General features: G+C 36.0%; 6 protein-coding genes across 6 annotated transcripts; 3 read left to right on the plus strand and 3 right to left on the minus strand.

Annotated features, from left to right (window-relative positions):
- The first annotated feature begins 5,994 nt into the window (after nt 1–5,994).
- Nucleotides 5,995–12,697, plus strand: LOC143592139 (uncharacterized). Its single transcript, XM_077072128.1, has 19 exons — nt 5,995–6,234; nt 6,331–6,459; nt 6,994–7,161; nt 7,239–7,322; nt 7,946–7,996; nt 8,461–8,517; nt 8,591–8,673; nt 9,548–9,671; nt 9,745–9,804; nt 10,352–10,546; nt 10,617–10,703; nt 10,774–10,921; nt 11,014–11,141; nt 11,281–11,328; nt 11,455–11,668; nt 11,739–11,842; nt 11,952–12,022; nt 12,084–12,379; nt 12,458–12,697. Exons 1-19 carry the CDS (start codon nt 5,995–5,997, stop codon nt 12,604–12,606), a joined length of 2,436 nt encoding a protein of 811 aa, XP_076928243.1. The 3' UTR covers nt 12,607–12,697.
- A 2,591-nt stretch (nt 12,698–15,288) lies between these two features.
- Nucleotides 15,289–18,091, plus strand: LOC143593066 (autophagy-related protein 13a-like). The gene is made up of 3 exons (XM_077072814.1): nt 15,289–16,589; nt 16,657–16,826; nt 17,773–18,091. Exons 1-3 carry the CDS (start codon nt 15,444–15,446, stop codon nt 18,005–18,007), a joined length of 1,551 nt encoding a protein of 516 aa, XP_076928929.1. The 5' UTR covers nt 15,289–15,443; the 3' UTR covers nt 18,008–18,091.
- A 1,082-nt stretch (nt 18,092–19,173) lies between these two features.
- LOC143591384 (protein MODIFYING WALL LIGNIN-1-like) lies at nt 19,174–20,869 on the minus strand. The gene is made up of 3 exons (XM_077071606.1): nt 20,774–20,869; nt 20,491–20,690; nt 19,174–19,650 (listed from the first exon to the last, which is right to left on the minus strand). The coding sequence occupies exons 1-3, from the start codon at nt 20,867–20,869 to the stop codon at nt 19,350–19,352; spliced, it is 597 nt and encodes a 198-aa protein (XP_076927721.1). The 3' UTR covers nt 19,174–19,349.
- A 3,632-nt stretch (nt 20,870–24,501) lies between these two features.
- On the plus strand, nt 24,502–34,016 carry LOC143592145 (uncharacterized). Its single transcript, XM_077072135.1, has 9 exons — nt 24,502–24,659; nt 24,737–25,157; nt 28,627–28,677; nt 28,778–28,897; nt 29,275–29,372; nt 31,545–32,721; nt 32,821–33,009; nt 33,113–33,275; nt 33,868–34,016. Exons 1-9 carry the CDS (start codon nt 24,502–24,504, stop codon nt 34,014–34,016), a joined length of 2,526 nt encoding a protein of 841 aa, XP_076928250.1.
- Nucleotides 34,017–34,465: 449 nt separating this feature from the next.
- LOC143593074 (parthenolide synthase-like) lies at nt 34,466–36,321 on the minus strand. The gene is made up of 2 exons (XM_077072820.1): nt 35,397–36,321; nt 34,466–35,258 (listed from the first exon to the last, which is right to left on the minus strand). Exons 1-2 carry the CDS (start codon nt 36,306–36,308, stop codon nt 34,647–34,649), a joined length of 1,524 nt encoding a protein of 507 aa, XP_076928935.1. The 5' UTR covers nt 36,309–36,321; the 3' UTR covers nt 34,466–34,646.
- A 2,622-nt stretch (nt 36,322–38,943) lies between these two features.
- Nucleotides 38,944–46,571, minus strand: LOC143593083 (F-box/FBD/LRR-repeat protein At1g13570-like). The gene is made up of 6 exons (XM_077072827.1): nt 45,854–46,571; nt 45,593–45,752; nt 43,489–43,669; nt 39,768–41,003; nt 39,464–39,664; nt 38,944–39,352 (listed from the first exon to the last, which is right to left on the minus strand). The coding sequence occupies exons 3-6, from the start codon at nt 43,606–43,608 to the stop codon at nt 39,146–39,148; spliced, it is 1,764 nt and encodes a 587-aa protein (XP_076928942.1). The 5' UTR covers nt 43,609–43,669; nt 45,593–45,752; nt 45,854–46,571; the 3' UTR covers nt 38,944–39,145.
- Nucleotides 46,572–72,089: the final 25,518 nt, after the last annotated feature.

Below are 72,089 nucleotides of genomic sequence, written 5' to 3' on the forward strand. Positions count from 1 at the left end.
TTGGTATTATTTTGGTTTAAGGCTTGGGCTATTGCGGCGGCCATTTCCTGGGAACGTTGCTACCTACGTCTGCGCGAGGCTTCTCTCCTCTGATGACGGCGAGCTGATAGTGGAGGCATTCTATAAAAGTTTTAATTTTTGTTAATATCTTGGTATGGGAAATCGTTTTAGCGCAAAGTATATCATTGTAAAGCTTGTTTCGCGGAGTTAAATGCTATCAAATTTTGAAGTAAAATATGAATTTAAATGCAAACTTAATACAGGTAATGAATTCGAATTGAAAATCGACAATTCATGCATCACCATGATTTTCCGAATTCTCAATTTAAAATATCGAGTAAATGAATATTGGAGATTGACAATTCATGTATCACCATGACTTTTCAAATCTTCAATTTAAAACATAAAGTTAATGGGGATTGAAAATCAACTATTCATGTATCACCATGACTTTTCGGATTTTCAATGCTAAACCCCAACAACAAACGAATATGTAAGTAAAGAAATAAATTGAAATTTAACAATAAAAATCGAAAGATCGTGAATAAAACACGAAATCATGTGCTGCGTATGCGCAAGCATATTTTATAAATATCGAGTAATTAACAATTAGCGCGCAAACATGAGATATTTCCCATGCGCGAGAAGGGACTCTTAGGTATTCTAGGTCGTTACGTCTAACCACCTATCCTAAAGTCACGGAGCTTTGATACCAATCTGTAACACCCCGACCGATGGCGGATTATACATCGGGGCGCCACGTATTGTTTCATTACTCGTGACACTATTTGGGTGTCAATATTTAATAAATACATTTTCATTGCGCACGCGCAGAACACAGTTCGTAAAGTAACATAAATCATATCATAATTCAAAATATTCAAATAACATAATTTGTCTTGTTACATTTTAATCTAGGTCCAAAGAAAAAGAAAACATCCTACGTGTCCTTGAGATTCCCAAAAGCAGCTACAGCGAACCTGAACATGTGTTAAAATAAAACGTCAACACTTGCGTGTCGGTGAGAAATCAAGTTTAATAGATATAAATAGATAATAACAAACACTGCACGCAACATGTGCTTAACTGGGGTTTAACATAGTGTGTAATCAGATTGTGATCAAGCCTAAATAGATCATAGCTCATAGTTCAATCCGTGCTCCCAATCGAGCACAAAAACAAATAATCATACGTGCATGTGTAAACAAAACAAGAAAACCGTAAACGATAGGTCTCCCGTGTTCATCTAATGGATCCATGAAAACTTCGGAATAGGCCGAACAAAGCGGTTAATGATTCACACATACAAATAAACAGCCAAGTAAACGTCCATAACACATGGGGTTTTGCGCACATAAATTTCATAAACAAGTTTAAGACTCAAGTTGTACGAACACATGAACATCCCAAAACGTTAAAAATAAAAGGGGATTAAGTACGAGATTACTCACTTGTAAACGGTGCGTTGAAAGATAATGCAAGAACCAACTTTTAAACAAGCGAAAGTTAACCTATAAATAAGAGGTTCTTGGTTTAACGATTGGTTTTTATGTCTTGAATATATGCAGTAAGTATCGATTTTTGTTAGTTAAACAAATTAAAACAAAATATATATATTTATATTTACCGAGATTCTGGGCAGAACAGAAGAGAAGACGGAGGCAAAGAGAGGAGTGGCGTTGCTGAGGAACTACGGCAGAGAGCAAAGGGAGAGAGATTTGGGGAGTGTTTAAGTGTAGTGTGTGTAGTGTTAATAAACAAGAAATTAGCTTAATTTATAGGAAAACCCAAGGGAACACAATCCCTTGAAAGGGGAAAAGATCTTATCAAATCAAGCAAAAGATATTAAAAAGCACAAGAAAACAAAAGCAAAAGATATCAAAAGATATGCCGGCAGCTGCAGGGGATGGGGAAAAGCTGACAGGTTACAGATCAAAGCATGGGAGGTGTCAGATAAAGCACTGTTCAAGACATGCAAAAGAAGATTTCAAAAGATTATGTTAGTCACTTTTTCTGTCAACCAATAGGATTGGTGCGCATGCTGCGCCGAAAGTGGCTTTTCGGACAGATGTCGGAACTGACCTACAGTGCTCATACAAAAGATAAGATATTTCAAAAGCATACACTGAAGAAAAGACTTAAGGTCTAGCGCGAGAAGACTCGAGCGCGCGCGAGGGCGGAGGCAGACAGAGAACAATCCTTAGCGCGCCGCGGGAAGAACTACAATCCTTAGCGCGTCGCAGGAAGAACTACAATCCTTAGCGCGTCGCGGGAAGAACTAAAATCCTTAGCGCGTCGCAGGAAGAACTACAATCCTTAGCGCGTCGCGGGAAGAACTACAATTCTTAGCACGCCGCGGGAAGAACTATAATCCTTAGCGCGCCGCGGGAAGAACTACCATTCTTAGCGCGCTGCGGGAACAGTTCGCCTCGCGTATCGCAGGAACAGTTGGTCTTCGCGCAGGCTTCCTTGTAAGGAGTCTGGCGCGTGGAGCTGCGCAGACATCCTTAGGCGGGAAGAACCAAAGGACAAGCAAAGAGTTAAGAGAAAAAGGGTTTCAAGGCTTAAGGGTTAAGCAGAGGGGCGGGACGGCGACAAGAGAGAAAAAGGGAGGCGGGACGGCGGAGAGAAGGAAGAAAGGGACGGGTCGGCGGAAAAGAAATTATTATTATTAGTAAGTAATATAAAAATATATATATATATATATATATATATATATATATGATTTATTTAATGTTAAATTTACAAAGATTAATAATCAAAATTTTAAATTATAAAAAGAATCGGATTCGAAAACGGGTACCTGGGTCGGGTCGGATTGGGCAGTTGTCACAGGTTCATGGGCTGCTTTGGTCAGATCTTGTCTATTTTGTCCATACCTTGGCAGGTATAGTACAAAAGATCTTCCAGAAGCGTACGGACTGGCTCATTTGGGCGGGAGTATTCCCGCCTTGCTCATTCCTTCCTCAGGTGACATTGCTGAAGTGTAAAGAGTTAGTGCCTTATGCGTGTAGCCTTACCGTTAGTGCGGGTAGCCTTTTTTTCTTGGTATGTACCCACGGCTGCGGGAACAGGTAGGGTACTGTACCAAGGGAGGCTTTCCTGCGGGAACAGCTGGAACCAGTTGGTCTTTGCGCAGACGTACCTTTTCAAGGTGTGTCTTGCGGGTCCAACTGGACTTTGCTGGGACCTACCTCTTCAGTGGATGTACATGACTATTATAAATAATTAAGGGAAACATTTAACCCGTGAAGTTGATACGAAATGATTACCAGAATAAACGAGGGATGATGCATGACATGGGTGGCCCGACCTACCGTTGACATTCTTCCGTTGGGGTGTACGAGTCAACTATAAATAGCAAACAAAAGAGCGGTGGTTTGAAGCATTCACGACTCTATCTCTCCGCCTTGTCTTGTAAATCGTGCACTGACGCCCTGACGATTCCCCGAGCTTTGAAGTCCGTGCCATCCCGACGTCACTTTGAAGTTCCGCCATTTTGTCTCCCGACATCCGACGTGCAATAGAAATGCTGCCCATTCGTTCGTAAGCTTTATAATCCAAATACCCGTGTTAAGGTTTGGATTTCGCTTACGTAATTTTATTATATGGATTAGGCCCTAGTCGAGGTATAGCCCAAACCTTGATTAATTATAATTTAAACATAGCTTTATATAAACCAAGGTTATAGACGATAACGTTTCTTTGAAACTAAGAAACATAAGGTTTTGTATATATGAAGGTATCGTTAAAATAATGTTTCTTCAAGATTAAGAAACACAAGAATTTGCATACAAAGAATTATATTCAGAATAGTGTTTCTTGGTGATTAAGGAATATAAAAGTTTTATATACAAATGTTATGGTCAAATTAATAATTTTTCTTGAAGAAATATAAATAAAAGATGATTCTTCATGAGGAAGAAACGGAGAATATAAGTGAACGGAGAATATAAGTGACAATAAACGAATGGACTAAATGTCCAAATGTTTTATAAAAGAAAAGGCATGTCAAGGTTAAAGCTATGCAAACAGACTAAAGGTCTAAATCTTTTATAAAAGAAAAGACATGTTAAGGTTAAAGCTATGCAAACAGACTAAATGTATAAAGCTAGATCTTTTGATCTAGATATTTATACAATGTTATTCTCGTACTATAGGTGCGAGATAACAAAGAAGAGGGAAAGACCCTCGGACAGTGTATTTAAGCTGATCCAAAAGAAAAAGGCTATACTCGTACTATAGGTGCGAGGTAGTAACGGGAAAGACCCTCGGACGGTGTATTGAAGCCGATCCAAATCGAAAAGGTGAATACGCCCACTTTTACAAACTTGATTTCAAACAAACAAACGTGTTATGTGTAAAACTTTATATGAGGCTACGTGTCTCTAAAAACATTATAAATAAGAGTATAAGCCAGCCCTCAGGCTATGGTATACGTTTGTCTGGATCCTTACATATGTGAAACGCGGTGGGCACATCGCACCACGCTTGGTCATGACCTCCAGCCACGATGGGCCGGACCTAAGTTACGTCCGAGTGAGGAATGGCCATGTGTATATTTATGGTACCTAAGTTATGTCATAAACGCTGCGGTGTTTCGCTGAGGTGACCTAGTGCGGAGACTCGAGTTTATGATGATTGTTTAACTTGATTATTCATAAGCCAAGATGAGCCGAGACTTACGTGGTCTCGAGGGGTGATTAAGTAAAGAAAATATTTTAGCGTCAACGTATTCACCAGCATATCGCTGACGTATTTTTCTAACATTTCAGGAAAAGTACAGCATCAAGAATTTGAGCCATTCATGACGTGGATGTTCGCAAGGTAGAGATGGCTCATTGTTTTAACTATTTAAAAGATTATAAACAATATGGTTTGTAGAATTAAACGAGATTTATAAAACATTCGGATATTTATTATTCGAAAAACTTTTCAAATAAATTGAATATTACTACAAAATAAAGATTTGTAAATAAAATGTTTCAAAAAGATATAATAGTATTTTATTATAAATAAAGTTTTATAAATAAGACTAATATTTCAAAATATATTAAATATTTTTAAAGACTTCCGTTAAACTCTGATACAATTACAAAACCGGTACCAACTGTTGGTCACACGCCTAGGCCCTAAGTCGGGGTGTGACATAAATAATACTCGGGAACTGGGTCATTACAGAGCTAGTAGATATGTTCAAATTCCCATCCCACCATTAAGCTGCCACTCAAATGCATCTAGGTCAAATGGTGAGTTGAAACAAACACCATAAGTCAGGACTAAAACAATTAAAACATAATAAAGCGCGTTGAAGATGAACAATGCAAATTATTTCTTGTTTTAAAATCATGGGAAACAAAAGAGTTATATTAAAAAAACTATCGTGTTCCCGAGCATTTAAGGATGGGAAGGAAGGGGAATTAGAACATGAAAGTAAACCAGTGGAAGGAAAATGTATGATTTTATTTCGTGTTTCTGAGTTTAATGAAAAGAAAGGAAATTAAACATTTTAGGACTTTAGGTGTTCCCGAGTTAGAAGGTAAAGAAGATACAATTTTCCAATTATACCCTCTAAGTAAACTATAATATGAAGTTAGATATAAGAGTAATTTAGTAATTGATAAGAGTTAAAATTATACAAATGTATTTTCTTTCATAATCTCTCTGATCTTGGAGATAATACATATATGCTCCCACTTTTCATTATTTTCCCTCCTTTTAATTAAAAAATTCTCTAAACTATGGTTTTTTCATCTTTTTATCACTTTTCCTTCTTCTCCCTTTGTTAAATAAGACTCGTGAACACTATGAGTTTATTTGAAGGCACCCAACGAAAACCAAGTGTGATATAATTTTCTTGTAATTTTCATTATATTTTATTAAATAAATTGTAATTTCAATAAATAAAATAAAAAAATAAAAATAAAAATCATCATCCACTGGAGTGTGGATATTGAGAGCTCATCTTCTTCTGTTGAACAAAGGAGGGGTGGAATGATTTCATTTTCTACTTGTACTTGCATTCAATTTAGATTCAAACTCAAGCCTCCTCGCCATGCAGTTACTGCTTTCCTGAAGAAGCCCCAAACACAACTTCACACCATTAATAACTCCTCTTCCTCTTCTTCTTTGGCCGCCGTAGTTGAAACCACTATTCGGGTGCTTCAGTGGGATGAAGTATGTGATTCCGTTGCTTCCTTTTCCGGCACCTCCTTGGGCCGCCAAGCTACAAAGGTTACCTTTCCTCTCTCTCTCTCTCTTTAAATAATAATAATAATAATAATAATAATAATAATAATTACATCAATGACTGATTTTTTGTTTGTTTAGGCAGAATTATGGTGTTTGGATCAGTCCTACCAAGACAGTTTGAGACTTTTGGCTGAGACCAATGCCGCCGTTCAAATGCACAATCACGGTACCTGCATCATGGATTTCACCTCCATCGATATCACCAAGGTAAGCTTACTTATCACACTACTACACTTCCCTTACTTTTCCATATTCATCATCATCATCATCATCATTATTATTATTATTATTATTATTATTATTATTATTATCAATTATTATTATTATTATTATTATTATTATTATTATCTCATATGAGGCATATTGCATACCGTTTGACTAAGCACATTTAGGAGTTTGCGAGTTTCTAGCGATTGTGACAAGAAAGCGCCTGAGAAAAAAAGAATGCCAATTAATTGCCAATGATATAGAGTTTCCAACGACTATGCATGTTTAGGAATAATAAGTATGAAAACACAATTATACAATACTTTTTAAGTCTCATTTGTTCAAGACTGCTTGGATAGGATAAACCTGTGTTATGTCGATAGGTTATGCAGACTCACCAAGAAAAATACTCACTTACTAGATTACTGGATCTTTAAGTCTCACCAAATTCCGATTAACTAGATGCTATTTCCATCCAAATAGGAGCTGATATGGTCAATAGAAGTCTTAAATTTTTGCTGTTTTTTCTTGCAGGTGAAGTCTGCAATACAACATGCTCACAGGGGCTTTCCTGTTGATGGACTGGAAGCAGTGGCCCTTGTAACCATGCTACAATTGGTTGGCTCATTGCAGATGAATCTCAAAGAGGCAATAAAGGAAGACTCGGATTGGCTACGACGTTTCATGCCGGTTGCTGAAATGGTATGCACATCTATGATGAGTTTGTTTACCACTCTGCCCTTTTCTGTAAAGTCTAATGCTTGTTATACCGCTTACAGATTATGGACATGTCTGTTAATCGCCCATTGGTAAAGTTCATACAGAAACTTGTAGATGAAGATGGTTGTGTAAAAGATTCTGCGGTATGCCACTAACACACTATCGTTGAGATATTCGTAGCTCTTAGCAGATGTAGGTCTTGTTTCAGAATATATCAAATTTTTGGCGCAAGTCCCTGATACCAGCAGCATTTTTAACACCTATTTAGAAAATGTGTTAGGCAGAAGACAGTTCAGATTAATCATAGTACAGAACTATCTAATTAGTTTACTAGGTTATTATGCATCTGCTACAAATAGGGAGTCATCAGTAGAAGTTTTCATTATGTCATGAAGTGACTAAGTTTACAATAAGATTCTGAAAAGTCTTCTTAAATCCTGTGTTCTTCCGCGAAATAGCATTATTCTCGTCCCTTTGATAACATGTTAGTTATTCCCCATTTCCCCCAAAATGTTCGCAAATTCGTTAATTGCCTAATCCGTAGCTTATGCATCCAACTCATTTGTTATTTCCAAATAATAGTTTACATCTAATATAATTTTGTAAACGAACATACAGGTTGGGAGTTATAAAAAAAATATTCAAGAAGTTCCCTTTTCTCTCATTTCTTCTATCCTTGCGATCCTTATTATTCCTTAATTCGCGCCAAAAGGATGTTTTTGTTTATATATTCTTGTGTTAACTAATCCTCCTCGTGAATTTGCAGAGTCCTACCTTGAAACGAGCTCGTGAACAAGCGCGCTTGCTTGAAAGAAAGGTTCCATCCTTTTTCTTTAATCTAGTATTCAATTGGGATTTACCATTTGAATGAATTAAGTTCAGCATGTATCATACATTAATACCAATCTAAAGCACATGCCCACAGAAAGCATGAACAAAATTTTCCTAGTAACTCCAGCATTTTTCACATGCATCTGATTACTTCCAATAATGAGTTTTCAGTAAGCAACCCTTATCAGGCTGGCTTATACCCTTTTCGGAATTAAGTTATTTGATATTTTGATTGCACTTTAGAGTTCAATCATATGGACTGTCTGACATCCCTCTAAATTTGTGGGTGCAGCTACATGTTAATGCAAGCATAGTGGTGGACTATGTGCTAATTTTGCACGGTCCAATATATCTCCAAAAACATTATTATTTCATGTAGATGTCTACTGTCAAATAAATGTATACCATAGAAATCCGATCCACTTACGCAGATTCTTCTTTCTTATTCAGTTACACCAGTTGATGGAAAGTCTAATCAGTAAGGAGATGAACGAAACATCATCTGTGGTAAGATGTGTTGTATTATCTATGTTTTATTGTATTATGGCTCTATGCTCATCTTTATTCCTTGCTGATCTAGGAAGTAAGCAACACTGATGGAAGATGGTGTATAAAATCAGGAACTGATACAAAGAAAAGCTTTGACGGTCTATTGTTATCAAGGTGAATCGCATGCTAGACTTCATTGCACATTTTATTGTTCTGTTTTTTTCATTATTAATTTTACTCGCCAACTGATTTTGATTGTTCAAATGTTTTCGGTGCTGTAGCGTTGTCACAATGAATTTTGAACTTTATTGTGGGATCAATAGTTTATCTCCTACTTGAACAACATCATCGGTACCCAGTAAATCCCACAAATAGCATAGTTATTGGTAGGGTGGGATGTAGGCAAACCTTACCTCTATCCCTTGGGATAGAAAGACTCCTTCCAGAGAGCACCAAAACAAACAATAGACAAACAACCGAACTAAAAATATAGAAATAGAGAGCTACCAATAACAAAAGCAGTGGTGGAAGAGTAACATAATAATATAGAAATTGATATAACATCATAAAAGTATATGCAGAAATAGATACAGAAAGACAATCACATGCAAAGTCCACCTTAAGTGTAAGAAAATCTAAGCTCCTAAAACAAAGCTATGACACATATATACCCTCTCCTAAAAGTCCTTAACCTTAATCCTATGTCTCCATGAACCCCTATCCTGGGCCATGTCCGCTCAGGTTGTCTATCCTTGTTCTTTGTATGTTTTAACCTTATGTACACGGTCACATTTTATCGTGGGCTGAATTCGGAGCACCTTTGGTGCATTATATCTCAAAGATCTCGTTGCAGAAGTGTTGTGCTTGATTTTTGTGTTTGAAGTGGAACTTTTTAACAAAAATGTTTCATTATATCTTTCATTTTTGTCGGTCCAACAAGTGGACAAGCATTTTTTATGATTTCTTCTATAATGGTGGAAGAAAATCTGAATGTGAGAACTTGCTACTACCTTCCCCCAGTCTTGAGAGATAAAATAGTGTGCTGTAGTGGTTCAGGCACAGGAAGCCTTGTGGAACCCCTTTCTGCAGTTCCATTAAATGATGAGTTGCAACAAGCAAGAGCTTCAATAGCCAAGGCTGAATCTGATGTGCTTTTGCAGATAACACACAAGGTAACTGAATCAAACTTCTTTATTTTATTCTTCTCTTGATGCGTTTTCATTTATTTATTTTATTCCTGTACAGATGCAAACAGATCTTGAGGACATAGAAAATCTGTTCAATGCGATAATCCAATTAGATGTGGTTAGTATCTATCTCTGATTTTGAATTCTCATAATTTGCCACTGCAGTGGCCAGTGTGCAAGGAGTATCTTTTTTGCATTCTAGTTTTTGTTTGCCATTTCTTTTATTGTTTTCTTATGTTTTAAATTATTTTCTCCCTTCATCATAGCATAGAAAATGTTGCAAATATTTTTTGTACCGAGAACTGGTAAGTGTATATATTGTGTTAGTATATGTTTCATTCATATATGGGCCCATGGGCCTGATATAGGCTTCCCGAAGGTTCTTTCGTGTATAATTTCAAGGCATGCATCACATGCACTTCCAGAAGCATGCATGCACATCAGTTTCCCTTCAGTTGCTTATTTCTTTTTAGTTACTTCACTTAGGTTTGACAGTCAGTTAGTAGTGCGTAGTTCATTTGCGATAGTGGGTCTAGTTATGTTTATTTCTCTTTGGTTGTAAGTAGGCAACCATGTTTAATGTTTTGAGTTAAATTATCTCCCTAAATCTCTTATAATTTTCTCTTGTTCTTTTAAAACCTGATTTGGTACGACAACAAATGCAGATCAATGCTCGGGCGACATATAGTATTTCATTTGGCGGCACTTATCCGGATCTAATTTTATCTTCCGAGGAGTCGTCCTCAGTTGAACAAGTAAAATGGAAACTGTATCTGCCAAAAGCTTATCATCCTCTGCTACTTCAACAACATCGGCAAAAAATGCACAAGGCCTTGAAGGACGTCAGTGACGTTACTGCTGTAAGCGCCATGTGTTTTCTCTGCTAAAGTAAAATCTTTATGTTAAACTACTCAAATTTAAAACCACTAGGAAATTAGAAGGAGAAGGCAGCAGGTAGGGATTGCCACTCAGAGAGAGGAAGAAATAAATGCAAATCTGTCATCTTTAGAAGCACAGGTAACTGTTTGACAAAATGAATAGTTTACAGTTTCTGTTCCGACGTTAACTCAGTTTTATAAGTTTTCAGGTTGCAAGATTAAAACAATCATCCCCTGTTCCCGTAGATATATATGTTGCACAGAAAACGAGAGTTTTGGTTATAACCGGCCCAAACACTGGGGGAAAGACCATTTTATTAAAGACAGTAGGGTTGGCTGCTATGATGGCAAAAGCAGGCATGGGTTTTAACTTTTTTAAGTATTTGCTTAGTCAGAGAGGAGTGAGTCTTATGCTGTTAAATATAAAGGTGGAGGCGTTGTTTTTGCAGGACTTTTTGTGTTGTCATCGGAACCTGTGAGGATGCCATGGTTTGATTCTGTATATGCTGATATTGGTGATGAACAATCCTTGTCTCAATCTTTGTCTACCTTTTCCGGCCATTTGAAACAAACTAGTGTAAGTTGTTATCATTAGAACAACCTTCTTAATTGTGATGTCTTCTATAACAGCTCAGAGCTTGGTGGCGTTTTATTTCCAATATATATAGCTGACTGGTTAGGTGGACGGCTAATCCCCAAGTGTTGTTTCTTTTCAGGACATACTCTCAAGTTCAACAAGTCGGTCATTAGTGCTCTTAGATGAGGTATCATAGATACATTTTAAACATTGAAACTTGTACTATCTTTCTGGATTTCTCAATAACTCAATGGCTAGACATCTTTTTATTTTACTTTTGTAAGACGTAGCATAATTAAGAGTGTCTGGGTAGGTTGGTGCTGGTACAAATCCTCTAGAAGGAGCTGCTTTGGGAATGTCACTCCTGGAATGCTTTGCTGAATCTGGAGCATTGTTGACAATGGCTACCACCCATCACGGTGAACTTAAAACCCTCAAGTACAGCAACAATGTGTTTGACAATGCATGCATGGAGTTTGATGAAGAGAACCTGAAACCAACGTACAGAGTTCTTTGGGGAATTCCAGGTTCTTAGCTTTTCATTTTATTCTATGATGCGACTTGCGAGTTAATAATTAATATGAAGATGCAATACAGGGCGGTCAAATGCAATAAACATAGCTGAAAGGCTTGGACTCCCTAACGTGGTTGTAGATAATGCTCGTGAACTCCATGGAACAGCTAGTGCAGAGATTAATGAGGTGACTTTCAGCAGCACACTCTGCTACTTGTAACTATATTCTACATTGACCAATCATCCATACCAAACATAATTATCTTGGTGATTGTGTATAATTTCTTGACATGCAGGTTATAGAAGATATGGAGAAATTGAAGCAGAAAGTTGATGAGCATATTCACGAAGCACGCCATCATCTTAGGTGAGGAATAGAAATGAGTGGCAGTTAAGTATAACTGCTAATACTACTACTTGTGTTTCAGGCTTGGCAGGGAGCTTCATAGAAAACTAGTTATTAGCGAGGGTAGGATCAGGGAAAATGGCATCAGCCAAAAATACAGAAAAATACAAGAAATATCAGAAGCCGGAGGAGTAGCACGGTCAATACTTCACAAGAGAGTGAGAGAGCGTCGTGCATCCCCAACCGCAGCTGCTTCTGAGCTGCAAAATGTTAATAAGCAGCAGAAAAGGCTGACATCCTTTAGCAGCAGTAAGTCTATCACAGGTACACAAAAAGAGACAACACCAGTAATGTTGAATGACAAGCAACAGCCAATAGGTACTTGTCAATCACAATCTTATAGGCTACTTAACCTAATAATTACTGTATGACAAATCGTTCGCACTCGAATTGCAGAAAAAACCGTCAAGGCAGGTGATACGGTTCATGTTTCTAAATTTAACAAGAAAGCAACTGTGTTGAAAGTAGATCCTTCTAAACAAGAAATATTAGTTCAATGCGGGAACATGAAGTTGAAGTTAACACTAGCTGATGTTCAAATCTGATAGGAATATACTAGTGTTTACTTAGATTTCATTTGTATGACTTCTGCTTCATAAACATTTGTTTGGGACTGAAGTCATTATTGGTAAAGGAAAAGAATACAAAAAGTAAATATAGCTCCTGTTGAATTAAGCGATTAATCAATTTTGTATTCCTTGATAAAGTATGAAGAGTATTGTACATGGATTGATTGTATAATAGTGTTATATAGACGTACTAGAGATAATAAATTACACCTGGACACCTTTCACACATGATAATTACAAAACTAGTCTAATGTTCTTCACAAGCTAAAACCGCTCCTACAACATTTACAACGGTAAAAAATTATAATTACTATGAATTAACAACTAAAGTTGGTTCTGCAAAAGAGTGGGTGATAATAGTAGTTACATTTTAGAGAGGGTTGTGGTTTGCGTCCCTATGGTTTGTGCAAATTTGCTATTTCAGTCTAATAGTTTAAAGTTTGCTATTTTCATCCATAAGATTTCATTTACGTTGTAATTTTCGTCCATAAGATTTCATTTTTGTTCCAATTTTCGTCCATGCGGTTTAAAAAAAATACTATTTCCGTCCAAAATATGTTAACGAGAATGACGATAATTGCAATGAAAATGAAACCTTAGGGGCATAATTAACAAATCTTAAACTTTTGAACTAAAATAGCAAATTTGAATAAACCACAAGGACGAAAACCACAGTTCACTCTACATTTTAAAATCAAATTTGTTTCTTAAACCCATAACCGTTTGATTTAGTTTAGGTTATTAAACAGTTAAAACCCACTTTCAACCGGGGGGGGGGGGATTATTTTTACTCGCCCAAATTCTTAGGGATTCTCAAATACGACCTTGCCCATGATGAATACAAAAACCTAAACAACTTACAAAGCCGAAGTGAAACATGACCAACAAGAATGAACCAAACCAAAATCAAAGTAGAAATGCTATTCGATCAACAGGATCTTCTTTTGGAGTTGATAATCCCCACTCTTACAAACTTAAAACGAGAACTGACAATTAATAGAGACAATAAGTTTTTTCACTACCAAAAGTGGTCTTCTCGTAAAACTTAGGGCTAAACCCCATTTTAGACGTGTATGGTCATACAGTTTAGTGTATACATAATGCTGTGTGTGGCCGTCCATTCGTGCATAGTTTTGTCACTTTGTGTGGCCGAACATGATTTTGAACTTTAACTTTTGAGCTTTACTTCCTTGTTTCTCTTCATTTCACACCAAATAGCTTTCCAAACTCACAAATCCAAATATACATTATAAACCTATCAGAGAGCGGTTGGAAAATCATTACGAAATTGCATGCTTCTACCTGATTAGATTATTTTCAAGCCATCTCTATTACTTGTGCCCTTGGCGACATGGTATGTATCTGCTCATTAAAGCCATTCTAATCTGAAGTGATATCCGACTACAAAGGCGTGACTTTTGGGTTCTTGTGTCAAGCTAATAATATTTTTTCTTTCTTTTTAATTTTGGGGAAAACTCCCAAAACCTTAGGATTCCAAAAATATCACATTCAAACACATCTTCAACTATGTGTTTGAAAGTTTAACACGTCTTCAACGACATGTTTTATTTAATATTATATTATTATAACTAATTTTACGTATATTTGTTTTTTTTTGTTTTATAAATTTTAATATATAAAGTTTTATATTATTTCGAAATCGAAAACTGAAAACCGAAAATTGATCGATTTGTATATTAAAGATAACTTATGTTTTGTTTTCGCCTAATAACCGAATCGAACCTAACCGTACTCATTGAAATCATACATACCTTATTGATAAGTGTTTTCATCCATCAAATTCTCTTATGTAGTCTATTCAAGCGAAGTTACAAACCCAACTTGCCTTGATAGAAACAATTTTGCACCATAAATTGAAATCAAAATCCAATAATTGTAAGCAACAACTAGAGCATTCTCATCCCATCCCTTGTAATTATGTGTGAAGAGTTTGTAAATTATAGGGTGGGGCTATGAGTGATTGTGAGTGTAAATTATAGGGTGGAGAGAGAAATGTAGTGATTTTTTGTAAATTTTGGGAAATATTTGAGGAACATTGTTTGCCCCTATTTATTTTTTAATATTTGTTGGATTATTGTGAGTAGAGGAGAGAAAAAACTGTAATGATAAAGGTATAAATAATATTATTTAATATAACAAGAGAGAGAAATGTAGTGTTTTTTAGTACAATTATAGAGATAGAGATAAGAAATGGGATGAGAATGCTCTAAATATTTGATGATTCCAAACTATTAAATACCACAATCATTATCCCAAATAAAAATAAATAAATCAATTTGTAAATTGTTAATAATATGACGTCAGCAGAAGAATCTTTTTTGTCTGATTAACTAATCAAGATGAAGAGATTAATAATAATAATAATAATAATATCATACATATCATCACTTCTTCCACTCTGCCTTGTACGCAATCTCTCTCTTTCTTTGTTAGATCACACGTCTCTATTCTCACTGGTACATTTTGTCAACCTTCCAATTTCTAGGGTTTTACTCTTACTTCCATTTTCTTGGATCATCTTTTTAAGCCGATCTTAGCTTATGTACACTTAAATTTATCATCTTGATCCAAAATCTGACATGGGTCTTGATCAATTTCACTCATTTCCTTGAAACAAGTGAGTAATGGAATTAGGGTTTTACTCTTACTTCCATTTTCTTGGATCATCTTTTTAAGCCGATCTTAGCTTATGCACACTTAAATTTATCATCTTGATCCAAAATCTGACATGGGTCTTGATCAATTTCACTCATTTCCTTGAAACAAGTGAGTAATGGAATTAGGGTTTTAGTATGGACTTGCAGTCTATTGAACATGGAAGAAATGACCAAATTGTTTCCCAGTTTCTCTTAAAATCTTTGCATATTGTCTTGGAGTCTCGGGTTCCTTCCATTCGGCCCGGTCCTCCGGGTACTCATCAGGTCAAAAAGAGTGACAAATGGTTTAATTTGGCTTTAGGGGAGCGGCCGACTGCGTTAGACGGTTTGAACTTTTGGCACAGGAATTTAATGGAGCCTATGGTTATTGATATTATATTAGTTCAAGGGGAAAATGAATCTGGGTATGGGGCGTTAGTTGAGACCGTTATCGAGAGGTGGGTTGTTCAGTATGAGTATTCGAGGGTGTCTCAGTCGAGCGAGTCTTATAAGAAAACGTATAAGAAGTCGATTATTCTGTTGCGATCGTTGTACGCCATGATGAGGCTTCTTCCGGCTTATAGGGCGTACCGTAGTAAGGCTAAGGGTAAGGCTTGCGATTTTGATATAAGTTACAAGGTGTCGACGTTTAGTGTCCCGTTTACACGGTCTGAGGAACAGGTTATGAAGCTTTATAGCTTCTTACCGGTTGAAGCCCAGCATGGGCGTCTTTCGGTATCTGTGAGATATCGTGAGAGTCTGTCGGATTTTAACTTGGAAAGTTTGGCACCGTGTCCACCTGAGATTATTACGGATTATGTTGGCAGCCCTGCCACTGATCCGTTTAGAGCGTTTCCGACGTCTTTTCCTGTTAGACGCCCGCATAGCTGGACAAGTGGAGGTCAATTTACTTCACAGAATCAATCTCCGCCTGCATATCATTCCTCCAGTGGGCGTTATGATTTATCTTCTTCACCTGCTGCGTCTTCTTACGATGGTTGTGGTCAAAGGACCACCCGACCGCCAACTCGCCACAGCTTTGATGATTCACCACCGTTCTCTCCGTCTCCACCAACGTACCTTAACATGCAATCTAGGCCTGTCAGTATTCCTAATCCCTTGATTACCCGAACTCCCAGATACCTTTCTCCTAACTTATCTGATCCTAATCGACATTCTCTTCCACCACTGTCGCCTAGAAGCACACGTTCATCTCATGATTCTTCTCCCGCCATTAAGTCTCTTAAAAAGTCTGAGATGTCAAGGGTTGGGGATCTGAGTTCCGGGTCAACACATCACAAGGTAATTATATCCTACGCCTTCTATAATAAAGCAACTGCAACTGCACTGATTAACGGTTATTCCACAGGTGTCGAAAGATGATTCAGGGAGGTTTTCTGGTTTGCTTTCATCAAGTGGTTCTCGTATTGGATTCTCTAGAAGCTCCAGTAGATTGTCTCTCCAGGATGAGTTGGATGATATTGACTTCTCGTGTCCATTTATTGTTGATGATGTTGATACTTGTGATTCCCCAGTCAGGTAATTCCTGCCTTAGACTTTGTCTGTTAATGACGAGTGATTAAATTCTTATACGAGGGCCATAAAACTGACAATATTATAAGCAGTGTTCTGTTAACGCCGTATTGTTTTTATACTGTTTCAAGATATCCAGTCTGCAGCAAAGTTCAAAATAAAAATCTGAACAAACTATTATGGGTTTAAACAGAATTAGTGCTTAAAATGTGAATTACTCAGACAAGAGTAAGCTAATTAACAGGAAAATTTAAAGACTGTAGTTTTCAGCTGCAGTGGCTATCTTATGATATGGTTGAGCTGTAAACGTATAAAACTACTAAACCCCTTTAGAAAACTAGTTCACCTTAAATAATACTCGTCTTGTTAGCGGGTGTGTGACCAGAGTAATAGAATAAAAATTAAAGAGCGAGCGGACCTAGTATCCTACTTATTGACTCATTTGAGAATTAGTTTTAGACATATAGGAGCTGTTTATAATTTATGCCCTGCTTGCGGTGCGCACATATAATGTATATATGTGTGAACCCTTGGGTGGGCAAAAGTAAAATTGCACTAATTTTGACGTTATTTTACTAATCTCGTGAAAATAACGTTAAAAGTGGCGGAAGGTTAATCGGGCATCATGTGGTGGCGTTGATAGCCGAAAGACAAGGGTATATGCACCAATCAGCCGGTGTCCCGATGATTGTGTGTTATGTGTCTTATGTCCAAGGCTTGATGCAAAACTACTATCAAGCCGGGGGTCTCACCGGAAGAAGCCTCTCTATCCCTATGGGGTAGAGGAAGGCTGTCTACATCTTACCCTCCTCAGACTCTACCATAGCTTTGCTATTGGTGGGATATACTGAGTACGATGATGATGATGACGATGATGATGATGATGTATATGTATATGTAATATGTGTGAAGTTACTAAAGCCTTGTGTGGTGGTGATGTGACGTTTTACAGTCAGAGTGGTAAAAAATCACAAGATGCTGCAGTAGGTGCCCTTGTTCGTATGTTGAGAACGGCACCGCCTCTGCGACAAGATTCTAGTTGCTGCAGTGAGGCTGAGGCCCAATCGAACAGCGGCAACACATCTGGATTGTTTTTGTCTCGAAAGACATCTGATGCTTTGGAGGAGCTAAAGTCTTACACTGGCATCAAGCATCTTATTCTCTCCAAAAGTAAACATACCTTGTAAACATTCTAACCTTTATCTGTCTGGCTTACTTGCCAAAGTTTGATATGTGGGTGGTGATTTGTACACAAATTTCTGATATGTATTTTCTTTAAAATGATCTTTGATCATCTTATTTATGTATTTAGACATCTTAAAATATGTATACAAATCAACTTCTTTGATCTCACTCCCTTTACCTTTTCTTTCTGAAGCAATAGAATAATGCATTTTGAATTAACAACATAATGTGGTTATAAAACTGCTTACTACACACACTTTCTCCTATTTTTGGCAAGCAGATTAGACATTCTACTTAAAGTTGGTTTTGTATTGATATAGGGGCGTGGTCAATTCAGAACATTATGTATCATAAGATCATGAAAAAAAAAAATAGAAGAAAAATGTATAAATGTAACGATTAGCGTCTCTTGTCCATCTCTCATGGGCGATTTGGTGAAACACACTAATAACATATAGTAACGCTTTGGTGAAACACACTAATAACATATAGTAAAAGGATACGAGAATTCAACATGGTTCGGTCTTACCTAACCTACATCCACGCGCGGTGAATAGAGTATATTATTATTTATGAGGTGATAATCGATTACAAGTTATAATAGTTGGTATATGTTGACCAGCAATTAGGGTTAAATCGCCTTGATTTTTTCCTAATCAAGCTAGAGAGGTAAATAGACAAGGCGACCCTTGCTAGAAGCGTGGAGTTGATTGAAACAAAAACTTTTGGATTACGATGGTTATTTTGGCTAAACCACACGAACTATAAACCGTAGTTTGTTCAAAAATATATATCAACAAATTAGTTTAATGATTTTTAATGTACCGGAAACTTACGCAGGTGTATGCAAAACGTAATAAAACTTGAAGATATCGTGTCTCATCATCTCAGCCAATTTTCGTTCCGTCCCATTAAATAATCAATGCTCTTGTAATCCTCCGTAACCCAACTTCACGTATCATTATTTAACGATAGACATTCATTAAAATAACATGATTCTCACCCAAATTACCAGTTTAGCGCACAACTTGCATTATCATCTTTGATCACTTTCAATTATACTTTTTACACCCCAAACACAGTTGGTGAAGTAGTACAAGTGGCCTTTAAAATCAACATTTAGCCAATAAACCATTTTCGCATTATGAATCTATTTTAGGCATTAAACACCAAAATCCTGCATTTTCAATAATTATTCTTAGTTCATTCTCATTGATTAAAACATATTTATATTCAACATAACCCTTAAGGTCAAAATAGGGTTAATCAAACAGTTGGATATATTCTAGCACAGCGATTACACGTCAAAAGGAGAATCGGATTGTAAATGGAAACACAAGTGATCTACGAGAGTTGGCGTCTAGCATAGGTATCTTGATGCACGAAAACAGGATCTTGGTTTGGGTGAGGCTGGCCCATAGCAATGCCTGTTTGACTAACCACCTTCGTTGAACTCGAACTGAAGGTGAGATAATAGATGATGCCCAGGATGACACTTACCAAGGACAAGCTAGCAGCTCCAGCAAAGACTCCAGGCTTTACCACATAGCAGTAGTAGTTCCCAAAGTATATGTTTTCTTCTCCGTGCTGATCATTCAACGATGCCCCACTCAACAAAAGAAGGAATGCTAAAACAAATGTGAACCTGCATATGTATATGCATATACCTTCAAATCAATCATCATTGATGATGACTTACACAATCAACTGACTTACCTGGGTATAAACGAGCCAACCTGCTCATGAGCTACTCGACATTGGTTCGTTAAAAACTCGAATCCAGCCGAGCTTGAGCTTTTATTGAGGCTCATTTGTTAAACAAGCTCGGGCCGGCTCGCGAGCCTAGAAATATATTTATATAAAAATTATTATTATATACAAAATTACGATAAAAACAACTAAGTAATATATATTATAATATATAAATAATATTAACTATAAATACATATATGTAAATGATTTAAAAAATATACAAATAAACTATTAAATAATTAGTAAATAATAACCAAGCTGAGTTCGAGCTCTCAAGTTAAAATGAGTCGAGCTCGAGCCTTAACGAGCTAGGCCTCAACTTGTTTACACCCCTGCAATCAACCAATCAAATAGGGGTGTAAATGAGCCAAGCCGCTCGTGAGATGCTGGAGATCGGCTCATTGAAAACTCGAATCGAGCCAAGCTTAAACGTGCTTGAACTTTTATTGAGGCTCATTTATTGGACGAGCTCGAGCTTGTGCTTCACATATCTAGCTCGCGAGCCTAAAGATATATTTATATAACAACTACTATTATTTAATATACTTATATATTAACTCTATTATATATAAAATTACGATAAATGTAATTAATCAATATATGGGATTACTCTGTAGAATAGTAACCAAGTTTTGAAATTGTTCCAATCAGGTCAATCATAAAATATTATATTACTAGCTTTTATCCCCGTATTACATTGAGCTAGGGCTCGGGTAGTTAATAAAGTAATTACCAGGAAATAAGAAAGCAGACAAGACCCAATGTCCAGTTAGGGATTGATGGATGTTCTGTGATGCAACAGATGCATCCAGTGGCGACATTGATGACGATCTGGGCGACCATAAGAGACACAGCAGCAGTTAACCCAAGGGCCAGAGCTGGACTCTGCGGGTACACGCATTCAGATGGCGATGAAAACTCAACCTGGGAACCCTGCAATAATCAAACAAACCCTAACTAACTTCAATAAAACAGCCCCAAAATAAAGCAAAAGATAAGACTGATAGATTGATTACCTTTATCCTCTTGGCCTCTGCAATAAAGCCCAAAAGAGCAGATACGAGCCCTAGAAACCCGGCTACTGTGCATACCACAATGCTTCTTCTATCCATTGATAAACCCTAGCTTCACACTCTTCTTTTCCTTTTCCTAGCAAATGACAGTAATTTGGGTCATATTCTTTACACACCACTTTTTCAGTAAGTGGAGCTGTCTTTAATTAGCATATATATATTTTTTGTATATTTAAACTATTAATATATATATATATATATATATTTTTAATGTCCAACGAATATTTTAAATGAGCTGCTGGTAAATTTCATTACATTAAGATACACTTCCCTCACATAAGACTTATGCCTGTGAACACTCGATCGAAAACGCAACAATAAGGTGAGACAAAACCCGTTTAGTTCAAGGATCGAAATAGTGATCGCCGCAACTCACACAATCTTTAGACATCAAAACTAAATTATGAGGACAAGAATCAAACTTGGGTCACATGAAATATTGAGCAATTAAGAATTATTTTCAAAACCTTTTTAGGGGTTCGTTTCACAAAATGGAATGAAATTGGAATTGTAATTGTAATTTACATAGGATTTGAAATGGGAAAGAATTGGATTTAGAATCTAAACACTCCAATATGAATTGGCATTGGAAAGAATTGAAATCCAATTTCATTCTTGATGTGTTCGTTTTGAATTGAAATTGTTTTTTTTACGAGGATAACTGCGGAAACATTTTAGATTTTTTGTTTTTATTTATATTTTGCGTTATGGTTTTTTTAGTATTTAAAAAAAATTTAGAGGTTTTCTATTAAAATAAAAAACCTATCAAAAAAATATTAAAAAATAATGATAAAAAACTAAAATGTTTTATTCGTTGTCCTCGTTAAAAAAATCTCGAGAAAAGATTCTCGTGAATTTACTTAATTTCCACAATAATTTGGAAGGATTTGAAATTCGTTTATTTAAAGGAATTTGAAGCTTTGAAGGAATTGAAATTTTAATTCTAATTAAATGAACCGAACACATCAAAATTGAATTAAAATTCCAATTCTAACAAAATGAACACGTCATGTCCTGAGATTTTAATTCTATTCATTTGAATTTCCACGAATTCTGTTAAATGAACGCGCTACAAATTATACTGTATTTCTTTTGCTATTCTAGATTATCTTTAATAAGAAGTTAAGTTGTAACAATCAAAATATAAAACCAAATAGTATAAAGAAAAACCGTACGCAAGATCTACTTTTGGTTATCTGAATTTTATTTTGAATTACTTGACCCGAGACACGCATCATCTCTTCTCCGCATGTTTGACCACTTTGTCCTTGCCGAATAAACACCTAAATTCCTAACCCATCACATGCACACTCTATTTTCATTGTTTTCGAAACTGGATAAAAAATGAACCATAAATCTCACTGTTCTACTAGTTAGACCAATACTAAAGCATTGACGTTGGAATCCTTATAATTTTCAATCACATAATTTAACTAAAAACAAATGTATCCATAAAATTTGTTCATATTAAAAAAAAATCTACTAGAAAAAAAGCGTGACAAGAAACTTGTTTTGTAAGATTCCTTTTATATATATATATATATATATATATATATATATATATATAGGGTACGAATCCTAAGAGAACCCTTTGCAAATTGAGAACCATTTTGGACCACTAAAAACACCTTTAAAAAAATATTTAAAAAAATCATAAAACAAAAAATAAAAAAAATTTTAAAAAAGTAAAAAAACCAAAATTTTTATATTTCATTCCAGTTTCATATAAAAAATAAAAAAAAATACAAAAAAACGTCGTATTATACACATATGTATAATTTTATATAATTTTTAGTTACGTAATATACACATATGTACAGTATCATTTATCTTAAATTATACACATGTGTACAAAAAAAACATGTAAATATATATATATGTATATATTATACATATGTGTATATAATTTAGCTAAACCGAGTTTTTTTTTTATTTTTTATGAATCCAGGATGATAAAATAAGAATTTTGGTTTTTATACTTTTTTGATTTTTGTGTTTTTTTTTTATTTTATGATTTTTTTTATTTTTGGGTTTTTTGTGGTTCAAAATGGTTCTCATAGTTCTCAATTTCAAAAAGGTTCTCTCATGATCCTGATCCTATATATATATATATATACAAACTAGCTTTTAGCCCCCGTATTACAGGGTTGTTTTATATTGTTTGTTCCAATATTTATTTTTTTAATTGATATTTTTTTATTGTATGAAAGTTAATAATATACTTATGGTTTGATGATAAATTGTTTTATAAATAAATGAGATGTTATAACCCGGTTTAAAAGCTATATGGTTTTGATGAAACCCAAGACCCGTTTATTTTTTTACTATGAAATTTGTTTTTTAATTATAAATAATATTTATGAAAGTTAATAATATACCTATGGTTTGATGAGACCCAAACATCTCATTTAGTTGTAAAACAATTTATCATCAAACCATAAGTATATTATTAACTTTCATACAATAAAAAAATAGGTATATACATGAATTCGGGTCAAATGCATGAGAAACCTCCATTTAAAAATCAAGCAAATCTGGTGACTCCAAAAAAAGGGGGAGCGACCACATCGCGACACGTAGGATTTTTATGTCTTCATTTATATATATTATAGATAGATATATGTATATACATACATACATATATATATATATATCAATGTTGCAAAAGTCACTAGACGGTCCCTAGGCGGCCGACCCTCTTGGAGGGAGTACTCGGAGTACTCGGACATGGTAAATATAAAGAAAATTAATATTTGGTTATATATGTGTCAAATATCATAAGTTTACTGATATTTATAACAAAATAGGTGAATATTAATATAAATAAAAAAATACATTTTTAAATATAAAATATTCTAAAAATTACTAATCATTAATTAAAAAAATGATATTTATTCTTTAATATTATTGAAATAACAATTATGTTTTATTTTTTTGAGTCAAAATCGGCCCAAGTTCACCGATAAGATGTGATTCTGGCTGAGGTTGGCCACATTTGACCGATTTTTAGTAACTAGGCGGATTTACAGAAACTCGCCTCGGTGATATACCTTGTAGCGAGTACTCGGAGAGTACTCGGCCTTGTAATCCTACTTTTACAACATTGATATATATATATATATATATATATATATATATATTATTTACTCATGTATACTTTTATTTATTTAAATAATACTTATTTATTATTTTTTATTATGTTTTTATCTTTCTTCACTAAAAAAAATATATGAAATTGATACATGGTACGAATAAATAGTAATCCATATATCTAATTATCTATAGTACCATATGCCCATATCAAAAAAAAAAAATATTTTGAACTGTCCGATATCAAATATTTGATAATACATTGTTGGAGATGTAATACATAAGAAAAGTTGAAAGAAATTAGACACACTGCACAAGCTATTTTAATTTAATTGGTAGGACCACTGCACACTTTCACCATCTTCAATATACCACCGTTACTTTAAACCATCAACTTTTCAACAAATCTTTTTTCTATGGTTTGTTCCTTCTTTACATTGCATGCAACCACTGCCGTTTGAGCACCACGGAATAATTTGGAATTTTGTTACAATGCTTTGCACCTATATATTTAGTTTGTCCAAGTTTTGTATATTTTAATTTAATTTCTGTTTTGTAGTTGGAAACCTTAAAGAGTTATGATGGATATGATTTCAGAGCTTCCTGAGTTCATTGTTCATCACATACTCTCCTTTCTTAATTCTCCTACAGAGCTTGTTCGGATGAGTGTATTGTCTAAGACATGGTTTCACTTAACCGCTTCTTTCCCGGTTTTATATTTCCATGATGATGATTTTACGTCTCTCGGCAAACTTTTTTCAAGTACGTTAATTATGCCACTTCTAGTTTTTGCCATCAAAATGTTACATTATATAGGCTCAAGCTCGTTGCAACTCTCGAGGAGCCTGCAGAATTAGATATCGTTAACAGATGCGTTGAACTAGCTCTTAACAAGGGCTTGTATGAGTTAGAAATTGAAATTATTATTACTAACTCATCTTCTGCTTATGCTGAGTATCGTTTGCCTAACACGCTCTTATCTGCTTCCGTGTTAGAGTCTTTGACCATTCGAGGCTGTGAGTTGCCTTCTTCCTTGATGCTTGATGACGCTGTCAAGTTTAAGTCTTTGATTGAGTTGAAACTTGAAAACGTCTCGATAGATGATGAAGCGATCAAGCATCTCACCACTAGTTGCCCTCTTCTAGAAGAATTCCATATCGTCGGCTGTGATGGTTTCAAAAACGTTTGTGTTTATGGTCATCAAAATCTTCAAATTGTTTGGATTGACTATAACACTGTAGTTGAGAGAATAGATATTGATGCTCCAAATCTCTTGTTTCTTTTTATAACAGATATATATGGAATAGGGGTGTTGGGGTATGGTACTAAACCCGGTTTTACGACCCTAAATTTATTATGTTTGGCTTATTTTATTATATGGACTAATACAATGTTATTGGGCTGAGGGGGTTTTGTGGAGGTAATCCTAACTGGGCTAGGCCCATTAGGGTACCATGATGGTGGCCATGAGGCTCTCTATATAAGGAGGTCTCCACCTCCTTGTTAGAGGGTCATGCTCAATAAGAGCCACCACCCTATTTTTGTGTCTGTAAACAAGAGATCTTCAGGATTTCTTAGCAGTCACCTCCACACCCCCGAAAAGTCATTGCAGGTCTCAAGCAATCGAAGAAGAAGATCAAGTCGTGGTTCGTTCATCTCGAAAATCCGTGGGAACATCGTCATGGATCAGGTCAGATTCATTTCATGCTTCGACATTGGCGCCATCCGTGGGACGGCAACGAACTACCCTTCGATTTTCGTCTCGGCTGTCAGATCTCTCCCAGGAAAAACCCAGATCTGGAAGTTTACAGAAAAAGGCTTCAAGGCTTGTTCTATTAAAGCTCAAAAAGATCCATAGATCTAAAAGAGGCTTCCAGATCTGTGCAAAAAAGAAACTACCTGATTCGGATGATCAAGCCTCCGGATCTGTGATGGTTTTAAATTCTCTCCGCTACGAGCTTCAGATCTATCTAGATCTGATTTACAGATCTAGATCTAGATTACAGACCTGGATTTTAGGTTTAAAATTACATATCTAACTCTCAAATTGTAGATTCAAAAATTACCAGACTTCCGCCGCCATGCACGCGCGCTCGCGGATTCTCACTCCGCAGCCATGCATGTGCCACCGCGGGAATCACCATGTGGGTTTCGCGCAAAAGACCTCCACCATGTGGGTTTTGCGCAGAAGACTGCCACCACGCATGCTCGCTAGCGGGTCACCATTCCGCCGACATGCGTGAGCGCAACTCTCCGCCATGCACGCGCGCCCGCGAGTCACCACTCCGTCGCCGTGCATGCGCACATAAGGCCACGCGCCAAACTTAAAGGTTGGGAATCCTCATAAACCCATAAGGCCAAGCGCCAAACTTAAAGGTTGGGAATCCTCATAAACCCATAAGGCCACGCGCCAAACTTAAAGGTTGGGAATCCTCATAAACCCATAAGGCCACGCGCCAAACTTAAAGGTTGGGAATCCTCATAAACCCATAAGGCCACGCGCCAAACTTAAAGGTTGGGAATCCTCATAAACCCATAAGGCCACGCGCCAAACTTAAAGGTTGGGAATCCTCATAAACCCATAAGGCCACGCGCCAAACTTAAAGGTTGGGAATCCTCATAAACCCATACGGCTTCGCGCCGAATACAAGACCGAACGCGGCTCCGCTCCGCTCAACACGCCGTCATAATTAAACCTATTAACACAAGCCACGTCACATGCGCGCCACCGCGGGTCAACCATTCCGCCATTCTACATGCGCACCGCCATGATGCTTGAGCGCAGTCGCATATCACATGCTCATGCACCACATATGCTCATGCACCACATATGCTCACGCATCACATATGCTCACGCATATTACATATGCTTACGCATCATATGCTCACGCATATCACATCAGCGCACGCAACATCTGCGCATGGCGCATGACACAGCCTGTGCGCACGCGCATGCAACATCTGCGCGTGGCGCATGACACAAAGTCTACGCGCACGCGCATGCAACATCTGCGTGTGGCGCATGACACAAAGCCAAAACCTATGCGTAAGCGACACAACGAATGAGAATAGTCTAATCCCAAATCAGGATAAGGACAACTTTATTTAGCAGCAATGAACTAGGGGACTATCGTGGTATACCACCACTACATTATCGCGATGGAAGACATCCGAATCTTAGGGCGGGAGCCTAACAATATCCCAAACGGCCACGCGCTAATTTGATATGTTTTTGCAGGTTCGGCTACGAGTCGCACAAGCACATATGACATTATTATTATCTGGCCGATTGCGCCTCCATTATTATTTTGAAAACAAGCTGGGATAGTCATCCTGCGTAGAAGAGGCCCTTGTGGGCCAGTCATTATCGTCATATTATAGCTCATAAGCCGCAACATGCGCAAGCTTCATTATTTTTATAGCTCGTAAGTCGCCTCGCGCGCAGGCTTCATTATTCTTATAACTCATAAGCTACCCCGCGCGCAAACTATTGAGCGTCATTATCGAGATGCGCGCTCTAACTTTTATCAGGCCTCGCGCCACTATCGTAAGTCGACATTGCGCGCAAGCTTCATTATTTTATAGCTCGTAAGTCGCCTCGCGCGCAAGCTTCACTATTTTTATAGCTCGTAAGTCGCCTCGCGCGCAAGCTTCATTATTCTTATAGCTCGTAAGCTACCTCGTGCGCAAACTATTAAGCATCATTATCGAGATGCGCGCTCTATCTTTTATCAGGCATCGCGCCACTATTGTTATGATGCGTGCTATATCTTATTCATGCCAGTGCACTATCATTATCATAAAGATCACAACATGTCACCATCATGGAGAAAACCTCCCAAAACTCAAAGACAATAAAGACAAGGCCGAAGAAAAGGGAAAAAAACCGCCTCATGTCCTAACACACCTTATAAAGTCCAGCGCTCCACCTAAACGCTTGCACGCCTAGGAGCAACACTGGACTTGGGGGGCTTGTAGGGGTATGGTACTAAACCCGGTTTTACGACCCTAAATTTATTATGTTTGGCTTATTTTATTATATGGACTAATACAATGTTATTGGGCTGAGGGGGTTTTGTGGAGGTAATCCTAACTGGGCTAGGCCCATTAGGGTACCATGATGGTGGCCATGAGGCTCTCTATATAAGGAGGTCCCCACCTCCTTGTTAGAGGGTCATGCTCAATAAGAGCCACCACCCTATTTTTGTGTCTGTAAACAAGAGATCTTCAGGATTTCTTAGCAGTCACCTCCACACCCCCGAAAAGTCATTGCAGGTCTCAAGCAATCGAAGAAGAAGATCAAGTCGTGGTTCGTTCATCTCGAAAATCCGTGGGAACATCGTCATGGATCAGGTCAGATTCATTTCATGCTTCGACAAGGGGCACCACTAATGAACTTAGCTTCATGCAAAAAGCTAATAGTTGTGCCTTACTTTGGGCTTCCCTCACCGAACTCGAATGGTTTTACCAACTTCTCATCCAGCCTCCCTATCATTGAAAGTTTTTTTTTCGATACTAAATCTAAATTCGACACCCTCCGATTGTCAAGTAACCCTAGTTTGATTTTATTTGGTTACCCTTTGGTAATGTATTATCAATGGCCTCTGTTAAGGCTTTCCACCCTTTTGAATGTATGTATGCAATGTTATCTCGACGGTAATATAAACACTCTTTGGTTCTACTTGTTGAGGCTCTTTTTGTACCAGAAAAACGGGTTCGAGGTTTTGAACTTGTATATTCAAGCAACATATAGCCAGGTTCGTTTCTTTGATCAACCATTTATGTATTAGTTTGTTGTGAAAAGTTATATAAATAACCCCAAAACAAAGTTACATATATTTTTCAATTGCCTTGCAGAAATTCATAGATTTAGAGAAGCTGAAGACGGTCACTTTGCCACCTTATGAACTCGAGCATGTTGAGCTACAACTAGACACCCAAAAAGAACCATCAGATTATGTAGCTTTTGTGGAAGCTGTACTTTGGTGTTGTCGTCCTCGATCTCTAATATTATGATCAACCTCTCCTTTAACTAGTTTTAAAGAATTAAGTGACCTTGTCAAGGTAATATACAGTTATATCTAACAAAGATCATTTTACCGTACTTCACAGTTTCACTGCACTTCTACAAATTTTCTTCCGTTGGTTATCTTTTCTTCAGATTACATACTAGAAGCTACTTAAACAGGAGGATCAAGGCCGTACCAATATACAGATCGTCAAGACTTCTTCTTCATTGTTGATGTCATTATCAGGTGAAGGAAGAGCAATGAGCTTCATAAAGGAAGAAGGTATAGCTTTTTATCAGCTAATTTTATACACATGCTTTATCTCATTTGTACATATCCAAACAGTCGTCCAAAAAGAAGCAGGATAATGGAACAGTCAAAGGCAAGCAGATATGGAGATTTTCAGATTCGTTGGATTTAGGAATCCATCAGCTAAGACGAGGGTATGGAAGTTATTAGTAAAGACTAGTGTTTTAACAGATTGATGTGCACCTTTTATACATATTATGTTGTAGGGATGGTTTTGAATGATCATGACCTGTGACCTTTTGCTTGTTACTCATTGTTCAATTTATTTATCTAGTCTTTGCTAAGCCTATATCAAAAGCAGGTGATAAAAGGTTAATTTACAAAAGTATCATACCCGCTGGATAAGCTTTTACTGGTTCAAACTCGCCATGCCCGACCATCTTGCAATTTTGTTTATAACATTTAATTCTGTTTTTGAGCAAAGAGGCTTCACAATGAATCACCGACATAAATGGTGATTCGTTACCCCTAATACCACCGCCATTGCTTCTTGTGCCATGCTGATTATATAATATATTTCTGTTAAAGTGGTTTGATGTACGTTTTCAACATTGTATGCTTTTAAAGTGTTACTGATGTTTCAAGAAAAGAAAGCCTTCTTTTCAACAATAACAAGTTTTTTTTTTATTATTTGGCCTGTTTCATATTTGGTTGAGTGATTTTGGGATCTTGAATTGAATTGTTTAAATTTTGTTTATTATGGTTTTCTCTATTTCATCAGCATCCCTCTTTAAACTTAAAAGTAAAAACTGATTTATGTTGATTACTGTTAATTCTGTGTTGACTGTTGAGTAAACGTGTCCTAAATCTCATCCAGAATTAAGTCTTCAATGCCATTTTCAGTCCAACATTGTTACTTTTGCTTCAACAAGTCTGAACTTCTGATCATGCAAATGTAGCCCAACCCAGCCCGCGTCATCCTGACAAGACCGAACCAACCCACACTGTATTGGTCTGGTATCAGGTTTAGTTTTATTAGATTTTTGGCTTCGGGTTGGGTTTTACCCCTAGAAATGTGGTCCTCGGGTTTAGTTTTATTAACTTTTTGTCTGCGGGTTGGGTTTTACCCCTAGAAACGGGTCAGAATTGGCCTGACCGGACAAAACTGACCCAGGTGTAAATGTGTAATAATAACATAATGATATGGGAGTGGTAGGTGTAAGAGCATCCACAACAACAAAACTTTACAAAATGTCATATCAGCACCACATCATATTTCAAACTTTTATCACAAACTTTCACTTTTTTCCACAACAACAAACCTTTCCAAACTACCACATCATCACCTATTCCTTCAATTAATTTTGTATTTAAAAGTGGGGTTGGCCCGCTTTTCTTGTCCCTTGAAAGTTTGCAGTTTCAAACTTAGATCACAAACTTTAACACTACATCAATGAAATCTATCTCCACATCATCCATCCATTTGCCACATCCTTTCAAACCTTGGATAAAGAAGCCCCTTTGGATGCTCTAACCTTGTGACTGAATATTATAGTTATTCAAAGTGAAACATTAAGATTTTTAAGAAAAAAACTAATAAATCACATAAACTAAATTACAAATAGACGGAACGTAAATAAAAAGTAAAACCATCCTCAATTTATTAGGGGTAAATTTTGGATATTTGAGAATCTTGAATAGTTCATTTCGGTTTTTTCTAAAATTTTAGATATATATATTCGTATTTTGGATACGAATTCGGATACTTAAATGGATATCCGAAATCATAAAAGTATACAAATTTTGATCCAAACAACATTCAAACGGTATTCCACATTCAATTGAAAACACATAACCGAGAAACATACAAATTTAAAACGCGATACCTTAACCTGAAACAAATTGCTTCATATAAGACTCAAACCTACTACTCCCATGAAGAATGTATAAGTATGGAGCTACAATATTACTCCAAATATGACATTCAAAACGGATACTATATTCCAAGTATTTTAAAAATCAAACAAAAATGAAATAAACAAAGAACAAATACATTGACATCAATTAAATAAAAGTAAAAAGAAATTACACACTGCACAAGCTATTTCGGTTGGTGCACACAATCACAATCTTCAATGTACAACCACCACTAAAATCACCATTAAAAGAAAATTGCATGCAACGTTGAAGATCTGAACACCGTTGTTAATACTTGCTGCCGGCTGCTCTCTGATTAGTATCTGCTAAGCTATTGAGGTAGAAGTGTTAATCATATATGTATTAGCAGTTGTAATAGTTGAAATTTTTGTAACCTATATATTTGTTAATTAATCTTGCTTTGTAAACCTTAGATACTGAAATTGGAGAGATATATATACGACGGATCGCATTTCCGAGCTTCCAGATTTCATTGCTCATCACATACTCTCTTATCTTAATACTCCTACCGAGCTTGTTCGAATGAGTGTATTGTCTAAGACATGGTTTCACCTAACCGCTTCTTTCCCAATTTTATATTTCTATGATGATTATTTTACATCTCGGGAAACTTTTTTCAAGTATGTTTTTTATACCTCGTCTAGATTTTGCCATCAAGATATTGTCACCGCAGACGAGTTCATGCTCGTTACAACTATCCAGGAGCCTGGAGAATTAAATGTTGTTAACAGATGCCTCGAATTACTTCTCGATAAAGGCATGGGAGCGTTGGCGATTAAGATTACTTATAACCTTTTAAAATCCCCTATTCCAAATTACCGTTTGCCTAACACACTTTTATCTGTTTCTATGTTATATGCTTTGGTCGTATGTGGCTATGAGTTGCCTTCTTCCTTGATGCTTGATGTTGTCCAGTTTAAGTCTTTGATTCATCTGGAACTCGAACGCGTTCATATAGACAATGACATGATCAAGTATCTCACCACCAGTTGCCCTCTTTTAGAAAAGTTAGTTATTAGGGATTGTGATGGTTTCAAAAGATTTTGTGTTTATGGACATCAAAATCTACATACAGTTGAGGTTGTCTATAACACTCCTGTTGACACGATAGATATTGAAACTCCAAATCTGTCTTCTCTTATGGTAGGAGATAAGGGTCTAACAGGGGCACCGCGAATGAACTTGGCTTCGTGCAAAAAACTGACAACATTTATTTACATTGGGCATCCCTTACCAAACTCCAATGGTTTTACCAACTTCTTATCCAACTTCCCCTTCATTGAATGTTTGCTTTTCGGTACCACATATAAATGTAGCAACCTCAAGATCTCAAGTCATTCCTTGAGGACATTGGTGGTATATTTTCCAATATGTGATCTGGAAGAAATTGAGTTGAATACCCCTAATTTGGTTTTCTTTAGTTACCCTTGTAAACCTCGTTTTTTCTCGCCTAAAGTAAGGCACTTAACCCATTTAAAAGGGTGCATGCAATGTTATCTCGATGATTCTATAAATACTCTTTGGTTCAAGAACTTGAGCCAGTTTTTGGGCAAGAAGACTGAGTTTAAAGTTTTGAACTTGTATATTCATGCAGAAAGTTGTCCGGTTTGTTTCTTTGATCAATCATTTATTTATTACTTTGTTGTGAACAATTATATAACAAAACCCTAACAAAAAGCCATGTACATTCCAATTGTCTTTCAGATATTTATAGAGTTAGAGGAGCTAAAGGCAATTGAATTGGCTCCTTATGAACTTGAGCATGTTGAACTACATCTAGACACCCATGATGACTCGATAGCTTTAGTGAAAGCTGTACTTTGGTGTTGTCGTCCTCGATCTCTAACTTTAAGATCATCTTTTCCTTTAGAAGAACAAAGTGTTGTTGTCAAGGTAACAATTATATTTATATGTGATATATTGTTTGATGTATTATTCATTATTGTTTTTGGATTTATTCTAACAAAGATGATCCGTTATTTGTTATTTCCTTCAGTTTACTTACGAGAAGCTACTTGAACAAGAAGATCAAGGCCATACCAATATTCATATTGTGTCTCCTTCCTCTTGCGAAGCCCAAAAGCACTTGAGGGACTTAAAGTCATTGTCAGTGGCATTACCACGTGACAGAAAAGCAATTAGCTTCATAAAGGAACAAGGTACTTTTTTTATTAGCTATTATTAAAGACACATTCTTAAGCTAACCTGTTAATATCCATCCAAACAGTACTCCAAGAAGAAGCAGGATATATAATGGAATAGTCAAAGGTATGCAGATATGGAGGTCTTATAATGCATTGGATATTGAGTTTTTGGCGGAAACTTGTGAAAACTGATAAATTTAACATATGCGGTGATGATGGTTGATAAGTTTTGTGATTACAAGGCCGACTGTTGTTTCATATATGGTTGAATGATTTGGGGAACTTGAATTACTTTGTTTAAAATCTGGTCCGACATTGTTATTTTGGTCCCACAAATCTGATCAGGCAAATATGGCCCGACCCGGTGCCAACCTCGACAAAACTGAACTGCTTCACCCTTACTGGTCCGGTCCTCGAGTTTAGTTTTCTGGACTTTTAGTTTTGGTTAAGGCCTGGTTTAGTTCGGTTCGACTCACCTGACAGGTGTCCTTAATAAGGGGCTGTTTTAGAAAAAAAAATATATGGTGAAGTCGGCTATACGGTGACAGTTTTGGTATGATAGCTGTGATGAGGTGGTGGTGAGGTGAAGATGGCAATGACAATGTAGGTGGCGACAACGTTAGTGCAGACGGTAGTGGCAGAGATGTCGTTGGTGGTGGCGACGTCAGTGGCAGCAGCAACGGTGGTTGTTGGAGAGGTGGTCGTGTTGGTGGAAACACAATGTGGGTTGTGCTCGTTTGCGTGGACCCAATTTAAGTTAGCTAGTTTTAGAGTTGTGGTCCAATATAACCTGTTATACAATTTGAGTGATGAACTTGTTCTATGATCCTTTTCACCCAAATGAATCTATTGTTATCACATATCAGGTATACTTGGAGTACAAGCTAGTCTTCACTCAATTGCTAGAAGATGCTTTACACTTAAGAGTAGAGTCTTTCATCTAATAATCAAGCGAAAATATTTAGGGAGTGTTTGGGATTTCTCTTTTGTGGTTGAATTTATCATCAATTTGTACCATGTGTGTTAAAGGGAGAACCAAAATCTGACTTTTAGTGCAGAGGAAAAAGTTAATTTGCTATCAAACACACATGTAAAGGTATAAACTAAATACGAAAAAGAGCCACGATCAGCATAAACTAGCAAGTAGCAACATGGAGAAACAAAGAACATGTATAAAACCTAGCACGCAAACACGAACAATGATCAAAGCTTTGATACAAGAAAGATGATTGCTCTAGAATTTATAAAGAATATTTAACAACAAAGTTCAAACCCAGAGTAACTCAAGTCCTATACTTCTAGCACTTAACATGTCGTGCTTTATTTAAATTGTTGGCGTAAAGATGAAACGATGTTTTACAGTCTAATACGTTACTTCATTAAGGCTTACTTATGCTTTTTGGGTACAAGGCAAAGTGGACCTTTCATCCTAAGAACCGGGGTACCCCGTTCTTCCAAGTTCAAATCTTCAATCTTCATTCCACTAGGAAGTTCCCAATCAAACCAGTAAAGAAGGTTTCCGATCACAAACTCTAAAGTTCCTGGAGCTGTGTTCTTAGCTGGGCAGGCCCTTCGCCCCCCTCCAAAAGGGAGCATCTCAAACGTTTCCCTTCCAAAATCGACATCAGGATTCGTAAACCTCTCTGGATAGAACTCGTTAGCATTTTCCCCCCAGGTGCTTGGGTCTCTTGCTAGTCCCCAAGCGTTAACTAGCACAAGCGTACCAGGAAAGACATCATAACCACTAACTTGAGTACGGTTTAAGCACGCATGTGGAATCAAGTATGGGGCAAGCGTATGCAATCTTAATGACTCCTTGACCACCATTTTCAAGTATGTCATTTTCGTGGTATCGAATTCTTCTACCTTTTCAATTTCTCCCGTACAATTTCGGATTTCACTTTGCAGTTTTTCCATTACTCTAGGATTTTTAATGATCTCGAACATTGTCCATATCAATGCCAGAACAGTTGAATCAATTCCCCCGATGAGCACATCCTGAAACATTAGTCAAGCATTATATTACTCTATACTGTATATGTAATTAAACTAGTTGATTCTCACAGTGAGCACGTTAATTTAATTTGTATCTGATCCAAACTTATAAAAGTAAATGTAATAAAATAAATCATTTACCATCAAAAGACCTTTTAAGTCAGCATTACTCGGTCGATAGCTAGAAGCGTTTTCTTTGGAAGCCATGTCAAGTATAGTATGGACAAAATCTTTGTCCTCATCACTTATTTCTTCAACTTCATTTATTCGATGCTCTTCAATGAACGTATCGATGTACGTATCAAGATTTCTAAAGCCATCATTCAGCCTACGATTCCATCCACTAAAGTGGTCAATAAAAATACCTAACCATGGAAAAGAATCACCAACAGATCCATTCAGTAATTCGACGGTTTCATCAAGCATAAAATCCAATGATGGACCCTTTAGTTGTTGTTCTCCATAGCCCTTACCAAAGGCCACTTTACACACCTTATGTTTTACTATTTGTAAGAACATACTACTTAGATTTACTTCCGTGTTTGGTGGATTTGATGACAAAGAACGGATGACGCTCTCCATCTCTGTCAACAACACATTATTAGTCAGTTTAGCTCTCTTGGGACCGAGGAACTCAGTCACCAAAAGCTTTCGCATCTCCCTCCAGTGATCGCTGTGAGGCGAGAAGGCAACATCCTTATAGTTGTAAGTAAGTCGTTTGGTAGCCTGGAAATGTCCGCGGGAACAAAAATTGTGATCTTGAATTTTCAATACCTCTTTGGCCATATCAGGAGAAGAGATGACAAGGAAGGGTTGTGAACCGATATTGATTTGCATAACGGGGCCATATCGTTTGGAAAGTTGCCAAAGGGCCTCATGACGAGTTTTGCCTAATAGTTGGTGCACGTTTCCAAGTATAGGAAGCCTTGGAGGGCCTGGGGGAAGCTTAGCCTTAGATGAACTACTAAAGCTTAGAGTACTTCGGTATATGAATATGCATAATATGATGAGGGCTAGTACCGTTGTGAGAGGCCATTCAGTGAAGATATCCATGTGATTAATTGGTTAAATTGGCGGATGGTGTTATTCCAAATTACTCTTATGTAATGTCTATTTATAATGGAGGCTACAGACATTGATGAATTTATGATATATTCCAAATCACACACACTCACACAACTTTCGGTGAAATCTTGTAACGTGTCAAATAATTTGTAATGGAATCTTGTGTTAAGTCAAACAATTATATGAATCTTATATCGTATCAAATTACTAGCGGGATATAGCATCATGTCATATAATTTCCGTCACGTTAACCAAGGAGAATTGTTTAATTATATAAGTCGTGTGACACTATACGACTCATATGCATGGCTTGGCCATGCATAGGGCGAGCCAGACAACCAGTTAAGACACGTAGTTTTTGGAAGCCAAATTTTTTTTTTAATTTTAAAACATTTTTTTTATAAAATATGTATAGATTTTAATCATTCTATTATATATTGGCCCAATACAATTTTAACCATAATTCACTTAAGTTATTGGGCCCAAACTAACTTTAAAAAATAAATAAAGAAAAACTACGACGGCTGATTATCAATTAAATTCTATATTTCTAGACACAAACCTTCTTTGGTGAAGATCAGCGATCAACCATAACTCCAGAAGCTATATCGCCGTTTTATAACATCAATGTCATTTAAAAAAGTAGTTTATATATTTCGTTTCTCGTTAGTGCTTATGAGTTTTTCATTTTGATTTGACCGAGGTATTAAAATTCACAAAGATAGGGGGCTGCTTGTACAGTTGTATGAAAGCGTGGTCATCAGCAATTCTGATATCTGTCCAAATAGTATGGCTCTTTTTAAGCTAACGATTAAATTTAGTATAGAAGAAATTTATAAGTTTCAACGCATGGTTGATAAATTTAATTGTCGCATTCACCTTTAACTCTTCAAAATATGTAGGATAGATAGAGTTAACATTTGTTTATTCAATAAACTAATGCAATTATCATTATTTTCGACAAAGACAGGATTTTTCATTCTTTATGATATAAAGTACATCTAAAGAAAACACCGTAAGTTAATTAACACATCATGAATATTAGACGTACTAGAAGGTAGCATGTGTGTATTTTATATATGGCCAACATGGATATTAAATATATCTATAAACAAAATAAAAAAAATGGTGTAAAAGTTGTTTTGATAGCTGAACAAGACAAAGAAAAATGTGGCTGAAGAAAATAAATTTTCAATAAGTTATTCAGTTATTCTTTTGAATATATAGATAATAGATGCCCAAGTATAACTTATAACAACACTATCAACAAGGTTTAATCTTAAAAGGCACACAACAAGAAATGGCAATTAATCAATATTGTTTATAAAGTTGTGTGTTGGAGGATGGCTAGCAAGAGCTAGTTATCGCGACACGTCACTGTCAAGATAACTAGCCACCTGTTAATTTAAGTGTTACGAGTCAACTAACAACTGTTCCATTAAAATAATAATTAAACTATATTAAAATTAAAAAAAAAGTGTTAAAGTGGAGTGAGGTGATTTTTTTATTGGTTTACTCAATTATTTGGTTGTTAGTGGGGTGGATTAACAATTTTTTTTATAACACCGTTATTGAAGAGCCACGCTCCACCAATGGCGCCCCTTATAAATTGTCTGGTATGGTGTAGCAAGCTCTATCATGCCCACGTGTATGGATAACACCTCCGCAACACATAGCCTAAGAATTTAACATGTTGACGTGAATCAAGGTTGTGTGTAACAAACTTCGGGGAATAAAATCAAAGAAGACAATAAACGAGTTAGCTTTCTTTGGGTAAATATAGCAATAAACTCGTAGGGATTGAACGGAAGTCTTGGTGTGATTTTTCGTTTTTGATAATATTTGTAATTGGGGGCAATTGTGAGATCGTAAAATTATAAAATAAATTGTATTTGGAGGTTAACGTAATATACACAATAGCATGGCCCATCCTTATCTCTCCAAGGCTTTAATTTGTTCATGTTAATTTAACTCAGGTCTTTGTATTCATGCCTTTTGATTCAATGAGAGGTTTGAAACAACTAGCTAATGTCAGTGGTGCTGTTGTAGATGTTAAGCAACTAGCTAATGTCAGTCAAACAGGTATTGCATCTGATCATGCTCCACCATTTAACTTGTAAACAAGATAATTTAAAATAGCACACATTGAAATGAGACATGATGTTCATTATAAAACCCAGATTGATACTTTATCCCATTTTTGCCAACCCTACCGGTAGTGATGGTGCACAAAAAGGTCGGGTCTGAACCCGACCCGGAACCGGTTCCTACATGTACCCGACCCGCGGGTAGGACCATGCATAGGATTTCTCCCCTGAGCCGCACCCAGAAGCGGAACCAGAACTACCCGGTCAAAACCCGACCCTACCATACCCGAAACCCAAAAAAAAAACCGAGGGAACCGGTCAAAACCCAGTCAAATACCCGACTATACCCGAAACCGGTTCCTACCTGGACCCGGTTTGACTGTTGTTGACCATACCCGGAACCGGTTCCTATCCGGTTCCGGGTTTAAAAAATACCCGATTTCATATCTACCTACCGGACCTGTTTGGCCAGGCTTAACAACAGCCAAAAAATAAGTCCCAAATATATAATATAAAGAATCCGTAATGAAGCAAAATCTCCCCATATACAGTTTCATGATTTAAAACCATCACTGCATATGTAATTATGTCAAAGCAGAATATAAATGAAATTTAACTACTATTTGTTCGAATAATCAGTTTTAACTAATTTCTGCAAGAAAATCCAATGCATCAGAAAATCTCCTTAAAAGAGTCTGCTTCTTCTTGGACAACTGTATGAATATTGATAATAATGTGTTAGACGTGTGTATAAATTAAAAAGAGCTGATGAAAATTTGTACCTTCTTCCTTAATGAAGCTAGTTGTTTCTCCTTCACGGGGTAATATCTTTGACAATGATTTCAACTCCATCAGGTGCTTTTGGGCATGGGAAGAGGAAGGACCCACAATCTGAATATTGGTATGGCTCTGATCTTCTTGTTCAAGAAGCTTCTTGAATGTAAACTACAGAAAAATAACAAATAAAAAAAGGATGATATATCTACTTAATTGTTGAAGTGCAATGAAAGTGAAATAAAGGATCACCATTGCTAGAATAAATCAAGTAACTCTTACCTTCACAATATCACTTTGTTCTTCAATATCAGTGACAGAAGACGATCTTAGAGTTAAAGATCTAGGACGGCAACACCAAAGCACAGCATCCACAAAAGCCATTGATTCTTCTAAAGGAAAGGTGTCTAGTTGCAGCTCAACATGCTCCAGCTCATAAGGTGGCAAACCAATCGCTTTTAGCTTCTCTAACTCTGTGAGTTTCTGCAAGACAATTGATATTTTCATTTTCATCTTTGTGTTGGGATTGTTTAATACAATTGTTCACAACAACGTAATGCATAAATGATTGATCAAAGAAATGAACCTGTCTATGTATGGAGTTAATATACAAGTTCAAAACTTTGAACCCATTTTTCTTGTCCAAAAATAGCCTCAATTTCTGGAACCAAAGAACATCCATATGACCATCAGGATAACATTGCATGCATCCTTTCATATGGGTTAAATCCCTTACCGGAGGCCAGCGTTTACCTCCCAAATACCAGTGTTTATCCACCTCAGGCCGAAGTACAAGAAGATTACGAGCGTAAATAAACAAAGCCAAATTGGGGGTATTGAACTCCATCCCTTTAAAATCACAGTTTATATGTAGCACTAACGTCCTCAAGGAATGGCTTGACCAGTTGAGGTTGTTGCATCTATAACTAGTATACAAAACCAAATTTTCAATGAACGGGAAGTTAGATAAGAAGTCATTAAACCCATTGAAGTTTGGTAAGGGGCGCCCAAAGTAAAAAACTGTTGTTAGTTTTTTGCATGAAGCCACGTTGATTCGTGGTGCCCCTATATAATTCGTATCCACTACCATAAGATAACACAGGTTTGGAGCTTCGATATCTATTCTCTCAACTGGAGTGTGATAGAAAATCCCAACTCTTTGTAGATGTTGATGTCCATAAATACAAAATCTTTTGAAACCATGACAACTGGCAATATAAAGTTCCTGTAGAAGAGGGCAACTAGTAGTGACACACTTGATCACTTTATCATCTATCTGAACGTCTATCAGTCCCAACTGAATCAAATACTTAAACTTGACAGCACCAACCATATAGGAAGAAGGCAACTCACAGCCACGTATAACCAAAGATTCCAACATAGAAACAGATAAGAGTGTGTTAGGCAAACAGTACTTTGGCATAGCAGAAGCTGGGACATCTGATGAGTTAGTAATATGAATCTCTAACGCCTTCACGCCTTTCCTAAAAACCAAATCAAGACATCTGTTCACAATATCTAATTCTGCAGGCTCGCGGAGAGTTGCAACGAGTTTGAGCTTGTGTGCAGAGAGATTTTCATGGCAGAATCTTGAGGTGGTATACTCAACATACTTGAAAAAACTTGTTCGAGATTCAAAATTACGGATATCGAAGTCTAAGATGGGGAAAGAAGCGGTTAGCTTAAACCAGGTCTTGGACAATACACTCGTACGAACAAGCTCAGCAGGAGGACCATCCAAAGTATTACAAAACGAGAGGATGTGATGAACAATAGAAACAGGAAACTGTGAAATCCGATCCATATCTCCAAATTCACTAGCCTGCAAAATTGAAAAACCATCAAAATTTGGGAGAATGTAAAAAACATGCTGAAGACCATCAATCTCAACAGATTCTAACTTTTATATAACAGTATAACACTATTATGTTCGTAATAAGCATAACAAATTATAATATGTTTAACTACATACATATCATATTTAAAATAGACTGTTACACATCATAGCATTTTTGTGAATCAAGTATCCATTATAGTTCTAATATGTTAGAGGCATATCTTGAGAAAGCAAATTAGTCTATATGACTTATCAGAAATTAAATTCATTTTCTATTGATTTACCCAAAACAAAACAAAACAAAACAAAACAAAACAAAACAAAACCAAAATCAAAGATAAATAGTGAACAATGATAGGACTTAAAGCAAATTAATTTCACGAGAAAGCACAATAAATAGGACTCCAGAGAATCTAAATTGATAAATTGTCATTGATTAACAGATGCAAAAGACAGATGTTGCTTCTTGTTCTTGCATCCTGGACATGTTTTTCCAAAAAAATGAGTTACCAATGATTAACAGATGAAGATGTTTCTTGCTTCCTGAACATGTTTCGCATCAAAGAATTTGAGGTTCGAGGAAAGGAGTAGCTCTGTATTGTGTAGGTGAAGATTTAATAGAGTTATTTTGGAAGGGTTTTTCTAAATTATTTGTAGTTCATAAGATAACAGACTGGATTAAAATACGTTCAACTAAATATATACATATACCAATGGGGTGGTCGTCAATTGGATTATATATCAACAGTAAGTAAACTTGCATAGAATTTAAGTCTTCGTCACAGTTTCTTCTGTAGCAATGACCAATGCATAACTTAAGCAAAGACCTATACAGTCTAATATTCCATGGGAGCATATCTTGAGAAAGCAAATTAATTCAATAGGTGAACAAACTTTCATATAGTCTAATTTGATAGGGAAAATGACCCAAATAGCCATATTGACCACCCCAATCCCAAAATAGTCAGCACTTTCACAAAATCCCCAAAATAGTCAATCAAACCGTCGGATCCGAGAGAACTTTTAATGGATCCGACGAAACTCTTCATCTCCTACCTCTAAACCGTAAACCTCCATAACCAACCCCTTCTCCATTTTCTTATCTCCACAAAATCAAGCAAATCCATAGTATAAATCGCTTAGTTTTTCGAGAACACAACCATAGTTTTTATTTTTCACGAATCACATCTGTTGTTGAGAAATCTGTGCAAGAAAGTGATGAACCCTAGATTTCAATTCGGAGGTTTTTGAAATTATACACTATGGCTATGTCTCCTCCAAAAACTAAGCGATTTGCACTATGAATTTGCTTGATTTTATGGAGAAATAACAAAGATAGAGATGGAGGTTGGTTATAGAGGTTTAGGGTTTGAGAGGTAGGAGATGAAGAGTTTTGTCAGATTCATTAAAAGTTCCGTCGAATCCATTAATATTTCAGTCCGATCCGACAGTTCTTTAACGAGTTCTGCCGAATCCATTAACAATTCCGTCGTCTTTTTCTAATTCTTTCAGATCCATCTTCAGTTCCGTCGGTCCACGAGTTTCATCGGTTGGCAAGGTTAAACCTCGGCGGCTGATGAAGAAACATCGGCGGCGATGATTTAGGTGGCTATTTTGGGGATTTCTTGAAACAAATGGCTAAATGTGTGGTCAACATGGCTATTTGGGTCATTTTCCGTAATTAATATCACTTATGAGTAATTAAATAGAATTGCTACCGGAAAACTAAACTAAAAGACGCCGAAATCAAACATAAATCGGACATAAAAATATAAAGCAAAGAGAATCTGAACAGATACATCAATGACCAGTGAATCTAAATCGGGCATAAATCGAACTTCGGTCGAAAATCAAACATAAATCAATCAATTACCAGTGTTGCGAAGAGAATCTAAATCGATAAGAACGGAAAGTTACCTTCAAGTAAGACTTATTTGAGGAAAGGAGTTGGTCAGTATTGTGTAGGTGCTGATTTAATAAATTTATTTGGGAATAGCTTCCTGTCAGAGGCGGCCCAACGCTTTTGGGGGCCCAAAACGAACAATAAAATGGGGACCTTTTCCTAAACTTTTTGATTCTTGCTATAAGTTTTATTTGACATAAATACTACTAATCAAGTCTCCCCAAAGCATCAGTTTACTTAAATCAATATAATAAATTCCTCAAATGAATCAATCAAATTACCTAATCAATTTAGCAAATTTACCTCATCAATCACTAAGACAGAAACAAAGGATATAATCTGATCAAGATGAATATAAAAGTATGAAATATATATTACCTTATAGAGATGTTTTCTATTCAATTTATCAAGTCATCCAACAGCACAATTTAATAACCGTAAACCACATTCTGTATATTATGTATTAGAACTATGTTGACACCATATAAAAAAATTTTAAACTATAGCTACAATTTAAGAACCATGTAAATAGCACATTAATTAAGTGGCTTTAAGAAAGAATATAACCTTGTCAAGATCAGCTGTAGTGATAACATCAAGGCCTTTTGGTGCTGTATTTAGAAGTAAATCTCTCACACAACCACCAACCAAGTAGGCTTCGAATCCGACATTTGATGGAGCCAACATGAGAATTCAGCAATCAGGAGATGGATACTATTAAGCAAATGGCAAGATATGCGACATTCAACTGCAAGAGATGTATGGATTTATATGGTTATAAACTTAAGATATCAATATTACCAAAGCTAGAGAGAGGTTTATGATATGAATAGTTGAATAATAACTGCTATTAATAAGAAACATGAAGATAAAAGCATTCAAGAATCAATATCGAGATTAAAAAAGTATAAGGAGATAGCAAGTACTGATTAGCTGCAAATAAATGTAGCAAAATGCTTGCTTTCTATATAAACAAATCACCAACAATCATTATATGGAGATGAGGGGAGCTTTCGGGATTGATCATCTTTTGTTGGTGATTCCGGACGGTATTCACATGTCAGTGAATATGGAAGGACCTAAGTTGATAAGTTGGTCAAGTCGGTTTAGTTTCCTAATTGTAATATGACTAGCCATGTGCCCGCGCGATGCGGCGGTGTACGCGGCCAATGTTAGTGCGCTCATAACCTCGGTACATGCGTAACCCGACGATGGTATGCGTTTAACGTGGCATAAGACGTGTAACCGGTGTCCTGTAAGCGCATCACACAATGCCTAAATGCGAGCAACCCGATATGTATATACAATATCATCCGTGTAACGGATGCCTGAACGTGCGTTACCGGTGACAAAAATCAAGAACCAAAAATGAAATATAAAGTAATTTCAAATAAACCGTTTTTTAACACAATCTGTTTTGACGTGAAACTCGTTCCGACTTAGTTTTAACCTGAAGCCCGTTTTGATCTGAACCCATCCCGACCCGATCCAAATTAGCCATCAGCCGAACCCGCCCGACTCATTGCTGGTACAAACTGGCAATCACGTAATATGTTAGTTTTAAAACTAATAAACTATAACAATATCATACTCAAATTAAAGAGAATAAAGTGCTCGTTTTTATGGTGTAATTGTTTTAAAAAAAATATTAATGTGTGAAAAAGTTATGGTCGTTTAAAAGTCGTCGGGGTAGTTTGTTTAGAATAAGGGGAAAAAGTGTAACTATTATTCAAATTAGCAAAAATTAATCAAAATTAAAGGGTAAAAACTGTAACTATTTAAATAAAATTAAAAAAGACCGTGATATTTAGAGTTAAAAGACTATTTTGTCATTCTTTAAGGTGGTACCATATGCTTTGTGGGTTGTAAAACTCTTAAAAATTTGCTCTTAATTTTGCCCATGAGATTCTCTTTATATATAGTATAGATATAGATGATTATTGTGGTAATGTCTTGTTCATCAAGTTAGGGTTAGATTATAAATATAGGGTTTGGTTAGAGGCAGATTAGTGATTAATAAAAATTATTGTAACGAGTTTTTGAGTCAGTTTTCTCTAACAATAAAGCATTTGATTGATCATGTGCCTTAAAGTGGTATCAGAGCTTGGTGTAATTGTGGTCCAAGCTCATGGTACCCGGGTTGATATCAAGATCTAGCCATCTGTTGCTGTCGTGAAGAGATCTAGGGCTAACTTTTTTTACAAAGGAGGGGTCTACAAAGTGAGATCTAAGGTCAACTGATCAAAGACGTCAAGGAAGATATAAAATAGTCAATTTTCCCTCATGATATTAAAATCTCCCATCACATTCATCGTGGCTATCTATGGGTCATGGGTCAAAACCATTTTGACAATTGTGTTATAGAATAATCAGATAGTTAAAAGTAAAATATTGATTGAAGATCAAATAAGTAGATATATGAAAGTTAAACAAGTAGAAAATAGCTAGGAACAATCTTTTCTAGGGTTAGTTTGTTCCTTCGATGTCCCAAACACTATATGTTGCATTATTCAGGGAAACTAGCAGAAGTAGTCTAAAATTGTTAATATTGGATGACGATATAAATACTTGTGATAAAAAAACAAATTTGTAAAGAGATTTTCATAAATTTATAAAATTGAGATTCTAGACTTCTTATTGTTTGTACTATTATATTTCATTTCCTTTTTACCTTTATTGACGATCTAAAAGTTAGAGATCGAGGACGACAACACCAGAGTCCAGCATCACAAAAGCTATTGATTCTTCATGGCTTTTAGTTGTAGCTCAACATGCTCCAGTTCATAAGGTGGCAACTCAATCACCTTTAGCTTCTCTAACTCTATGAATTTCTGCAACACAAAAGGAATGAATACACAAATTTGTATTAGGTTTTTTTTATAAAACTGTTCACAACAAAGTAATACATAAATGATTGATCAAGGAAATGAACCTGCCTATATTTGGCGTGAATATAGGTTTAAAACTTTGATACCACTTTTCTTGTCCAAAAATAGCCTCAATTTGTGGAACCATAGAGCGTTTGTACAACCATTGAGGTAACATTGCATACATGTTTTTGAATGGGTAGACCAATGTTTAGCCATTTGAGGAGAGTTAAACGACCACTGTAAATAAATAAACCCATATTGAGGGGCTTTGAACTCAATATATGCCATATCGTAGTTTGAACACAACGTCAATGTCTTCAAGGAGTGACTTGAGAACTTGAGACTGTTGCTTTAGTAATTAGTATTCAAAAACAAACTTTCAATGAAAGGAAAGTTGGATAATAAGTCACTGAAACCACACGAGTTTGATAGGGGATCGCCAAAGTAAGTCATTGTTGTTAGTCTTTTGCATGAAGCCAAGTTCATTTGTGGTACCCCTTTTTGCAAAATATCTACTATCGTCGCACTAGATAGATTAGGAGCTTCAATGTCTATTATCTCAACCGGGGTGTCATGAAGCATAACTTTTTGAAGATTTAGATTCCCGTAAACACAAAATACTTTGAAACCATAACAACTACTAAAACAAAACACTTGCAGAAGAAGGCAATTAGCGGTGAGACGCTTTATCACTTCATCATTTATTTGAATGTAATGGAATGGAATTCCAACAGACTCGAAGACTTAAACTTGACAACATCAAGCATCACAGAAGATGGCAATGCGACGTATGGTCAAGACTTTAACTCAGAGACAGATAAGGGTGATGAAGAATGAAATCAATCAGCAACACCTTCACTCCCTTCTTAAGAACTAAATCAAGGCATCTGTCCATCATATATCTCTCCAATTAGAATTAAGATCAATCAGCAACATAATCAGGCCTTAGACAATAATACACTCATTCGAACAAGGTCTGCAGGAGTATTAAGAGCAGAGAGTTTGTGATGAAGAATGAAATCAGGAAGGTGTAAAATCCGATCCATCATATATCTATCTATCTCTCCAATTAGAATTAGAATTAGAATTAGGGTTTTCAACTACAAAACGAATTGAAAGAATTAAGCAAGCAGTAACTATTAAAATTAATTCAAACTTTGGGGAGATTTAATTACCTTTTGAAGTTAGTTTCGTGATCCTTTGCGGTGCTCACCGGACCAATTTGTTCAAGTCAGGAGGCGCAAAAGGTTATTATATCACAATAATAATTTATCTATCACGTATGTTAGATTAGACCCCCCCTCGTTTGTGGCATGAAAGATTTGGGGTTTGTGTCATTTTTAGTAAATTATTTATGGGAATAAAGAATTTGAACTAGGTTTTATGAGTTTTTTGAGTTCGAATCTCAAACTCATCTGGATTTTCGTTCCACCATGTTACGTTGAAGGGTTTTGTTTTTGTGGCGGCATAACAACTGTCAAGTGGCAGTCGGCGGTATGGTTTTCCAGAGAAACACCCAAGTCAAACTCTGAAGTTATCGTAGGCCTGGTTTAGACAACATAGTCTGACCAGTGTTGGGCAATGAGACTCTCCAATTTGAGAAGTAACGTAGCATGAACACAAAAGGAAAGTTTCTAAAACAACAAAAAGCAAAAAAAACGGTATGTTGTACTTTTAAAATTATAAACTATATGATTATAGTGTGACTGGTTATATTTATTGGTTGACATTTGCTACCCTTTGCATATGATTTATTGGTTTAATCTGTGGACCTTCTAAGTTCTAATTAGTTACTAGTTAGCATTCAAATCTCAACACCTTCGTCAAAATCATTTTTTTATCAGTTTATATTTATTGATAATCACATATGTCAAGGATTTGTCATTTGTCCAGTTGAATTTTTAAAGATTTTTCGAAATATTGAACTTTTGCCAACAACGGTCATATATTCAAATAAATAGTTATGAAAGCCCAAAAAATACTGAATTTGATCACCAAAATTTTGGTTCTGTTTGGGATAGTTTTTTTTATCATGCTTTGTGTTCTAACGATCTATCTATCCTATATAATAAAGGAAACCATTTTATGTCACGTGTCAATCTAATAGTCTTCTATTTTTACTTTTTCCCACCCAAAATATGAGGATGATATTGTTGTAATATCATCCTTTTATTTTTTTACACGAAAATATATTTAGATATATATGATTTGTAACTTTATGTTATTCATGTAATATTTAATTTTTTGCTTTATTTTATTTTATTTTTAATTATTCAAACCCGTGTAATACATGGGTTTTTAATCTAGTTAACAATATAGGGGCCAAATTTACTACTAATAACTTTTCTTACAAAGTTTGATCTCTCTATTGTAATAATTCAAAAACTGGGGCTTTTGGTCGTTCATAACATATTCATACGTTACAAAAATGCCTAATTTAGTGAAATTTAAACTATCTTATTTGAGTAGGGAATCCGTACTTCGAGTTGGAATTTTATGGGCTTTTAATATTCTATAAGAACTTGCAATAAATATGTTTTGAGGCTCAATGACCATATATGCAAAAATCACCATGAACATGTACTAATTTAAGGTTAAAAAGTAAGATAAAGGTGTGTTTTTGGCATTTTAACAACTATGGCTCATGGGTTCTTGATATGGTCTAAGTTTTATAACAAAACATGCATAATATTATAATAATAAGGTTCATGATCTGATTTTGTATAAGGACATAACGTAACTATGAACATAAGATTCTGACATTAAGAATGTGTGAAAACATACTAGAATGGTGAAAGGTGGTGTTCTTAACTTGAATTCTCCTATGGATCTTGAAGAGAGTCTTGTGAAGTGTTTATGGTCAGAAGGTTATGGTTGGAAATTGGACATAGTTATGTGATTTTGTAAGTTTTTAACATTGTTATGTGAGTTCCCATAATCTTAGAGGTTTGCTTAATCACATGCTCGAACTTCATAAATTTGATACTCAGAAGTGCCCAGAGCAGTTTTACATAAATGACCAAAATACCCTTGAAGGCTTCAAACTACTCGTAATTTCTAATCGTCTTCCTATATTCCAAATGACCAAATTTATGAATCTCTTGATTTATATTTCTTTTGACTTTCATACTATGAGCAATTATAGTCTGTGATGCAATGCAGCAGAATAAAAGATTGCAGCTATAGCTTCATCATTCAGCTCATGATCTTTATTTACCTCCATCAACACAACCATACAAGGAAAACTGGAATCATTATGAGGATTGTGATATCTAGTACTTACAATGATAAAGCTTCCATAACACAGTACATATCAAACATTGAGCCAAAAGACCAGCCTGTAGTTCCCACTTTGTCATTGACTTTCTTAATCAAGTGAACGAATTGACGTAGGCATGTCCATATTAACAAACAAAGCCCCAGATTGTGAAGCAAGAGTTAAGCACACAGGTATTCTGGTCAAAGCTGATACCAAATGTCAGACTTTTCCAGTGGTCAACTCTGCCAAAGAAAAAGTCAACCTTGACTAAAAATGTCAAAGTTGACTACAAAAATCAACAATCTCTAAATAACAGCTGGGACCCATAAAGAGTCCAACTTGACCCAAGTTTTAAAATTAACCTTTTCCAATTCCTTATTTTTCCATATGACCAATTTGCCCTTAACCTCCAAGATCTTCATTTTCAGCCATATGGCCCATTTCCAACTGGTAGAATTAATAACCAAAGACTCCATATTGTAAAATAAAAGTGCAGAATAAAAAATCAGACATAGGGATTGTGTACAGCAACAGTGTTTGCCTAGACTAGTTACCAATGTTATGGATGGAAAATGAGCCGAACAAGAACCCCCAACTATTGTAATTGTGTGTGAGACATCAAGATACCAAATTGTGCGTAAACTGAAAACCTGTAAAATACTATTATTTTGTTAGTTGTTACATTCTAAATTTAATGTAAAGCCTTAGTTGTTTCATTTTATTCGCTTGAAGACACCATACTTATATAATGAGTTATCTTTTAATACGTATTAAGTATTTAACTTTAAAATTTGAGAGTGAAATTGAAAGACATTGAAGAAATGGTAACGATAGTAAAACCAGGATTAGCAACCTATCATCATCGTACTCAGTATATCCCACCAATAGCAATGCTATGGTAGGGTCTGAGGAGGGTAAGATGTAGACAGCCTTACCTCTATCCCATAGGGATAGAGAGGCTGCTTCCGGTGAGACCCCCGGCTCGATAGTAGTTTTGCATCAAGCCTTGGACATAAGGCACATAGCACTCAATCATCGGGACACCGGCTGATTGGTGCATGTGCCCTTGTCTTTCGGCTATCAACGCCACCACATGATGCCTGATTAACCTTCCGCCACTTTTAACGTTATTTTCACGAGATTAGTAAAATAACGTCAAAATTAGTGCAATTTTACTTTTTCCCACCCGAGGGTTCACACATATATACATTATATGCGTGCACCGCAAGCAGGGCTCCAGGATTAGCAACCTAACATAAACAAATTGAACAATGAGTAACAAGTAAAGGGTCATCAATGTCATGATTCAAAACCATCCCTACATCATAATACTTATAAAAGGTAAACTGGAATTTGTTAAACCTCTAAACTTTACATATAACCTTCATACCCTCGTCCTAGCTGATAGATTCCTAAATCCAACTCATGAGAAAATCTTCATATATGCTGTCTGCATACCTACCTTTAAGTGTTCCATAATCCTGTTTGGATATTCAGGGGTGAGATAAAGAACGTATATAATTTAGCTGATAACAAAAAAATTGTACCTTCTTCCTTCCTGAAGCTGATTGCTCTTTCTTCACCCGAAAATGACATCAATGGAGAAGAAGGCGACACAATCTGAATACTGATACGGCCCTGAACCTCCTGTTGAAGTAGCTTCTCGTACGTAAACTGAAGAAAAAATAATAAACAGGAGAAAAATATAATCTCTAAAAAATTGTGACAAGATCTAAACAATGTTTCCAGTGCAATGCAAGTAAAATAACGAATCTACTTTACCTTGACAAAATCAGTTAAAGGAGAGGACGATCTTAAAGTCAGAGATTTAGGACGACAACACCAAAGTACTGCATCCACAAAAGCTGCATGATCTTCATGGTTGTCCACATGTAGCTCAATATGCTTGACTTGTGCGGGTTCCCACTCGATCGCCTTTAGCTTCGCTAACTCTGTGAATTTCTGCAAGACATTTGGAATTAATATACAACTTTACATGATTGTTCATAATGTAGTAATAAATGCATATATGATCTGCTCAAAGAAACGAACCCGAGTGTGAATATAAAAATTCAAAAATTCGAATCCATATCGATCGTCCAAAAACATCTTCAACTTACGGAACCAAACAGCGTCTATACTTTGGCCGTTGGAGTACGATCGCATACACGTTTGCAAAAGGTGTGCATGCCTTGTCACATGCCAACTATTCTCGAAATCAGAAGAGTAAATAAATAAACCCAAATTAGGGGTATTAAACTCAATATTTGCCAAATCAACGTTCTTTGAATGCAGCACCAATGCCTTCAAGGTTTGACTTGACAGCTTGAGTTTGTTGCTACTATATGCATTAACCAAACCAAATTTTCAACAAAGGGAAAGTTGGATAAAAAGTTCGAGTTTGGTAAGGTGTGCCCGTGGTAAGTCACTGTTGTTAGTTTTTTGCATGAAGTTAAGTTCATTTGCGGTGCCTTTTCTCCATACTCGTCTTCTATAGAAAGATAAGATAGATTTGGAGCTTCAATATCTATCCTGTCAACCGAACTAGCTCTATAGCAAATCCTAACATTTTGAAGATTTTGATGCCCGCAAACACAAAATTCTCGGAAACCGTTACAATGGATAATGTGAAATACTTGTAAACGCAGGCAACTAGTGGTGAGATGCTTGATCACTTGTTCATCTAGGCGTATCAATGGCCAACACCTTCACGCCATTGTTAAGAACTAGTTCAAGGCATCTATTAACAATATCTGATTCTCGAGGCTCCTCAAGATTTGTACTGAGCTCGAACTTGCCCGCAATGAGATTTTGTTGGCAAAATCTAGAGGTGGTATACTCAAAATACTTGAAAAAAATCTCTCTAGAACTAAACATCCGAATATTGAAATCTAAAACCGGGAAAGAAGCAGTAAGGTGAAACCAGGTCTTAGACAGAACACTCATTCGAACAAGCTCTGCAGGAGTATTAAGAGCAGCGAGTATGCGATGAGCAATAGATTCAGGAACCTCTGAAATCCGATCCATTATATCCATCTCTACAGTTTCACCAAACAAATCAAATCAGGTTAGGGATTTGAGTGATATAAAACTAACCATCAGACTTTGGCTTACAACTAGGGACCTGAAACAACAAGACACAATTCGTATGGTAATACCTCGTTAGGGTTTTGAAACGATATATCTAGGGATAGAGCACAGTACCAATATCCGTACCCGTACTTATACTCATACCAAAAATCAATCAAAACACGTACCAATACCCGTACCAAATTTTTCGGTATGGTACGAGTACGGGTACAGGTATTGGTACGGGTATTTTGGTACAATACCCGTTTTTGTACCATTTTGCTTTTTTATTTCCAAATTTTCGACGATCTTCGCACCGGTGCCGGTACAAGTAACAAACAACCTGAATTAGTCTGGGGATTGGAACTTGCACAGGTACGTGACGGGTACCAGATTAGTACAGGTACCAAATTGGCCATCGGTTTAATGATAAGATAGTATTGAAGAACCCTAACTCGGTCGCCAATTTTAAGTGATTGTTTTATTAAAAAAAAACTGTTAGTAAAAAACAACACAGAAGATCTCAAAAACCCAGATTGCATAAGCATTAATCTTGAATCAAAATCCATATTTGACTTTAAGAATCAAACGCCGTTGTGGTGCAAGTAATAGGAGTCACGAATAACTATAACCGATGGTGTTTAAATTAATGTTGAGGGATGGATGGAAAGATGATAGATTAGAGATGTGATAGGGTCATTTGGTGGATGTTAATGGCGGCAAAGCTAGTGTTTCTCGTCAGTAGAGTGTATCAAGGGAGAAAAGCATAAAACGGAGAGGTCTTTATCGTATCGAAACATATTTAAAAACATAGGTTTCGTCTAGGCCTGCTAAACAAATGTGGGGGCCTAAATCGAAACAAGATTTTGGGGCATTTTCATAACAACTAGGTTATTGTCCCGTGGGCGCCACGGGTGGAAATATAGAAATCGTCTAATAAACACATATAATTTCAAACGACAATATTTCCCGTACTCGAAAGTAAGTTAATAGAACTTGTCTAAATTCGAAGGATAGACAAAGTCTATTAAATCAGATATTGGATATAATGAATTGTTAATTAGAAGATCATCGGAATTTGTATATTCATCTGTCGTCATTTGAACCCCCCCCCCCCCAATTCCCTTCACCTATATCCAATAGTCAATTCGCAAATTATTTTATCTCTTCAACATGTAAGGATTGACATCTAACTGTGAGCCTCGTATTTTTTTGATAGTTTAATTATATTGTAGTTAATCGTGTTTAAAACATTATATCACCTAACCTAACTAAAACACGTATTGTAACAATCTTTATAAAAACATAAATACATTAATTAATTAACAATAATAATTTATTGGTTACATTAATTAAAACACGGTAATTAAAAAATTATAATATAGACATATTAAATTGGTCAAATGTATTAAAGATTCCATAATGTACGTGAGCACCGGATTATTAACTATATAACCTATTTTTGTAAGTGGTCAATAATTCAAATTTCAAAATGGTTCAAATAAATAATTTTTATTATTCACTTAGGGAATTTAGTTGAAATTGACATTAAATTCACAATAACTTGAAATTTTTAGAATAAACTAATATTTTTTTTTATTTAATGCATGAATATTGAATAATTATGAAATGAGTTTATATTTATGGATGGTATTCAAAAAAATAAAAAGGGTTGAAAAAAATTGGTCAAATTAGGAATGAAAATTATGTTTATATATGTAAATTTTATTTAAACATATTCAATATAAATTGTCAAATTGAGTCAAATCGTTAATTTATTCAAATTGTTGTTATTTAAACCTATTCAATATAATCAAATATGTAAATGTTATTTAAACCTATTCAATATAATTGGACTTTGACCAACAACAATATAAGATTGATTATCTTACTATAGATAATTTAATGTGTTATAGAATAATCAACTAAATTTCATTTCGGGATTATATAATAATCAATTAAATTACATAAATTGTGAAAAATAAATAAATACATGAATACTAACATAAATATAAATCAATATTAAATAAAAATAAAAGAAATCTTATCAAACAATTCTCAATCCATGAAATCAGCTATACCAAGTTGGGGACAGTAACCTGAAATGATAAAATTAAATACTAATATTAATATCACATAATTAATATATTACAAATTATGGAAGATTTGAATCATGTGAAAAAAATGTAAAATTGATGTTATAACTTAAATCCGGAAAATTTGAATCGCGTTACCGAAAAAACGAAATAGTGAAGATCTCATTTGAATCTTCGATTTTGATATATAACCTAAAAAGATTATAAGAAAAAATCATATAAATATTAATATAAATACAAACAAAAATGGAAAATTATCAGTTTAATCTTGAATTTTGATATAGAATCTAAAGATATTGTAACAAAGTAATATAAAAATTAAAATAAATATAAAACCTTACCGGAAAACGTTACCGGAAAATTGTAATAACTTCAACATATTAATTCAATCTTGAATTTTGATTTACAATCTAAAGAGATTATAAAAAAACTATATAGCAATTAAAATAAATATAAAACATTACCGGAAATATGAATACAAAAATGGACGATATAATAAAAACAACACAAAATAAAAATCTTTGGCACAAGGCTAATCGTTTTTGCTAAAGAGGGTTTGATGGTGTAAAATTACCCTATCAAAGTTACGTATTTATACGAAACTAGTTTTTATCCCCCGTATTACGGGGGTTGTTTTATAATATCTGTTCTAATATTTATTTATTTTTTGAGTTTATATTTTTTTATTGTATTAAAGTTAATAATATACTTATGGTTTGGTGATAAATTGTTTCACAAATAAATGATATGTTATAACCCGATTTAAAAGCTATATGGTTTTGATGAGACCCAAACCCGTTTATTAATTTTACTATAAAATTGCTTTTTTAATTATAAATAATATTTATGAAAATTAATAATATACTTATGGTTTGATGAGACCCAAGACCCGTTTATTTATTTTTTTACTATAAAATTGGTTTTTTAATTTAAATAATATATATATTTATATATCTTTTTTAAAATAAATAAGATATTAATTTTTAGTATATCCTATTTATAGGATTTTTACATCAATAATTTGGTGAGGTTAACTTTTAATTTAATGATATGTTATAACTCGTTTAAGGAATATCTGGGGTTGGTAAGACCCATACCCATGAATTCGGGACAAATGCATGAGAAGTCTCCATTTAAAAATCAAGCAAATTTGGTGACTCTAAAAAAAGGGGGAGCGACCACATCAAGCAAATTTGTCATGTATGATGAGCGTGTGACAGTACCCGTATCCGTACCCGTCTGTACTCATACCAAAAATCAATAAAAACACGTACCAATACTCATACCAAAATTTTTGGTATGGTACAAGTACGGGTACAGGTATTGGTAAGGGTATTTTGGTACAATACCCGTTTCTATACCACTTTGCTTTTTTATTTCCAAATTTTCGACGATCTTAAAACGGTGCCGGTACAAGTAACAAACAACCTGAATTAGTCCGGGTATTGGAACTTGCACAGGTACGTGACGGGTACCAAATTAGTACAGGTACTAAATTGGTCATCGGTTTAATGATAAGATAGTATTGAAGAACCTAACTCGGTCGCCAATTTTAAGTGATTGTTTGTTGGTTTGTATCTTGGATGTTATATTATTTAATTTTGCAAAAACGTTTGGTACTTGTTCAATAATAATATGGTTGGAGAATTTATTTCATATATTAAATATGAAGAATCTCAATTAAACCCTTATATAATCCAAACGGGTACAAAATACCAAATGTACCCGTACCTGTACCCGATTGTTCCCGTACCAAAATTCAGCAAAAATGAGTACCGATACACGTACCGAATAGGCTAAATCGGTACGGGTACGGTACGAGTACAAATACGGTTATTTGGGACAAAATGTTTATCCCTAGTCTGAACGCCTGACCCTATTACCCGATAATATTGACCAATTTACCTATACCAGATGTACCCAACATAATATATGTTATGTATGTATATATATATATAGGTAAAGGATGGAATACGGAAATCCTTTATCGTATGTTACGTACGCGAGTTTCTTCACCATCGATTTTCAAAAAACATGCGACCGTTCTGATCCTCGGCTCCACTGCTCCATCGATTCAGCATGCCTTCATTGTCACCGTCCAATGATTGCATCTACCGTCGCGACCGTCGACGGTACCGTCGTGAACACCATCTTCCTCGTCACGACTTTTTCACAGGTCAGTTGATAAAATTGACCAATTAAAATTGAAATTGTTGAACTAGTTGATCTATTAAACTTTGAAATTGGTCAAATTAATCATCAATTTGAAGTTTCAATTAATCAATTTTGAGTTTTGAGTAAACCCAGTTGCAGACGTTCCATTTTTTGTTCATATGATCGAATCAATGATCAAATTAACGGTCGATTGACGATTGTTTGATGATTATGAGATTATATGAAGTGATTTCAATGTTCAATTTCATGTTTACAGGTGTTTAATTTTTTTTATTAGTTTTAGAAGTTCTGAACACCCAGAACTTCCTAGAACTTCTAAACTTTATCAGTTTTGAACACTCAGAACTTCTAAACTTTACCAGTTTGAACACCCAGAACTTCTTAGAACTTCTAAACTTTATCAGAACTTCAATACTTTTTTTAACACCCAGATCTTTCCTTGAATGTACTAGAACGTTTAAATATGTTCTTTTTTGGTCATAACGTTTAAAGGTATTCCGTTTTGTTTCAGAACGTTTAAACATAATATTTGTACTGAACTTATAAACAACATTATTTAAAAACGTATAAATAGAACGTATAAACTTTTTGTACTAAACTTTTAAAGTTTAATTGATCATGTTCAGAACGTTTAAACAGAACTTATAATATGTTTAAACAGAACGTATAAACAGATCGTATAAACTTAATGTTAATACGTTCAATGTCAAAACCCATAACTCAAAACTCAAAATTGATCGGCGAAAGCTTCAAATTGATGATTAATTTGGATCAATTTCAAGGTTAATTGATCAATTAGGCTCATCAACAATTTCAATTTCAATTGGAAATTGCTTAACTGTGACTAACGATCGATGGTGGTGACGGACGATGGTGGTGCTCATGACAGTAGACGACGGTCGCGATGGTGGACTTTGATGGGTATGCGTTAAGTATTTTTAGGTTAATTACAATCATGCCACTAAGCAGTTTTAATCTCAATTAGAATCGATGGTGCAGGAAGTCGCGTATGTAATGTACGATAAGCTATTATTGTACGTTAACTCACCCCTATATATATATATAACCCCTGTATATATATGATACATTTCAATTAAGAACATGATTGAGTTATTAGAACTTTAGAACCCAACTGATCCATTGATTAATTCAATCAATGGTTTTGATTGATTGTTGACTAATACAAATGAATATGTGACTGAGATTTTTTATGGGTATGATGGTAATTTAACCTCTCTATTCTCTCTCACACATTAAATCACCTGCCATACATTTTGATTATTATGGGGAACCTCGAACATATTAATTTAGTTTCCACTTTTATTTTTGTTGTTGTAGGTACCATAACCTTCTTGTAAATTGTAGGCAATCCAGTTTTAATATATTGTCACATTATAAAGTTTTAATATGAATAATAACATGAATTTTCTTACCTGTATTTTCAAATTTTGATGTTGCCAACATGTAATTTAATTTTGTCTATTACTTGGCATTAAAATTCTTTTATTAGATTATGAAATGGGTGATTATAAAAATATACTTTATACATAAATTAGTATGTTTCGATTAGAAAAACAAAGTTCTTTACAAGCTTTTTTTCTTTTATATAACAAGTTAATATACAATTTTGCGAAAAATAAACATTTTTATAAGCCTATTACAATAATATTGATACACGTCTTACACATATGAAACTTTTTGATACACGTATTACACTTATGTAAGTTTTTATTACATTTATTTTCATACACATATTACACATACGGAATTTTTTTGTTACATGTATTACATTTATTTATTTTTTATATTACAATTATTTGAATAAACGTATGACACGTACGAAAATTTTTGTTACACATGTTACACATGACCTTTTTGATACATGCATTACACTTATATTATTTTTTATTACAATTATTTTCATACACATATTACACATACAACTTTTTTGATACACATATTACACTTATGTAACTTTTTATTGTAGTTATTTTGATACACATGAAAATTTTTGTTACGTATATTACACTTACGTATTTTTTTGTTACAATTATTTAATACATGTATTACACATATGTAACTTTTTACTCGATATATGTAATCTTACATGTACACGTATAGAACTAGAATACAGAGGTGTAATATGAGTAAGCGTTATTACTACAGTTACATATGTGTAATTTAATCAAGTTGATTACATATGTTGCAATGCATACTAATTGTTAACGCCCTGCTTGCGGTGCGCACATATAATGTATATATGTGTGAACCCTTGGGTGGGCAAAAGTAAAATTGCACTAATTTTGACGTTATTTTACTAATCTCGTGAAAATAACGTTAAAAGTGGCGGAAGGTTAATCAGGCATCATGTGGTGGCGTTGATAGCCGAAAGACAACGGTACATGCACCAATCAGCCGGTGTCCCGATGATTGTGTCTTATGTGTCTTATGTCCAAGGCTTGATGCAAAACTACTATCGAGCCGGGGGTCTCACCGGAAGCAGCCTCTCTATCCCTATGGGGTTGAGGTAAGGTTGTCTACATCTTACCCTCCTCAGACCCTACCATAGCTTTGCTATTGGTGGGATATACTGAGTACGATGATGATGATGATGATGATGATGATGATGCTAATTGTTAATATTATTTTAAATTTATATACTAAGTAGAAGATGAAGTTCTCACACATAACAAATGACGTCGTACTTTCTTCTATTATTACTTTTGTATATTAAATCTTGTTTTATGAAAATACAAAAGTTCTTTTTTAAATAATATTCTTGATTTATATATAGAAAGAGTGTAGGCATTTTTCTAAAGAATTCATAGTTTTAATAGGATTATAAACAAATAGGAAAAATTGAAAATGAATGAATGTCACACGTGACATTTTAAAGAACTCAGAAATGATGGGTATGGTAAATTACCCATATACCCTTCACGTATATTATATCTATTTTTAGTCAAGTCTTGTGATATTTTAAGTGGATTTAATTACAACCACAAACTATTAAAAAAATTAATTAAATATGTGATTAGTATTGGTTGTTAAAGTTCTTTAAACTCATCAAGTTCTCAAAGTAGCATTCTCCTTTATATATATATGAACTGGTTTGTAGTAGTTGACTTATGCGAGCCGGTCTGAAATTTCATGTGTGATTTATTATAAACTAATACAGTAGCAACTATGTGATTGACAAATCAACATCTTTCGTCTACCTTTTTAGCTTCTTAAACAGCAAACATAGAACTATTAAAATTAAGGATGACAATCTTGACTCAAACCCTTTTAAATGGGTTAATTTGAGTAGTTTTAAAAATTAAATGAGTTAGTTTGGGTAAAAGTTTTTAACTAAATGAGCCAAAATAAGTCACTTGAAATTCCATCATTTTATTTTTGGGTCAAATGGGTTGACAAGTTCAAAGAAATGGGTCGATGTGGGACAGGTTTCGGATCGGAATATGTTTTCGTACAAGACAGGTTTTGGCACGAAACGGGTTCGGTTCATGTTTCAATCCAACGCGAGTTTTCACCCGTGACGAGTTGGGTTTTGGTTTCTTTGTTTCTTTTTTGTCGATTCCGGACTCGTTTATGTCCGTTTTTTCAGTTTCTTTTTTGTTCGGTTTGAATTCTTTTATTTCGTTTTGATTGATTTTTTCGATTTCTATTGATGTGGTCCGGTTTTGACTTTTTGTTTCATTTTCCTCGATTTTTTTGGTTTCGGTTTGATTCTCGGTGGTTTTTTTTATGAAACAAGGACAGCGTATGAAACATTTTCGTGTTTTTACTTTTTTTTTTATAATTTATATTTTAATTTTAAGTTAAAATTATTTTAATATTATTTTTGAATATTTTTTTGAGGGTTTTTGATCTTAATAAAAAACCCTTAAAAAAATTCATATATATAATAAAAAGATCATAACTTAAAATATAAATAAAAAACAAAAAATAAATAAATAAAAAAAACTAAAATATTTCCGCCGTCATTCTCGTTAAAAAAAACCCGGTCCGACCCTAACCTTTTCTAACCCAAACCAAAACAACTTTTTTTTTAATTGACATGTTCTGACCCATGACCCATTTCAACCCATGACTCGTTTGACCCAACCCAACTTATTTGGCACCTCTAATTAAAATAATATGATTACATTTTGAAGAAGAGCAGTTAGTATCTTTTTTTGACTTAGAGATAAAAACTTAAGTATGTCATTCAAATATTTAAAAGAAAATAAAACATTTAGTCATATACTTAAGGAGATACTAGATGTCGTCTGTTGTTCCCACCTTAACGTCGCGGCACTGTGTTTGGGGCGGCAAAACCCCTCTTACCGCCCAAGAACACGCCCACAACAAGGAGCCTTATTGATATGATTTCATGTGTCAATAATCCCTAGTAGCGTACCAAATGCTCTAGAAGAGCACCAACATTTTATCCATTCTAAGTTTTTATAATCACTAATGCCCCATGTTCTATAAATCAAAAAGAAACCTTTTAAGTTCCAATATTATTAAAAAAAAAAAAACCGCATCAAAATCATAACATAAAATGGTACTTAAATTTGATAATATTTTCATATGGCAAACATGACCACAAGACCATACTAGAAAACTAGAAATTTGTCATCTAAAATATATTACGCAAAATAAATCACATTAAATTAAATATAGTGAGTAACCATAAGTTACTAGACTAATATACATTCACCATACGACATGACCAAATAAGTCATCCAGATAGCATCATAATGAGCCAAAACACTTACAATATGTATAGTGAGTTTTCTTGAGGAATCAATTTATGCCCATTGTAAGCAAAATCTAATAAACAATTCCTCTTATTTGTTGATCGCTTTCATATTCAATGATTTGACGAGATGTATAACTATATGTTCATACATGAGCTTTTCAGCAACCCAAATGTAGCATATATCCGACGATATGAAATAATGTTCTTTGACATGGTTTAACATTTTTTACTATATGATAATAAGCCCATTGTTGGGCTCTATATGGTTGAGATGGGATTTGCTCAACAATATAAATGTTGTTATTTGACATGGTTTAAAGATGTTTTTTAAGCGGTTACGGTGAAATGGGATTTGCCCCACAATATGTGAAGTAAGGTGAGAGGCACGTCCGGCCCAAGGAAGGGGCAAGGAGGGCTATCATCTACGGCCCAAGACCCAATCATCCCAAGGGCCCATTTTTTTTTTAAAAAAAGGTAGATATCTTATCTTACTTCTTACTATACTAATAAAATTACTATACTAATACAAAAAATTGTTAGAAGCTTATGTGTCAATGCTATCTCATATCTCATCTCATTCATTTTAACTATTCATGGATCATGGGTCAAAACCATTTTGTCAATTGAGTTACAACATAGTGTGGATTTTATTAATTATTGAGTTAAGTGTCAAGTTTTACTTTGTAACTTAAATTTCTAAGTATTTTGAGAATCACAAATGAAATAACGGACCTTATTATTTATTATTTGACAAATTTCGTGTAATACACGAGTTCAAAAGCTAGTTTTATATAGTTATGCATATAAAATTATAGTTTAGATAAATAGAGTAATAGGATGTGTATTTTTTTTTCCTTCAATGCACAAGTTCAAGTCTTCTCCCTTATCATTTTTTTAACAAAATGGCCACATGTACATAAAAAGTTCTAATTTGAATCCCAAAATTCTAGTTCCTATTTAGCCCCTAAACAGTAAACACACACTTATTAAATAGCACAATGGGTGACTGCAAATACAAAGAAAATCATTCAAAATTGAAATTTGAAACCTCCAACTATAACAAGCAAAACCTCATCACTCTCATGATCATGATACTTAGGAAAGGTAAACTGCAACTTGTTAAAACTCTAAAGTCTAAACTTTACATATAACTTTCATACCCTTGTCCAAGCTGATAGATTCCTAAATCCAACTCATCAGAAAATCTTCGTATCTACGTACCTTTGACTGTTCTATTATCATGTTTCTTCTTGGATGACTGTTTGGACATTCACATGTGAGATAGAGAATGTGAGTATAAAGTTAGCTGATAAGTAAGTGTACCTTCTTCCTTCATGAAGCTGATTGCTCTTCCTTCACCCAATAGTGACATCAATAACGAAGAAGAAGGCGACACAATCTGAATATTGGTACGGCCATCATCTTCCTGTTGAAGTAGCTTCTCGTATGTAAACTGAAGAAAAAATAACTATTATCTCTACTTATCGTGGTGTCCAAACAAACTATAAAATTGTTGTAGTGCAATGATAGTAAAATAACGAATCATCTTTACCTTGACAACACCACTTTGTTCTTCAAAATCAGTTGAAGGAGATGCTGATCATTCTTAAAGTTAGAGATTGAGGACGGCAACTGCATCCACAAAAGCTTCATGATCTTCATGGTTGTCCAAACGTAGCTCAACATGGTTGACTTCATAAGGTGGCAACTCGACCGCCTTTAGCTTCTCCAACTCTGTGAATTTCTGCAAGGCATTTGAAATGAATTAACAACTATGTGTAGGTACTAACTTTCATATGATTGTTCAAAGAAACGGACCCGGGTGTGAATATAAAATTTCAAAAATTTGAATCCACTTCCATTGTCCAAAAACTGCCTCAACTTACGGAACCAAACAGCTTCTATAATTTGGCCATTGGGGTAAGATTGTAGACATGCTTGCAAAAGGCGTGCACACGTTATCAATGGCCTGTGATTCGAAGCATTACAAGAGTAAATAAATAGACCTAAATTGGGGGTATTGAATTCAATATCTGCCAAATCAAACTGGTGGTTTGAATGCAACACCAATGTCCTCAAGGTATGACTTGACAACTTGAAATTGCAGCATTTAGATGTGGTAACCAAAACCAAATTTTCAACCAAGGGGAAATTAGATAAGAATTCGTTAAGGTCATTTGAGTTTGGTAAGGAATGCCAGTAGTAAGTCAATGTTGTTAGTTTTTGGCATGAAACCAAGCTCAATTTTGGTGCCTCTCTTCTAGCCCAATTTAAAACCAAAAGATCTGAAAGATTAGGAGCTTCAATATCTATTCTCTCAACTGGGTTGTATAGAATATTCGAACTCTTTGAAGATTTTGATGTCCACAAACACAAAATCTTTTAAAACCATGACAATTGCTAATAGTGAATACTTGTAAAAGAGGGCAATTAGTGGTGCGACACTTGATCACTTCATTATTTATGGGGACCTCTACAAATGCCAATTGAATCAAAGATTTAAACTTGACATCATCGACCGTCAAGGAAGAAGGCAACTCACAGTGACGTATAGTCAAAGTTTTTAACACAGAAACAACTAATAGTGTGTTAGGCAAACGGTACGTTGGCATAGGGTTAGCAGATAAGAGTGATTTAGTAATATCAATCAGCATCAGCTTTGCGCCTTTCTTAAAAACTAAATCAAGGCATTTGTTGACAATATCTAATTCTGCAGGCTCCTCGATAGTTGTAATGAGCTTGAGCTTGGCTGCAGTGACATCTTGTTGGCAAAATCTAGAGGTGGTGTACTCAACATACTTGAAAAAACTCTGTCTAGAACTAAACTTCTGAATCTTGAAACATAAAATCGGGAAAGACGCAGTTAGGTGAAACCATGTCTTAGAGAATACACTCATTCGAACAAGCTCGGTAGGAGTTTTAAAAAACGAGAGTATGTGATGAACAATATAATCAGGAAGGTGTGAAATCCGATCCATCATCTCTCTCCAAATTCACCAAATATATATTGATATTTATTTATTGCCTACAAAACCAAAAGAATTATGCAACCCGTGAAACAAGAAGATTTATGTAATCCAGATCTCATATCATGCATATATATATTAACAACCATTTTCGCTTTGCAGATTATTAGAGAACAAAAAAAAAACCTTTTTAAAGTTGAATTATAGAATAGATTTACTAAAGAAACACGGATCTACTCCCCACTAATGGGTCCTAGATCCGATGAATCCCCAAGGTAGGATACGGTTATTGCCAATACGATATGAATACAATTCCCCAAGTCCAATGACGTAAATCTTGCAAAACAGAACACCGTGAGCTCGTTACGGGAAGGACAAGAGGGGGGGGGGGGGTCTTCCCGTAACCACCATCCGGCGTGAGAATAAGTACAGTTCTGATGAGAATAAAGTACTTAAGTAAATTGAGAAAGTGCAGTGGGAGTGAATGAATACCTCATGATGATTGAGAGAGTATTTATAGCCGAAGGGTGTAGGGAAGTGATTGGGCCAGCTGTCCCTATAGAAGACACCTCATAACTGTGTGGACGCGTGTCCTTATATGATAGGTTTAGCTTATACGTTGCATGTGCATGTATAACAACCTGGACACGTGTCGCTCTATTATTGGTTAATGGGGTAATATTGGTCATGTGCACGGTTATAACGGCCTTGTCACGTGTCACTAGCTAATTGGCTGAGTGATCACACATTGCTTAAGAAAGCATCTTTGAAAGATATTCTAGAAGGTAATTAGTTGATAACAGCTGTCCCGGGGCATTGCCTCGTGGTCATTTACGCGGAAGGGTATTCCTTCTTGCGGATGACTTTTGAGGGTGCCAGGATGCTTCCGCATGTGCTATGAGGGTGTTTCTTCCTCAGGTGATTTATGCGGATGATTCGTATGTCTCGCGGGTGCCTTATGAGGGACTTCTGATTGACCCGTGGGTATTCCTTAAGGGTAATTGGGTCTTTTTGGTACCCTACCTCTATAAGTCCCTCCAGTCCAGTGTTTCTTCCATGTGAAGTATTTTATGCGTGTGAAATTCTGGACTTAATGTGGATTTCTAACTTTGCAAGTTGGTGGGAAATATCTTTTGTTGTTGTGGATAATCATAAAAAAGGACAAGTTGACCACTCGCAGGCGCGTGTGCAGGTGACAGGACGTTTGTGACGGCTGTTACTGTACCCGACTGTACAACTTTTCCCCTTTTTCGAATTTCCCACGTGACTTGGCAGTCTGATACTGGGCGATTTTTTCTCTCTCCACTGTTCGTATCCCATCGCATTAATTTCGGTAGGTATAAATAGAGGGAGTTAACTTCTTTTTGAAGTTTTATCGCCTTTGGATTTTGAATACGAACTTGCTTTCTTTCTTCGATCTACCATTTAATCTTTCTTGAGATAACCTTATATTCCACCAAGTGTTTTGTAATGGCGCCTGCTAAGTCTGAGGTTGATGAGGTAGAAGTCTGCTGGGACCAAGAGGAATACCAAAGACTTATTAAGACTTATGGTATTCCACCGGAATGGAGGCCGGAATTCCTTTCTATTGGTTCCATAGCCAGCTTTCCTCCTCCAGGAAAGATGGCTTTATACGCTGATTACTTTGACCATGGGAATTTTCGCCTTCCTGTCACGAAGTTCTTTCAACGAGTGGTCAAGGCGTTTGGGATTCACTAATCTCAACCCCATCCTCGTGCTGTCATGCGAATTCGTCACTTCGAGTTTGTGTGTATGGCACATGACCTAGTTCCCCGGTTGGACCGGTTTGTTGTATTCTACAAGATGGCCAACCGAAATGGATGGTACACTTGTCATAGCTTGCCCGATAGAGTTATCGGTAGCGTAACCGAGGACATTTCCAAGGATTGGAAGAAAAAATTCTTTTGGATCTCCGAGGACGTGGTGCCCGAGGCCATGACTCGTCGTTCTCCGAACGACGCTCTTATTGATATTACACTAGCCGCTTACTACTCCGCCAACTTTTATGCGGGCACTTCCTGAGGAAGCTCTTGTGTGGGCAAGCATGAGCCGTTTATGGCCTTCTCCTTTCATGGAGCCTGTTTTTATTGGGCTAGACGGCCGTAAGTTTAAATATCTTGTTCTTTTACTCTTCCATGTTTGAGTATTTATTGCTAACATTTGCAGTTGTTTTCAGGTTTTGGATCAATGTTGAACGCCCTAGAAGATGGCAAGGGCTGTGTGGGTAAAGTTATCCGTGACGTAAAGGATGCGCCTATCCTTGAGAGGACTGCTCAACATTTCCTCTTTCCTGTAAAAGTGCGTGCCGAACCGATTGTCTCGGAGGCTATCTTTGAAACAAGTGCGTACATTCTAAACCCTCCTCCTCTTAATGCGCTGACCTCCGACGTGACGATCGTCATTCTAAGTGACGATTCTTCCCTCCTTGAGGGGGAAAGCTTAGATGATGCTTCTGAAGTTTCATCTGTCTCGCATTTGTTGGCAGAACTTTACCGGAAGAGGTCTCTTCGTGCATCGCATGCGAGTGACGCGGGTACTAGCGTTGCGGACGCCGAGAAGGGGCCAATAACGAAGAAGCGTCAGACACATCGTCCAAGGAAACTACTACCACCCAACCTTGCGGAGCGATTAGGGACGGTGACTGGTGAGTTCTTGCTTGTGAATTTTTGTCAACCATAGTAATGAGATCTGACTATGGTGTTCTTACGCAAATCCGTCCATTGCTAAAGGACGCACATTTGGTAAGCTGTCAACGCCGACACCAAATGTTGAAAAGCAACCGTCGCCTCCTCCGGAGAAGGAGGGGGTCAAGCCTGTTACCCCTCCTGTTGAAACGACTGTGGAGGGGTCTAATGTTCAACCAATGACTACCGGGTCATTGGATTATCTTTTCCAAGGTGGGGATGCAACTGGTTCTCAGCAAGAGAACCTTGAAGTCACTACGGAGGGCTTTAGGGCTGATGAACCTCCTCCTCAATCCAGTCCTCAATTCAATCCTACTTCTTCGCCCTTTGCATCGGGCGGGGAAGACGATTTTTTTTTTGGACCATCTGTCCATGAGGCTGGAGGGGGTTCCTCGCAAGGTGGGCTTCATCAGTCTTCCTCCACTCCTGTTCGTCTTGGGACTTCCAGTTCCCAGTATTTTGAGAACGTTCAGTTGGGGGGAGACTATGATTTGTTCGTCTCGTCTTGGAACATTGTCAACGGGTCTCGGGTTTCTAATCCCAAGACCTGTATGAGTTTCATTGAGCACTATATGCCGCCTGCTGAAATGGCATATCAACAAACTTGCTCCCGCCAGGAACTACATACTAATCTGGCTATTTCCTTGACTAACAGCTTAGCCTGTAGTTAGGAAATCTTGCGGGAGTGGCGATCAATGGGCGGGAAGCTTGGTGCGGCTTCCGAGGCCTTGAAAGTTACGGAGAAGGAAGCCGAGGATCACCGTAAAGCAGCGAGTGCAGCTAGGTGGAAACAATCTGACGCCGAAATTGCACTCTAAAAAGAGAAAGAGCGGAATGTTGATGCTGCTTAACGGTGGAAAGAGGCATGTGAAAGGTCTAATGCCACCCTTGAAGCTTCTCGAGCTGAAACTCAAAGGAAAAAGGACGAATTGGTGAAGGCACAGGATGAAGTGTCTCAACAAATCGCCCGGATCCAATAACTCGAAGAAGCTTTTAGATTGCAAGGGGAACAATCTGAAATGAAAGACAAGACTATTGTCGAAATGCAGTCTGCATACGACTCCCTTTTGCAATCTCAGACTGAAGCTAGCGACCGCGCCTCTACCGAGTTGCAAGAACTTCGAGGCAGGGCGGAACGCGCTGAGCGGGAGAGGCAATACTTCCTCAACCGTGGTCTTGACTCGGTAAGTTCCTCTTGGATATTGCTTAACTTTTGTCTACTTTCTTTTATGATGTATAACAAACTTCGTTTATAGGTCACCCGTTATATTAAGAGAAGTACAGAGCTTACTGATTGCTTTGTGAACTTGACGACTGCTTCTGAAGGGGTTGGCCGGGTGAAAGGCTTCAACGAAGGGTTGGCATTTGCCCGGTCCGTGTCACACCCCAACCTACGGCGGAAATGCCGGGGCGTGGACTGATTGTCATAGCTCGTAAGGTTACTATCACGCAAATAATTAAAATTCAAATATCTATTTATTTAATTCAAATAACACCATTATTCATTACAAAAAGAAATCCAAGTAAACAAAACATCAAATAATTCAAATGAAAATTTAAAATCTTAAAATAAACTCTTCTAGCATAAGTTCTTAAACAAATCTTCTAAGTCCACACTTCACATCAAACGTTGACCTGCATATGCGTGAAAATAATATAGTTTTGTCAACACGAGGTTGAGTGAGCAACACACCAGTTCAGTTATACATATATAATAATATACGTAGCTGCAACACATCAAATGAGATTAACAAATCAACCAATGAGCAAATAAAATGAGATATCGAAAAGCACAAGGCTAAATCGACTAGCGTATGATCATACTATTTTCTGAGATTATGTTAGACCTCTCCGAATGCGGTTCACATTGAGCACATAAACATATAGCAAGTATGGCATGATATTAGTTAACACATAAGACAACAATTGCAGTTTTGTGTATAGATAAAGTGCGAAAATATAATAAGTTACGCATATGTCCCCAAAAGTGATAAAACGAGTAAAAAGGGGGGATGTGGTACTCACCTCAGAGATGGACGAGGATGATTAAGATAGTGAGAATGAGGAAACGAATCACACGCGAACAACGATAAAGCCTAAGAGAGTAACGGATATACTTGAGATAAGGATCACGATACGAGTTAAACGATAAATATTATAATAACATTATGTTTATATGGAGTTATTATTAAACCATTAGTTTATATAAGAAAGCATAACTTAATAAAATATCATCCTTAGTTTTTATAAATAAAGTTACTTGATTTATATATGAATATATATTTATGAAAATGTTAGTTTTTAAGTATCTTTATATAAGTGAAAACATGTCTTAGAGAATACATATATATGAAAAACGAGTGTTATAAAGGTTGGTTTTTAGTTTAAACAATCTTAAGTAATCATTAATATTAATAATATAATTATAAAACCCAAAAAAAAGAAGAAAACGGGTTCAGTGGGGATTGAACACGTGACCCGAGTTTGATACACATACAACCCAACCATATGAGCTGCAAGTTCAGATTGCATAAAACCCAGATCGTTTAAATATAAACAGATTCCGATTTTTCCCCTTTAGCCAAGAACCCTAGCAAATTCAATTAACCCAATTCGTTTACAGTTGATTAAAACAGGTTTAGGGTTAATGATGAACACGATTTCGCGATTTAAACCCTATGTGTAATTACCTCAGATGACGAACAGAAGAGGGAGAACGACGATGAACAGGGCCGGCCAAAGAAACGTAATGAGCGAGTATTAACAGGTGCAATGGACTAAATTATTTATAGGGGTTTTGTTGGCGATCAAATAATGAATGAATCCTCACAATTAATTGCATTATTATCGCGGTTATCGTGTGTAACAAGATTTGGGTGTCGTTTAGGTTAAAGAAGGAAAAACGATTAAAAATTATGTAATTAACATAATTAACATGTCGGTGAGCCGCGTCTAATCAAAAGTAAACGCTTTCCTAATATTAAACTCGATCACAAACAGATTTGGACATTCAATTGAGTGATTTCTTGATTCGGGTCCAAGCAAACCCGTTTAGACAAAGGTATGGGTAAATGGATTAAGAAGGTGGGTTATAACATAAGTTACACTCAGGCCCTTGTAGTTTGAAGTTGGAGATATATGAGGCTAGAACTTGTATTTGGGTTAAAAGCGTCAACGTTAAATAGTTTAAATATAAATATAATAATAATTTATAACTTGATAAATGCGGAAATTTATTAATGATAAAGCCCGGACCCGAAAGTGGGTTGGGTAATGGTTACAAATGATAAAGCGAAAAACCCGAAATTTTACAGTCCGGACAACCTATTGAGAGTCATCCCCTTCACGGACTTGATGCGGAGTAAGAACTTGGCATGCGGGTCCAAGAATATGATGGTCTGACCTTTCCGCTACAACATATGCTTCCAGAGTTTGCCTTGTTTGAAGATGCCGTGAAACAGTTGCGAGTATACATTGATGATGAATCTGATGATGACGAATCTGATGACGACAAGTCTGATGATGACAAGGCGGAAGATGTCGCCCAGAATGCTCCGGAAGACACGACGCCTCAGAACCCATAGGATAGGTGTAGGCGTTAAAACTTGAACTTGTAATTTTCTATTCAAGTTTTTTGTAATCACTATTTTGAATATTAATGAAAAGAACTTGATGTTGATAATATCTTTGTAAGATATCTTTTCTTTCTGAATTTTGTACTTGTGTAAATTGGATAGTATCGGTGACGTGGCGGAGAGATGATTTTAGGCGGTGGCTGACAAGACGTGTAAAACGCCTATTTGACAGGCTGTAAACGCTTTTATAAATCTCCCGCCTGACGTGTCAGTTGTTTTGTGGTCCATTTTTTCTCTTTCTTTTGTCAGTCAGATGGTCGCATTAACTGCGGAGTATAAATAGGCCTTAATGTCTTCAACCCATTCTTATCACTTACATATTTTTGCTTTCATTCATATCAGAGAACTTTGCTTTCCTATATCTGCCTTGTATTACTCGATTCCAATGGCTGCCCAGAAGAAAAATACCCCCGCTATTAATGAAGTCGGATGCGACATTAAAGAGAAGGACTTTGAAGATGTTAAAAATGTATACGGTTTTCCACCGGTGTGAGAAGCCGAACGTCCATCTAAAGGAGCCATTGCGACGGCGCCCCCGGCGAAGAAAATGGCCATTTATGTGGACTATTTCACCACCGGGAACTTCCGGTTACCCGTGACCAAGTTCCTGCAGTCGGTCCTGACGGCTTACGGGATTCACTTATCCCAGGTTCATCCTTTTGGAATGCTTAGAATTCGACATTTCGAGTTCTGTTGCGAAGCACACAACTATGATCCCTCTATCGGGATGTTCGCCGCACTCTACAAGATGACCTATCGTGAAGGCTGGTATGGTTTCACCACCACCAACAAAGGAACTATTGGCTTTGAATGGATTCGTAGTATTCATAGGTGGAAGACAAAATTCTTTTGGATCAGTGAGGATGTTATCTCGTTTGCCATGACTTACCGGAAGCCAAAGGACAAATTGCCGGAAGTCCCTGCTTCCGAATACGAAGGTCGTGCCTGGTTTCGTACTTTAACAAAGACTCCGACGCCCATGCGTCCCATTCATGAGGGAGCGATGGTGCATGCCCGGATGAGTCGTTTGTGGCCGTTTCCTACCTTGGAGCCTTACTATGAGAATTCTGATGGGAGTAAGTGTTTATTTGTAATATTCTGGTTTTCCAGTTTACTTTCTTTAACGTTCTTCGACTGCAGGTGAAGGTACGATTCTTTCCACTCTTGTGGACAAGATGGGAGGCATGATGGTTCGCCGTCCTATTACTCAGCATGATGTACCATTTTTGGAACGTACGCGGAATAATTTCGTTTTCTCCACTATTCTTACTCCGGAGCCTATTGTCTCCGAGGCGCTGTTCGCACAAGGTGAGGAGTTTGTCACCAAGTGTGAAGGTATTTTTCAACCTCAACCTATAACCGCTGTTACTTCGAGCGAGGTGATAGTGCTCCTCTCGTCTAGCGAAGAGTCGTCACTCTGCGAGGAAGGGTTAACGATTGGTGCTACTAACCCTTCACCTTCGACTGTAGGTTTGACCCGTAGGCAGGATTTGAAAACCACCGCCGACCCAACGATAGGCGAGGAAGGTGGTCCTCAATCCGTTGAGGGAGAACCTCCTGTTACAGATGCGAATATCTCCAAGGCTGCTGACAAACGGAAAGCGCAGTCTTCCGATGCGGCGCCTAAGAAGAAGAAAAAGAAGAAA

This window comes from Bidens hawaiensis, unplaced genomic scaffold, assembly GCF_021521415.1.
Source record: "Bidens hawaiensis isolate Kalapana, Puna unplaced genomic scaffold, B.hawaiensis_p1.1 tig00001685_1, whole genome shotgun sequence".
NCBI classification, from domain to species: domain Eukaryota; kingdom Viridiplantae; phylum Streptophyta; class Magnoliopsida; order Asterales; family Asteraceae; genus Bidens; species Bidens hawaiensis.

Coding starts and splice junctions, on each gene's coding strand:
- LOC143592139 (XM_077072128.1), top strand. CDS start 5,995: ATGATTTCATTTTCTACTTGTACTTGCATTCAATTTAGATTCAAACTC. Junction 8,674..9,547: donor GACGGTCTATTGTTATCAAG/GTGAATCGCATG, acceptor AGTGTGCTGTAG/TGGTTCAGGCACAGGAAGCC. Junction 10,922..11,013: donor TGCTATGATGGCAAAAGCAG/GCATGGGTTTTA, acceptor TTGTTTTTGCAG/GACTTTTTGTGTTGTCATCG.
- LOC143593066 (XM_077072814.1), top strand. CDS start 15,444: ATGGACTTGCAGTCTATTGAACATGGAAGAAATGACCAAATTGTTTCC. Junction 16,590..16,656: donor CCGGGTCAACACATCACAAG/GTAATTATATCC, acceptor GTTATTCCACAG/GTGTCGAAAGATGATTCAGG. Junction 16,827..17,772: donor ACTTGTGATTCCCCAGTCAG/GTAATTCCTGCC, acceptor GACGTTTTACAG/TCAGAGTGGTAAAAAATCAC.
- LOC143591384 (XM_077071606.1), bottom strand. CDS start 20,869: ATGGATAGAAGAAGCATTGTGGTATGCACAGTAGCCGGGTTTCTAGGG. Junction 20,691..20,773: donor CAGAGGCCAAGAGGATAAAG/GTAATCAATCTA, acceptor TGATTATTGCAG/GGTTCCCAGGTTGAGTTTTC. Junction 19,651..20,490: donor GTCTGCTTTCTTATTTCCTG/GTAATTACTTTA, acceptor ATACATATGCAG/GTTCACATTTGTTTTAGCAT.
- LOC143592145 (XM_077072135.1), top strand. CDS start 24,502: ATGGATATGATTTCAGAGCTTCCTGAGTTCATTGTTCATCACATACTC. Junction 28,678..28,777: donor TTCAAGCAACATATAGCCAG/GTTCGTTTCTTT, acceptor ATTGCCTTGCAG/AAATTCATAGATTTAGAGAA. Junction 28,898..29,274: donor ATGTAGCTTTTGTGGAAGCT/GTACTTTGGTGT, acceptor ATATCCAAACAG/TCGTCCAAAAAGAAGCAGGA.
- LOC143593074 (XM_077072820.1), bottom strand. CDS start 36,308: ATGGATATCTTCACTGAATGGCCTCTCACAACGGTACTAGCCCTCATC. Junction 35,259..35,396: donor ACTTAAAAGGTCTTTTGATG/GTAAATGATTTA, acceptor CTAATGTTTCAG/GATGTGCTCATCGGGGGAAT.
- LOC143593083 (XM_077072827.1), bottom strand. CDS start 43,608: ATGTTGGCTCCATCAAATGTCGGATTCGAAGCCTACTTGGTTGGTGGT. Junction 39,665..39,767: donor TTAACTCCATACATAGACAG/GTTCATTTCTTT, acceptor ATTGTCTTGCAG/AAACTCACAGAGTTAGAGAA. Junction 39,353..39,463: donor AACAAAGTGATATTGTGAAG/GTAAGAGTTACT, acceptor ATTTTTCTGTAG/TTTACATTCAAGAAGCTTCT.